The sequence below is a fragment of the Calonectris borealis genome, chromosome 4, assembly GCF_964195595.1.
Source record: "Calonectris borealis chromosome 4, bCalBor7.hap1.2, whole genome shotgun sequence".
Lineage (NCBI taxonomy): Eukaryota > Metazoa > Chordata > Aves > Procellariiformes > Procellariidae > Calonectris > Calonectris borealis.
Genome location: NC_134315.1, coordinates 60612415 through 60673362, shown reverse-complemented (window position 1 = coordinate 60673362; position 60948 = coordinate 60612415). Strand labels below are relative to the sequence as shown.

Below are 60948 nucleotides of genomic sequence, written 5' to 3'. Positions count from 1 at the left end.
ACGCTGGCACGAGACAGGGAAACTTGACGTGTTCTCTCCATTATGTTATTGAAAGCTATCTGTCCATCATGTACAGCTTTAAACTATGCTGCTGTCAATAGGTGTGAATACTTACTGTACGCAGAGCACTAGACACTATTTTTGTGACCAAAAAAATTCCTTGGTTCGCATCAGGGTGCTATTCATCTATTTCAGGATAAGCTAAGGTAGGGCTATCTAGCTAATGATAGGGTCTATCATAGGACCATGTAGACACCTAGTCTTGTCAAACCTGTTCTTTAACCCCTGTCTAATTGGGCTAGACAGTTTGTACCACACAGTAATTGTTCATACACTTCCAGTGAGATGACGACTAAGAAGAGAGCTGTACTTTTCAGCAACTATAAATCACAGCAGACAGAGGGGAGTGAGTAGAGAATACCAAATACATTCCTCACTCCTTCAGTGAAGCATAGCATATAAGCTGAGCTCCTAGTATAGGTCTCATTGGCAATAAAGAGCTAATTGTAACACGATTCAGCAAGGAGCATAAGGCCATGCTTAACTTCAAGTATCTGGTTAGGACCTCCGTAAGCTTCCATAAGGCTCAGGCAGGCACGCTCATAGTTCTGTAAATGCCCATCTGAACTCAGACCAAGCAAATGCAAATATCAAAAACAGATCTGAGAAATACATCTCAGAGATGACCTTCATTGCAACCTTATACCCTCTCTTTGTTTCCCAGGAAAACAGACACAGCACAAGGAACAAAAATTTACCACTTAAAATATCACCCAGAACAAATCCTGCCATCTAGCTAGGCCAAGCAGCACTTTCATGCCAGTGATCTAGAGTGGACCCTGCATTTCCTTTCCTCTAGCCATAACCACTGCAGACCACTTTCCTGCAGCAAAGAAAATAAAATAGTTCACATTGGTCTGGGATCAAAATATGCACCAAACGCAAGATGATGCCACCTCCTGGTTCAGTAGGGGACTGACCTAGAAAACCCACAAAGCTGTATCGAGTTGCAGGTGGACTGAGTGCATCTAAACACTACTCACTGCTGCCAAAAGGGGACAGTCGCCTTTTCTCCGTGTTCATCCCGCCTCTTGAAAAGCCACTTCAACTCACGATCTGGAAAGTTATCCAAGAAAGAAAAATGAAACTGTTTTCTTTCAGATTAGCAATTTAAATCAGGTCAGTGATGACTACGAGAACTGGGGGCAGCACAACTGTAAGCAAGGGACAGGAGACATAGAAGAGAGGGTCACCACATCCTTGCAGCAGAAATACACTGACTGCCTCAGCTATATCATCTAACCCTACTTTAGGGGATTTGAAAAGGCAAGTGATGGAAAAAGAGTCTACTCTTTAAAGTGGAAGTGCTCAAACACGGGAAAATTGCAGCAATGATTATGAAATGCAGATTCTTCAGGTCTCTCTGCAAAACCAGAATCAATGGGACCATCCAACAAATTCAGCTTTGTCCTAACTTGCTTGTCGCTGAAGTGACTATTCGACTTCTCCAGGGTCAGTCTGTCTCACAACAAGCACTTCCAAAAGCATTTCTCAGGTTTTATTTATTCAGAAACATCTCGCCCTCCTTGAAACCCAGTGCAAACAAATAGGTATCAACCTTAACACTATCAGCACGAGAATCACATTACCTAAGGGGAGAAGGGGGAGGAGGAAGAAGCCCGAGGGAAAGAAAACAGCCAACTAACACAAACAAGAACAATGATGGGAAAAAGCAGCCAAACCCACATCTTTTGGGAGACGGGTAAAACTTGTTGGCTTCCAAGAATTTAAGTTTCCCTTTTTTTCCCCCCTCTTCCATCTTATTAACTTACTAATTAAAAATATATTTTTGAGTAATACCTATAGGGAGTTTCCTGTTTACACAGCAGTAACTCCGTGAGCCAATAAACTCAGCAGCCTGAAGTACCTGGCCTTGACACACACTCAGTCCAGAATACAGTAATTATCTTGTAAACAGGAAGCATGCTACTGCCAATGCACCCAGGCGCAGGAACAAAAGGCACACAGATACACTTCTGCACTAGCATCTCCTGCAGCTTACTTAAAAGCCCAAATCAGCAATTAAATCAAATACAAATAATACTTTATGGCTATCTATGCCAACAAGTGCGTGCCAGCGCTCTCTGCAGCTTTCTTTAAAAATCATAATTTTTTTTTTTTTAAATTGTAAACATCTTCCATGGGCTGACATAGCCAATACTTTCAGGCATCGCAGGGTAGCTTTAAAAAGGCTTTTAGGCATAAGCAGATCAGAGCAACGTAGAGGAAATTTTTGTTATAACCTACACCTTACTGTTGCAGAGTTGTAAGCAGATGACAAGGGTTAGTGTGCATACATTCTGAAAGGTATCAGACTTTATGGAAATCATACATATGGTAACACCAGCCGAAGGTATGGGTGTATCAGTAGAGACTTATATACCAGGATGCAGCTACATGAATGGCTCCCGCTGACTTGCATTATAGAAGTCTGCCTTTTGAGAAGAACAGGAGCAGTAAAAAGTCTTATCCTCCTATAGAAGACACATTCTGAATCAGTGCATTTTGCATTTTAATCTAACTTAGATAAGCTAACCTACTTTACAAAAGTGATATCCCCACCTCATCTTGGTTCTCCACAGTTCCAAGTTATACAGGCTGCAACAGGCCTACAAAGAACTAATTTTCAAAAATATACCTCTTGAGCAGTCAGCAACCACCCCCACTCAGTCTCTTGATAGATAGCAGAAGGCTGGACATAAAAGCAGGCCCAAATCTTGTCTCTAATATAGGACACGATTATTCTCAGTCACCCTAGCCATTCCTCAACAGTGGCCCATCTCTAACATGCAGTCTTCAGAGAATGCCCATCAGCAGTCACTTGCACAAAAAACATGGACAAATGGGCTAACACTAAGATGTTATAAAGACCATTTTAAAGGGAGAACTTCCAAGCAGCTCTTGTAACCTGGTTCTGAAAGGCGTTCTGTAGACACCAAGGGAATACGTCAACATTCCTTTTAAAACAGCTTTGGGCAAAGCAGTTATCTGTCCCTTAAAATAAAATTGTATCTATCAAATCTCTGGCACAGCAAGAGCTAAAAGGAAACCCACTACCAAGCTTAACACCCTTTTTTCCCCCCCCTCCTTTCCATTGTGATTTACTATATTGTAATCTATGGGAAGCCACAGCTACCAGCTGCTTTGGTGCACTTAAGGAGTGTCTCTTACCCTATAATTCTTGAACAAGAGCCCATCAATAACAGTACAGAAGAATGGTTAAGGTTGGAAGGGACCTCTGGAGATGGTTTAGTCTAGCTAGAGCCACTACGCCCTTGAGAAAAGCATCAACAGCTATCCTCACTTGCAGACTTCCCCCACCCCAAAACATACTACAGCAAAGGTGCTAGACTCATGCTACCAGTATTTGAACACTGTGCCACATGAAAGGCATGAAACCCATCACAAGGGCCACGCTTGCCTTTAAAGCACAGCCTTCTCCAAAGCTGTCTTGGTGCCCCTGCAGATTCAAAGAGAAGTACAGAAACTGACATAAACTGCAGCTCCGTTTAGGTGCCCTTCCATTTAACTCACGTTAATGACACCATCTAGTGGATTACACACAGATAGACCTTTTTTTTTTTTATGTGTAACAAAATACCCAGTAAAGTAATACCACAGGGTAATTTCTAGTAAAATTAGAGAATGCAAGTATTGCTTATAAATAATGCATGCTAAATAAATTTATGTGCGTGCCAGTCGCTGAAAGCTCACTCCACAAGCAGCTTACCCAATTGATATGATAGGAACAGACACACAAGAATTGCTTCAGTCTTTGACTACAGAATCAAGAAGTTAGGTGCCAGTAAAACTACTAGTGTCAAGTCCTGCATATTTAACAAAATAAAACTCTGAAGACTCGTGGGATGAGCAAATGTTGAATCAGTTGTAGCACTACGGCAATAGTAATAAATTTTAATCAGATCAAGAGATCAATACAAAGTTGAAGAACAGGTATCTTTATCTCTTTCTGTAAGCTTCACGATCACCTTGTCATTTCTGCCTCTTCACATAATTCCAACTTCTATCATCTCTCTGCAGAAATATTTCAATTCTTCACGGGTTGCTTTTATCCTCTTTTCAGGTTTTGCTTTCACATTTTTGAAGAGAGATGGACAATACCAACCAGTGCCATAGAGTGCCTTTTGTACTCCAGCCTTTATTACTGGAAAGGGAAGGTGCTTCCTCAAGCTAACCAACAGCTACTGTGCTGATCAGACATTTTTACTAATTTGTCCACGCTGCGAGTGCAGGCAAACACACTGAATATCATGAGTGAAGCATCTGGAACTGCATTGTTCTGGAGGGAGGAATTCAAGGCATTGAGTTGACTGGCTGCACCCATCAGGCTACTCTAGCTAGTATCTGCAGCCCTAAAACAAGAATTACTGTTTAGTCTACAGCATTAATCACCTTGCTATGCATCTACTCCAATTAAAAAGACAAAAAAAAAAAAGCAGGTAGGGCTTTTATAACAGTAATAGGATTTAAAATAATATAGTAGACAAAACAAGCTCTTACTTCATAATTGCAAGTTACACACAGCCCTCACCAACTACTGAAGGCCACTCAAGTGGCCAGGCCTCTCCACAAGCTGCCTGAAGGGGTAACTAAGATGAGGTGGTAAGTTTTCACCTAGGTTATGGTAGGAAAGGAGCATGCCTAAATCCCAAGTTTCTTTAAAAAATTATTTGGATAAAGCACATTTATATTTCAACACATACATTACAAAACAAGCTGGACATCACCAGGGGCAAGAGAAAAAAATTTTGCTTGAGAAAAAAGAAAAATAACAGCCACAGCAATGAACAGCAATGCCTAACACTGGGGAATGCCATGGTTACTTAGCCCCACTCAAGACGCACAGCAAGAGGTCCCAACACCTCACACAGCTGTCACCACAGCGCAGGAACACCGAGAGATGGGGGCTTCCCCTCAGCTTCCCTCACTTGGAGGGCAGAAGCCTCTTTCCTTCCCTACAGTTCTTCTCCCAGCAGAGGAAACAGCTCAGGGCCACGCTCTGAGAGGCGCCCACACGCAGTAACACCGGGCACCAACCACCCACACCGTCAACGGACAAAAACGGCGGGCTTCTCCTCAGCGCCCGGCAGCAGGCACGCGCATGGGGGCGCCGCGCGGGACGGTTTTACACGCGCGCCCTGGCACTGCCCCCTCCTACCGCGCATGCGCCGCCCGTTCTCTCCCCGCCCCTCCGCGCGCGGCGTCCTGTGACGCGCGGAGCGTAAACAAAGCGGTGCATTCTGGGAAGAGGGAATCGTTACGTGCAGGAAGAGGGAGCCTCCATCTTAGGCGCTCGACGCGTCGCGGCGGCGGCGGGATGGCGGCTGATAGCCGGGAGGAAAAAGGTACCCGGTGGAAGCGGTGGGGGCAATGGCTAGGCCCCGGGGAGGGGGGATGGCTCGGGCGGAGGGGGAACCCCCCCGCCCGAGCCATCCCCCCTCCCCGGGGCCTGCTTAGTTGCTGGTGCTGGGCCTTCACTCTGGGAGACGTCCGTGAGGAGAGCGGAGGAGCAGCGGGGCCCTCTTCGAGGACGATTTTCATAGTCTTTAGATGTGGCGTGTGGGGAGACGCTCCCTGTTGTGCCCTGCGGTGCTGGAGGTGATGGGGCCATCGTGCCGTAGCGTGGTGCCCCGGCGGCAGTGGGCTCAGGGCAAGGTGACTTGAGCAGCGGGAATAGGAGTAAGTTCGTGGGTCTTAACTTTAATATTATTGGTAGCGAGTTACTGCTGGTTATCTTCTCGCAGAAAGTTTCTACTTTTCTTTTTTTCTGCTTGGATCCCTAGCCATATTTTTTGCAGGATTTTCTGCCGAGGGACGTAGTTACTTTAGCAAGCAGAAGCTGACGTTGGAATATTATTTTGGTGATTTTCGCTCGACTTTTTGCAGTCAGTTATGCATTCTGGGCACTGTGGGTAATGAAGTTTGAATTAAAGAAATTGAACGTTTCCCGGGTAATGTATATTCGCAACTCTTATAACTGCCTGTCACTGAAGCGGAAGCTGAAGTGATCCGCATGTGGTCTATGAGGTTATATGAGTCAGTCCTCACAAAATAGTCTGTTTAAGAAGTAAAAACAAAGTTTAGATGTAGAAGATTGCTGTTTGGTGGTTAGTGCAGATAATAGCAGTGTTATAAAAAAGGTAAAGGATCACTGTGGTGTTGCGGTTTGGTTTACATTATTTTGGATTTCTATGGAATACATTTCATGTAAAGTTTTTTGCAGGATAGATGTCCATAAAATGTCTTTTGTCAGAGTGGTGAAAGTTTGCTGTCTCTCACATTTATTGTGAAATTACATCACATGGAAAATTCCTGCTAGATTTTATTAGAACTGATAAGTAAAATTATTTCTGGTGCTTGATTCTTAACAGTATTATTGTAAGACTGGTGGGATAGGATAAGAGCAGGTTGTGTTGAAATAGATGTGAGCTGCCACCGTGGATGAGCAGTGAAATTGAAATGTTTACTATTGTCATCTATAAATTTCTACTGATATAATCATTTATCCAGATGAGCTTGAATTTTTTTATTCTTTGGGGTTTTTGTTCTTTGTTTTTTAATCACTGACAGTGGTCAAGTTATGAGTAGTGGACAAGGAATGTTTTTATGTTTCATATTTTAATTTGCTTTTAATTTTCTCTCCTATGAAAGGGATGATTCTAACTGAATAGTGGGTGTTAATGCACATTTGTTTGTAAGTGAACTTATTTCTACTGTAAATGCAATATTATTTTTATGCTCCTTTTGGAAGAGAAATGCTGTTTTCACTGCTTTAAAAAAGTGGAACTAAATCTTGCATACCCTTTTAGTTTGAAATCGCCTGGTTTTCTCTCCTCTGTTTGCCAAATCAGATTTTTTCTTGGACCCTTCCTTGAATAGATCTTACACTCATGGCCAGCAGAGGAAAAACAGCCTCCCCAGGTTACTTTCCTGCTGTTTCAGGTGAGTTAAATTTGTTCATGGAAGGATCCAACACACCCAAGAGTCAACAAAAGATGAGTTGCAGGAGAGCCCAGTTGGGAGTGTCTGTAATGAAAAGGACTCATTTGGACCTTCCCCCTTCAGCAGTGATGAACTGTAAGAAATCTGTCCTCTACCATTTTTCTGTTTCTTTTTTTTGTGCTTTTCATGATGCTTATCTTGATCTGCCTGAGATAATTTAGCTCATTAGGTTGAACACTAACAGTGACAGTTCAGTGAGTGGAATCATCTTGTGGAAGTCAGTTGAGCAGTATACCTGATGCAAGTGAGAGACAGGAACTGTGTGTTCAGATTGCCCTTTTTGCATCACCAGACTGCTAAATAAATTTGGAAATTCATTTTTAAATAAATCGGATAGATGTATCTACATAAGGGGGTTGGGGAGAACTCATCCAGCTCCTGTCTTTTGCGTATTTAAGGTTCCAACTATAAATCAGGCCCACCTAACCTGGAAGGGATTTATCAGAGGGTATGTGTCAGACTTGCTTATTCCATTAAATTTTCCTTATCTTCTCATTTCTTTTTGAACCAACTGATACATGAGTCTCTTAGCACCTCTAAATGCTACTGCAGTAGCTAGGTTAAATGTAGTTTACTCAAGAATGCTGTTGCCTCACCAAAACAGAAACAAAGCTAAGGTTCAAGATGTGCGATCTGAGATGGGTGATATGTTTTATATTCTAATCCTAGTGCACCTCTTCTTCATTAGTCTCCTGTAAAAAAATCTGGTGCTCTGAACTTGCTTACTCTTCTGTGGGGAAGCAGAATGCAAGCCAGGAAATTGCAGCCCATGTTTAGCAATTGCACGGCCATGAATCCGAGTCTTACATATCTCATCAGTAACAGCAAGAATATTGCTGTGGATATATAGGTATCTACAAACTTGAAGGGCTCTTCCTGAGAGAATTACGATGCAGCTTTGTGTTATATTTAAATGCCCTCTAACTGTAAACTGCCAGGGAAAGGCTTGATCTCTGCACTGCTTCCTTTGCATCAGCCACAGCAATTGTGGAGTTCAGGGGCCACTTCTGCATTCCCCTACTACAGAAAATGTGGAGAAATGCCAGCAGGAAAGCTAGCACACATGCTGACTTCAGAAGGAGTAGTATATAGTAATAATACTAACTTTTTTTCTGGTGTGGATTATGTCTCTTTTTAATATCAAGCTGTAAAACTTCTTTTGTGGCGCAGCTCAAGATTTTGAGATGGACAAGTTGCCAAACTCTGGAGGACTTCGTTTGCTGCCTTACCCCGATTTCATCCAGTACAGGAGTCCTTACCTGCTGCTTTATAACATTGTACAATGCATCTTCTACAGACACTGCCAATTAGTTGAATCCTTGCAGTTTGCTCTGCTTTCTTTTTCCTGAACACAGAAAATAGAATCAATCATAGTAATATAAAGTGGAAAGAGCTAAGAATTCCATTGTTTAGGAAAATAAATATGAGATTCCAAAATTAATACCTTTTCTATTCTTTTTCCCTCTGCATGCTTAGGCTTAGTTCACTCTTACTTTTAAAGTGCTTGGAATATAGATCTGTTGTCTTAAAGCTGGTGAATCCTTCTTCTGCCAGAATCACCATACATCCCCTTCGGTTTCAAGCAAAGTGAAACAGAGTCGGTAACAGTGACAAATTTTAAAATTTGTGTGACCAAGTGTGGTCATTTACTGCTTCTAGCATGAATTTTCTTAAACTTTTGCCCTTTTGATCAAGGTGAATTAGTTGTAGCAGTTTTTTTCAGAGCAGCTCAGAATTAATTATGCAGAAAATCAGTCCTACTTTACCCTTTTTCAGTGGAGTCACCTAGCTTATGTTCCTGTTGTTAACTTGTCCTGTTGCGTTTTTTCTACTTGTAGGTGAACCACAAAATTCACCCTCCTAACACAGCAACGGCAACAAAAACAGCAGGACAGGAGGGGAGATAATTTAAGGTGCAAGTTCTTCAGGATTTTGAGGAGAGAGGTCCCTCCTCTTTGCTTATGGCACTTAGACTATCTCCCACTCTCCTTTTCTCAAATTTTGTACAGGCTTTTTTGTTAAGCTTTCATTTGTAGGTCAGCTTTTCTGCAAAGCTTGTGTGATATGAGGAGCCAACCTGGACCTTATTCAGAGGCCTGAATGCATCCTGTGATGCATTCTTTTATTGGCTTTGCTTGATCCTTCCACCTGAAATTGTGGAAATAAATCCAGAAGACATTAGTTTTTGCCTTGTGGCAGATCTGTAACCTTAAAGGAAATATTTGGGCTTCTAAATACTAGTACTACCATAGTTTATGTATCCAGACTTTTTATAGTTGTTTTTAACTTTTTTTTTTTGTTTTCAGATGGTGAACTGAACGTTCTGGATGACATTTTGACTGATGCTCCTGACCAAGATGATGAGTTGTATAACCCCGACAGCGAGCAAGATAAAAGTGAGAAAAAGGGTAGGTGACTTTGGTAGTGGATATCCTGCAGGAACGCAAATGGTAAAACCCATCTTTCTTATTAGGGTTGAAGTCTTTGAAGTAGTGATTCTTATAACCTGATTCAAAGAGTGAAAGAGTTCCAAAAGTCATTATTTCACAGACATCTGCTTTTTCACCTGACCACAGTTAACTAGGTTTCCTTTTGTCTCAAAAGCAGTTGCTGAGTCTGGCTTGTTGTGAATTCATTTGCTGTTCGAAAATGACTCTCCTTTTTGGTTCGATGAAGTGAAATGGAAATGGAGCAAGGGGGTCCCAAAGTCTGATTCCAGCTCAGTTCTTGATTTGGCCAATCCCATAAGCATTTAATTTAGCATTCCCATATATAAAATTTAGAAAACACCTGCCAAAGCCTAAAGGATTGCTCTTTTAAAGTAAAATATATGTTTTAGAACATGAGCTGTTTCTAACAAGCAGTTTTGAGTGTTGTTGCAAAGCCTACAACTGGAAGATGCTACCTATGACTGCAACAGGGGAATTATCGAAAGAAGAGAAAGTAGATGCCTCTGCACAGTTTTTGGTTTGATATACAAAATAACATTGAACTTGATATCTCTTTCTATTTAAGGATCAAAAAGAAAAACAGACAGGATGGAAAACGCTGAAAGCAAGAGACAGAAACCTTCTGTGCATTCATCGAGGCAGATGATGCCAAAGCCTCCTAGTTCATCAGTTAGCAATAACAAGAGAATAGTGAGTACGAAAGGAAAACCAGTGTCAGAATACAAGAATGAGGAGTATCAGAGGTCTGATAGAAACAAGCGCCCAGATGGTGATCGAAAGATGCGCATGTCGAGCAGTTCCAGGGAACCTTATAAAGGACAACCAGAAAAAACTTGCATGAGGAAGAGGGATATTGACAGAAGGGCAAAGTCTTCTACACCAGATGGTTCAGAGGTATTAAATATTCTTGCTGCCTTATAAATTAAGCAATTACATGAGACCTTTATAAGGCACGTTCTCTTAGGACTGTGTGTGCATCCTGACAATGTTATATGACTGCTGATTCACTTTTTCTTTAAACATCAGAGAATCAGGCATGATGTGGATAGAAGACCAAGCAGATCCAGCCATTCTTCTAAAGAAGAGGTGAACTCTGAGGAATATTGTTCAGATCACGAGACTGGCAGTAGCGGTTCCTCTGAACAAGGCAATACAGAAAACGAGGAGGAAGGAATGGAAGAAGAGGAAGATGATGAAGGGGAGGAGGACGAAGAGGTGGAAGAAGATGGGGAGGAGGATGAAGAAGAGTATGAACAGGATGAGAGAGATCAGAAGGAAGGAAATGACTATGACACACGAAGTGAAGCCAGCGATTCTGATTCTGAATCTGCCTCTTTCACAGATGGGTCAGTCAGATCTGGGACTGGTTCAGATGCATCAGGTAGGTAACATCTATCATGCTAATCTGAAATACCTTGCCATCGAAAGTTAGGCTGCTTTTAAAAATAACCACTTCCCAACTATGTCAAAAGTAAGCCTTAGTAGCACAAGTCAGTAAGATGTTAATTATGAAATACAACAGGCAAGGAAAAAGTGTACTGGAAAGTGGTATTTCCTTACACCAAAACTTATGGATATCAGGATTACCATGCTGTTGTTGATTGCTTTGGCCTTGCCGTTCAGTGCTTTGAAACATTAGAATTAGTATTTTCTTAGGTATCTAATGGCTTAGTTTTCCATACGATTCATTTTAAGTTGGTGTATTCATCTACATGAGTGACCAGGTAGACTGGTGTAGTAAAAGCAGGGAAGGATAGTTAAATCTTAAATAGTGGCTGCCTTTAGCATAGGAAGTCTAAACCTAATTTGAAATGATTAGCTGTTAGGGCAAACTTAGAAAGAGATAAATGTTTTAAGCAGAAACTAGAAACAAATGCTTCACAGTTGTATATTATAACTGGTCCTAACTTACAGATGTGAAGTGTTAATGACATAAATACTTTTGGTTTTGGCTGGTTTTTTGTGGGTGTGTTGTTTTTTTGTTTTTTTTTTTTAAGAAAGCATCTTGCAATCCTGTTAAGGTTCCTCTCGTGTATCTTCCTTGACTGAAGTCTCCATAGGTGGTCATCCTGCTTAACATAATGCCTTTTTTGGCTCAGCTCTGCTGTTTGGAATTAGAGAACAGAAAAGTGTAACCTAAAGACAAATGAAGCTGTAATAACTGTTCTAAAAAGCTCCTTAGTATAACGTAACACTTTTCAGAGTGGAAATAATTGCCTGTGTGCCACAGTGTTTTGTTTTCATACTTCTTCCCATTTTGCTGAGCTCTGAGCGAATGAGCCCATATCACTATCACAGCACAGTTTGTGCTCTGTGTTGCAAATTTGGCTGAAGGGTGGAGAGAAGAGCTAAACCACCTTTACTAAAACACCTAGGAGATAAATTCTGTCTCTAAACTTTGCACAGAATTACTAGGTTTGTGGCCTTTGCCTGCCTTTTGTGAATGAAAAGCTTGAGTAATTAGCATTTGCTTCTTTTGTGCGTGATAGTTTTGGGGCAGCAACCAAAATTTTCACGTGCAACCAAATGCTAACTTCACTATTACAGATGTTATTTTCCTGTCTCAGTACTTTTTATCTCAATTTTGCCTGCCACTTCATGTTTAAAATACTGCTTTTATTTGTTATGGGTTTTTTTTTAGATGAGAAAAAGAAGGAGAGGAAGAGAGCTAGAGGTATCTCTCCGATTGTTTTTGACAGAAGTGGAAGTTCTGCATCAGAATCGTATGCAGGTATTCTTTCCTTTTATTGCTTGTCATCCTGACTTGCATCAAATCTTAATGTGTAATCTAAAATAAATGTAACAGGCTGTAGAGTTTTATGGGGTATGTAGCTTTGTATAATTTGGTATTGACTTCTGGCATGTTGTGTGTGGATACCTTTGGGGGGAAGTAGGCTTTCTTGTTACTTTAATGCTATTCTGTTGCTTAAGTGGAATTTTCACTTTTTTTTTAAACTTGGAAGATGATGATTCAGTGACTAGTTTTCTGAGTAGGAAATTGTTCAAATACTATTTTAAAAAAGCAAACCCAAACCAAACAACCCAAAAACAAAACCAAAAAAAACCAAAACAAAACACTCGTGCACATTGAATAGTATTTTTTGTGTGTGTGGGTGCGCGCCAGAAAGCATAATTTGTCATGAATGAAAATTGTATGTGACAAGGCTGTAGAAATTGTATATTATCTCTATTAAGGCTCAATCTGAACAAATGTACTTTGGCTAAACACAGGTTCAGAAAAGAAGCATGAGAAATTATCATCTTCCGTTCGTGCTGTCCAAAAAGGTATCATTTAAATTTGAATTTTTAATGCATGCCCCATAGCAAGCCATTGTCTCTGTTCATTAAATTACCTGTAACTAGTAATGTTCCGATATAAATCAGTTTGAGCGCGTAATTGTTCTGAGCATAACAAGTGAATCTTGAGCTATTTTTGCATGTGTTGAGAGCGATATGCAAAAAGTTCAGTCACTTTGCTCCTTGCAGAGGCGGCAAAGCAAAAACTGAAGTGCTTACATCTGGAAAGAGGAACGTTTCAACGTTCTCTATTGGACAACTCGTGCTGTTATGAATGTTTCCCAGTATTTACCCAAAGATTCTTAAGCAAGAATAAGTCCTGTATATCGGAACATCACTAAATCATGCTGATTTTATTTTATTTTTTCTTTCCCTGAATATCTTAAGTTTTAGTTTTAATTTGGTTTTCCCTGGCATTTTGTGCTCTACAGCTTAGACTTCAAGTTTCAAGCTGGGTGGTTGACTGTGATAATACATAGGTAGGAACTGGGTGGGATACAGTGTATTTTGAAGGAAACAAACAACTATCTACACTCAGAGCAACATTTTTGACAACTGTAAATATTTACAGTTCAGCTTATTTGACACTTTGTTTTTTCAGACCAAACAAGTAAACTTAAATACATTCTCCAAGATGCAAGATTCTTTCTCATCAAGAGTAATAACCATGAAAACGTATCACTTGCTAAAGCAAAGGTATGTTGAATTTTCTTCAAACTGATCATTTTGTCTATTTTCAAACATGCCCACCTTTCTATAGAAAAGCATATAGATAGATGCATTCTTTTCTCGATCACTCAGATCCTGGTAGAGGCAAGGATGAAAGCTACTGCTCCTTGGTTCTTCAAGGGTAGCTATTCTGCTTCTGCTGTAACCTAGAAAAGTTTCTAGTCATTTGTCTTGATAAGAGTAGGGTTAAAAAGGGGTTAAGGTCTGTTTGATAACGTCCTAAACCAGCCTCCGTTGGGAATGCTGTGATGGTATTTTCTCCCTTTCATCAGCACCTGTGTTCATATCGCTGTAGTGTGAGGAGGTTCAGAAGGTTGTTTGGGCTTTCATCTAATGCTATAAAAGTAATTTTTTTCAGTTGATTCAGGGATCTGAAGCCTTATTGCAGGAATGTATGCCTGGCAGTGCTAGTGTAAGGGAGTTCTTTGGGAGGGATTCCACTGCACTGGACTTCAGCTGCTGAGGAATGGCACTGGGCCACTCTGGTGGTTTTGTATTTGCATGTGTTATTTGGAACAGCTTGCAGAGAAAATAGCTGATTTGCTGTTACACAGTATACATAGAGTAGGTGATTCTGTTAATGAAGATTTTCTAAAATAGAATAGCATTAAAACGATTCAATGAATCTTAAAATTCCTGGACAGGTTTGGCTCCCCCCACCAGCTTTGGGTTTGATCCGTGCAGTGAACACCATTCTGACTGGTGTTTGCTTTAGCTCTTTAGAGGAATATATCCTTTCTGTGCCCTGTCCACACTTGGGGCTGCAACAGTATCCTTGTTCCTAAACTTCTTGGAGCAGATGCTTTGTCTCTCAGTGTATAGGCATCCGTGCTTTGCCCCACTGCATTTCCATGATGAAACTGGCTTTTGTGGTGCCAATGCAGTAAGTTGTTCTAGTTCACAGCAAGGCTTCACAAGCAGCCTGAAGCAATATACATCTGACTGAAAGCTAGTAAAAAACCCAAATAGTTCTCTGATAACTCTAATGAATTGTCGGAGTGAGACAAGCAATAATCTGAGCACAGAGTAGGACATGAGAACTTATCTTCAGTAAAAAAGGAAGGGGAGGAACATTTTCTTTGGTAGATCCTAGATCATATCCTGAGGTTGAAGTTTGAACATATTAAACCAGCATAAGCTTCTCCTCTGAGTTTGCCCAGAGGATGTTCTGAGGAGCTGAACTTGCTGAAAAGTAATACAGCAAACTGGTATTCTATAGCTCAGCTCATTTGGTCCCTTAAAACAGATTGGGTTTTATTGTGCATGGCTACACAATGGCTGGTGAAAGGGAAAAGGTGGGAATTACTAGGTGGGGATGTGGGAGGCTGAACAAACTGTTTTGACTTGTCTTGCCAATTTAAAATGTTGGTCTGGTGTCTTTCATGTTTCTGGCCTTTCTCTAAAAGAGTTTTAAAGTCTGCAAGCTGTCGTCAACACATCTGTCATACTAAGAAGGTTACTGAAGACTACCTGCCCACCTTTCAGTAGATGCTGCTGTTTTTTCATAATTTGTGTATTACATAATACATGAACTCCCAAAGTCACTTAAAACATACATTAAAAATACTAAAGGCAAAGGTTTTCATATATCTGTCCATCATTATAATTACAAATGAAACCTTATAGATGGTCTAAATGCATCTGCGGTGTTCAAAAAAAGATTGAAAAGCCAATGTTTTAAAAGTTTTATCATGGGGCAGGCTAAAAATATTTTCTGAAGGAACTGAATTTAGCAATACCTTTCTCTTTCCATTATCTTCTATCCCAGAACACTAGTTTGGTCTTGTTTTCCTCATCTGCACGATATACTTTTGTTAGCTAAATCACTTGAGATGAACTCTTATATTTTGGTGGTGGGGTGGGGGTTGTTTTGTTTTAGGGAGTATGGTCGACACTTCCAGTGAATGAAAAGAAGCTTAATGCTGCGTTTAGATCAGCGAGGAGTGTTATTTTGATATTTTCTGTAAGAGAGAGTGGCAAATTCCAAGGTAAGGGAAAGTGAGCTATTAAGGTAAGTGAAAGTGAGTTTTATGTGCAATAGCTTTTCTGTTGTGTCTTTGTTACAATTCATGTGAAATCCTCTAGGATTTGCGAGATTGTCTTCAGAGTCCCATCATGGAGGATCACCGATACACTGGGTGCTGCCTGCAGGAATGAATGCAAAAATGTTGGGAGGTGTCTTTAAAATTGACTGGATTTGCAGGTAAACAATTGTTCATTTATGTTGCTGTTTAGTAACGAGGCATCGTAATACCATTTGTGTGTATTACTCGAGTTCTGACAGCATCCTTTTGAAAACTCGATTCAACCAGAGATCTGTCCTCCAATTTCCCCAAATCCATGCCTCCATGTTACTGAGCTTGGGACTCAGGTCTGTACCTGACATGCACTATAGAAAATATATTTTTATTTTTTATGTAGACAATTAACACTTGATTGTGTTCCTTCACTGATCTCTTGCACTGAAACCAGAAAACTATTCTGAAATCTTTGAATAAAAACAACTTCTCACTTGAATAGACAGCTGTGGATAAAAGGAAGAAAATCCTGTAAGGACAGATCTGTCTTCATCTGACATCTGGGCATCTGACTGAACAAAGAAAATGCTACTGCTCTAAAATAACATATGAATTAGTACAGATATTTTGCATAATAGATTGTATAGATTGTGAGCAGTATGTTCATTGATTTAACTGAGTATGTCTTGCAGAAAAGGTTTTAAACCTCTCTTAAGAAAAAGAGCTATATCAGTCCTGTGAGATACATTGCATGGTTGTACAAGCACTTTGGGCTGCCAGAAAGACTAAATACAGGGAAGGTGAGACTTTGAATTAGGGAAAAATCTAGGTCGGAGAGGTCCTCTGGAAGTTACTGTCTTCCACCTCCAGCTCAAAGCGGTTCTAGCTTCATAGTTAGGTCAGATGCTTGGGGATTTATTTTAGTAGATACCGTGAGCTACCACCTCACGTGGAGACAGGTCATCATATTCAGGTGGTGAGATAATGAGCAAGCACAATCTCGATATTGTACAAAGACCAAAAAAAAATGTCTTTAAGATAGGCTGTCATGGTATGGACTATATTAGTTAATATTGGACTAAGTCAAAGTGAAATCTTCGGTTACTAATACTTAATATGTACTAATACATTCATTCAGAGACCTGACAGTGCAAAGGGTAACAGGATTATTTTGTGTGTAATGTCCTGCAGTATGCATTTTTAAATTTTCTTTACAAAAAACGGAGGCAAAACTGTAAATGATGCCACTTGCACATTTAGGCGTGAATTGCCGTTCACTAAGTCTGCTCACCTGACCAATCCTTGGAACGAACATAAGCCAGTAAAGATTGGACGCGATGGACAGGTTTGTTAATTTATTTTTTTTCCTCTAACACACATCTTCTAGTGCTTGCTTTCAGCTTTGTATGTACAGAAGATTTGGCATCATTTTAGATCAGTTGTTACTTGCAGTAGAGTACTGTGACAAAGGCACTCGGCTTATTTCTAATGTTGTTGCAGAAGAAGGAAACAGAAAACAATACGGTGCCAATTCTGTTGTCATCTTCGTGATAAAACAGTGTTTGATGCTTCAAAACTCTGTGATATTTTGGATTTGAAATGTAACATGCCTTGCATTGTACTGTGTGCAAACCTATATAGCATCAGTTTTTAAGGACAAGTTCTGGTGTTTCCAGCTGTGTTCTGCGTTGCATTTTTTTTATATGCTGTATTGCTTAGGGCATAGACTTTACCATTATAAAGTATATGCTAAGTAAATTTTAACTGGGGTGGCTCTTGATCTTGTCAGACATATGCAGGTGTGTGGCTGCTGTCATCAAGTCACCCAGCTTTGACTAAAATAATGAGTTCTGCTTTCTTGGGCAAGATGGGAGTTGCATAATCCCCATACTGTATGGAAAATGTAGACTGTGCGTTATTTTCCCATAGACACGTTCACTTTGTTGGGTAGCGCAAGTAAAACAGTATTTTCGGTCTTGTTTTTAATTTAGTGTGAACTTACAAAAAAGATTTCAGTTAACATTGTTTCTGTTAAATGGTCAAGGAAATAAATCTTTTAATGTTTTGTCCACTTCACTATAGAGTTGCAGTCTGGATGTGGGTTTCATCTTTTTTGATAAAATTGCTGTACTGTTAGGTACTGGGCAAGCATTGTCTGATGCTTGCTCTCCTTGCTTTTCAACTCGGGTTATTTCCTGAAGTGGTTGTCATTTATCCATTTACATTTTGTGTAACCCTGAATGGATCTCTCTTCTGAGGACGTGTACACTGAGCTTCTTGCATTTACGACACCCTTTGGGAAGGCGTTCCACAGGCCTGCTAGTCACCAGGTTGAAGAAGCATTTTTTTGGATTGTTTTGCACCTGGCTCCTGCTTAGCTTCATTTGATGGCCCCGAGTTCTTGTACCAGAAGAGGGAGTCAACAAGTTGATCTCTGTCCCTCTGTCTTCCAAACAACCCGTGGTGTCAGACGGTCCCATTCTATCTGTTTTGTCCCTCGTACCCCACATACTCCTCTTTTTATTCTAGGCTGGAGAGACCTGACCTGCTCAGTCATTGCACGTAGGAATTGCTGCGCTCATTCAGTTATCCTTGGTGCCTTGCTTTGAAGCTTTTCCATTTCTACTGTCCCCCTATTTTTTGAGATGAAGGGGTCAGAACTCCAGCCAGTATTTAAGGTGTGGGTGGAACATGGACTTCCAATGTGGTATAATGACTTTCTCATTCTGTGTTCCTTTCCTAATAATCCTGAACACACGATTTGCTTGTTTTGACTGCTGTCAAGCTGGTATTTTCATGGACCTGTCTATCATACACTGAAGACCTCACTTTTGAGTGGTAATAGTCAAATTCGTCAGACCATGGCTTTATATGTGAAGCTGGGATGGATTTTTTTCCTACGTGTGTCACTTCTTTCTCTGTAATAGGTGATCATTTTCTTTGTGATGAAAAACAGTCCTCTGATTTTGTAGCAAAACAGTGATGTGGCCTGTATGTCTCATGGGAAGATATGGTTGCCCCAAGTGTTGGACTAGTTTATGAAAATTCTAAGTAGTGCCTAAAGAGTGAAAGGTAATGTAAGTGAATTTTGCTCTGTCTCTAGTTATACTGAAATCTCTTTGAGGTGTCTTTTTTTTTTTTAATGTATGTTGTCAGTATATTTGGAGAGAGTTTCTTTTTTTCAGTTTATAAACCACTACTGAACTTCTAACTAATTCTAGGAAATTGAGCCGGAATGTGGAACCCAACTTTGTCTTCTCTTCCCTCCTGATGAAAGTATTGACTTGTATCAAGTCATTCATAAAATGAGGCACAAGAGAAGAATGCACTCACAACCCCGATCAAGAGGACGCCCATCCCGTCGAGACCCCGTTCGGGACGTGGGAAGGTTAGAAACGTTCTTTGGACTGATAATAGGCACATGTATCAGAATAACGTGATGGAGGAATATGATTCGTCAAAGCTTTCCCTGCGATAAAGAAGAGAGAAAATCCTCAAATCAAGCTGCATGGACAAGTTTGTGGCTTCATTGAGGATTTCACATGGTTCCCCGGTCTGTCATTTTTCAAGAGGAAAATGGGGATCTTTGCTTTTGCAGAAAAAAAGCTCTTAAAGTGCTGTCTAGTTTAGACTAGATCATTTATTGAGATAACGCAACGTGTAATGCTAGCTGTAGGTAAGCTTGGCTTGATTATGAACAGGCTAGATGGAGAGAAGGAAATATTTATATGCCAAAAATGTGTTAATATCTTGTAAAAGCCTTTTCTTTCAGGTGTGTCTCTGGATAAACCTTATCAAATATGGGACTTTTATAAGGATCACTTAGAATTTTGCAGAAGATGCCGCCTCATTTTGAGGATAAAATATTTAAGTTATTTTGATATTCAAGAGGAGCATTATTGGGACTGTTTCAAATTGTGTCACCGTGATGTGTTAACCCCATTGCCAAATATTCTCTAACATGTAACCACTGAATTCACACATCTTGCTGAGCTTCTGAAAACAGTAGGTTCTTTCCAAAAGGGATCAAGTGGCCCTTGGAGACCCGGCAACAAACCAAAAAGAATGGCTGTTGCTGTGTCTGTATATACAACCTTTCCAGATGCTGGCAGTACCTGTGGACTTAAAGTATTTTTAGAGGATCGACATGGTTATTGATCACTGCTATATGAACTTAACATCATTTTCCAGAAAAAAAGGGGGTATAACTTGTTACAGAATTGGAGAAGTCTTTGCAAAGAACTGATATTAGCCCTTCTGCCAAACACCTTTTCCCCGTGTAGCCACTTTGCATACAGACTGATGTATGGTTTGGGCTGAAACCTTTGGTTAAGTTTCCTCTTTGTGGAAACATCCTGTGGTAGGTACAGATACCCAACAAGAGTCCCCATTTCCTTGAGCTTAAAAAAAGGACACTGTAACGAGTAGGTAGGAGGAAACCTGGCAGCGCCCCCCTATTTTTGGCTTTAAAGGACTGAACACCAAGATGGCTTTTGAAGTTAAGCTAAGAGGTTTCCAGTGCAATAAAGTATATACAAGTGAAGGTTTTGCAATGGACTGCAAACTATACATATAACACCACCACACCTTCTCAAGCCTGCCAGGGCCTCCATTTATGTATGTGGCTTACAGCTTAAAGTCAGTAGTTGGACTACTATATGAACTGTTTCTATCATATTTTATACCGGTCGTAAATGCACTCTCAAAACTACAAGAAAGCGGTATGTTTATTCTTTACACCAGCTTTTATTTTCCTTGATCTGATTTTGCTGTAGATGCAACTGCTTTGGTTTTTGGGCTTTTTGCTCATAGTAAAGAATCTGCTTTCATTTTAAAAAGCTTAGTAACTGGGTATGGTGGGCTTTAAAGACTAAAGTTGGGAAGGGGGAGGAGAAATGACTCTTTATAAAACTAAAAGCTACATGAGCTTGTTACTCAGCAAGCAAGTTGCACAGCAATTAAGCGATTTAAGAAAGTGTTAATTTCTTGTCTTGTCATAAGGAATTATATTGCTGGGGTGGGGGGAAGGGAATGGATTTGTAGCTGCTTTGTGTTTAGAAACACTGTTATGTTAGCATTGGAGTCTCCCATTAATGTTGATGTACCTTGATGGAGCAAAATTAGTAGCCAGTTTTCAGTTCTTTATTAAACATAACAGCGATTGGAATGTAACTGTTTTATAATCAAACTTCCTCCCTGAGAGCGAAGTTCTTAAAGATAACATCTCTTACGTAAAAAAGCTGTTTGTGTAGAAAGGAGCCCCGATTATTTTAATTATTAGGAAACTTAAGCATTCTTAAACTTTCTGTAAAAGGCACCGATGCATTGCTGGTAAATTGCTTAGAACAGAAATTGTTAGAAATAATATCATTGGCCTACCCAGTTAGAAAAGCTGCAGTGAAAGAAGCAAATTCACAAAGCATGCACAGGTTTATTTATAAATGTTACGGAAATAGAGCTTTTATAGAATTCTCTACCCCATAACTAGCAAATACAGCAATGTCCATGTCTTCTGACTGTAATGATATATTTTGCCATTTATTTTCACTGTATTTAGTTCTGTAAATTCTTTTGTTATCCAATAGGTTGTTTCAAAATGTAATGTGGAAAGTGTAATGTTAAAGCCTAAATCTGAGTTTGTTTTAGACAAATTTGTTACCCTTTATTTGGTACGAAGGTACAGTTGGGTAGAGTTCCTTCCTTAACTACCAAAGCTCCTCTAGCCAGAAAGTGGAGGGTATTTAATCAGACTGTTGTTCCTGATTAATTGAGTTCAAATTTAAAGCTGTAGAACGTTTTGAAGCAGGTGGCATTCAGAATTATTAAATTGAGATCCTGGGCAGCTCAAGCTATTCCTGTGAGGTATTCTGCTGTGACGAATGCTCCAAGCAACTTTGTTTAATCTCTGATATCTAATTTGTGTAGGCGTCGACCAGAAGATTATGATATTCATAACAGCAGAAAGAAACCAAGGATTGACTATCCCCCTGAGTTTCACCAAAGACCAGGTTAATATCTTACTGTGAAGATTTGTGTGCACCAATTCACAAGTGTTTTCTCTTTTAGTGTATCCTCATTTAATTCAAAAGTAAAATATTTTTATCACTGGGATAAAAAAATGTCCCAAGTGCTGCTTGCTGGTTAAACCCACCTCTAGCAGAAGTCAGTGACACTGTTTCACTAGTTTGAGAGAGAGAGCTGAGTTAATCTAGGCTGAGCTGTTTTAAGAGCCTCAGAATTGTGTACATTGTTGTGAATGATCCTCTCAAGCGCTTTGCTAGTACGAGTAGTTGAAATGCCTGATGGGCACAAGAATTGGTTTAACCTAATTGTCAGTGCACTAATCGTCAAATTAAAACGTTTATCAGAAATTTCCAACTGGGAGAGTCAGCTGAGATTGCCTGACTAGCAGCCTGTGTTTATTGATGACGGTAGACATTTGGTTATGTTTTCAGAGAGAATTTTTTTACAAGCTTGACATGAGGAAGGGAGGGGGAAGTTTCACTGCATTTTACAAGAGGGTCTAATGATGAGTTTGGGAAAGGAATTTTGTTATTCTCCAGAAAGAAATGTTTGTAGCAGTAATGCAGCTGGTACTGGTACTATTGCAGGTTTTTTTTCTTCAGAAAGCAATTATTAAGAAATTGTCACTTTTAATCTGCTGAATCTTGCTGCACTGCTATTAGAAATACGTATTCCGTTATTTCAGTGGTAGATTTCAAAATCTTTCTTAAGAACCTGTCTTTATTTGTCCAGCTTGACTGCAAAGCCTGTGTTCTTTGATGCAAAAAGAGAGTTGTTGCTGCTCCCTGGCTTTCCAAGACCATTGTTTAGAGTACAGAACAAAATTTTTTAAAATAATGAAGCTGGGAAGCATTATTTTATTAGCATAAGCATGCCTGGTGGTTTGCACCATTTTACTGAGCTCTTTAAAGTTTACTTCCTGAGATTTACTGAAGCTGTAACAATTCTTTGCCCTGTGGGGCTTTTCCAGATGTTTTTTAGGTTGTTGCTAATTTTCTATGGAACACTGTATCCAAAACCTATTAGGAAATCAGCCTTAAGAGTTGTCCAGATGAACACATTCTGCTGAATGCATGGTTAATAAGTAGTAACAGCCATGTGCTGACTGCCAAGGGACAGCACTGTTCAAACTTGCGGGCATTCCCAATTTGTTTGACTAAAATTCAAGTCTTTATTTGCACAGATACCCCCTTGCATATTTGTTTGTAGTGTGTGCAAGTTCCTATGGGTATATCTGTATCATTTTTTTGCTACTGCATTATACTATTTTTCTGTACTGTCTACAAGAAGTTGTAAGTTTTTGAGAGTTATTTTGAGAGTGAGGGTAATGGCAGGTAGACACAACTTTATAGCTGGCACAAAATGAAAGGACATTTTCTAATGAGTATATTTTTTAAGACTGTTATCATGAGATGGTAAATTGAATTAATACTGCTTGATGTTCGAACAGGGTATATAAAGGATCCCAGATATCCCGAAGTAGACAGGTAAGGTGTGTTCATGTTATTCATTTTATGCCCTGGTAACTTGTCTGTATGGATAAATTGGATTTAGTTCTACAAATTTTTATTCCCAACAGACGATTTTCAGGAGTTCGACGAGATGTATTTTTAAACGGGGTAAGTTGGTGCATGCAGACTTTTGGGGAACTTTTTATATTCAGCTTTCAGCGCTTCCAAAGAACACTCAACACAAATGTTAACATTACTGTCTTTCATTTTAGTCCTACAATGATTACGTGAGGGAATTCCACAACATGGGACCACCGCCACCATGGCAAGGAATGGTTTGTGTCTTGTTGAATTCAATTTTTCTCTGTAGAATATGGCTTTTTTTTGTTCCCCTCTAGAGGAGCCTAGCACATTTGATGTGCACTCAACTCTTGCCTTTTCCTAAAATATATCTTTGCTGTAACTGTAAAATTTTTAGGGGAAAAATTATTTATATCAAGTATTTTGTAATTTACTTAGCTCTTGGCAATAGTCCAGCATTCTAATAAGCAGTATGACAGCAGGAATCTGGCTTGGTTTGAACCTACAAGAAACTGAAAGCTTTAAGGAAATAGCAGAACCCTTCTTTAGCCTACACAGGAGGGTGTGATGAAATTTTGTATTCTGCTAAATTTTCATAGTAATTGGCTTTCTGTCAGACAGCAAATGCATCGAAGAGGTGGACTTGCTGCAGAGGCTCATGGAATGAGCTGGTGTGTTCTAGTCTTGCACAGTGGCTTGCTTTTGGCTATGGCAGTGAAGCATGCAGGAAAGTAACAGAATGTTCAGCATACCGTAATCAAAATAAGTCTTGCTGTATTGCAGCCGCCTCTGAAATGCACTTTTTTCCCAGTCAGATGAGCATATGTATGAGTACACATATCTACAGCTATGTACATGGAAATTAACTGATAGTTCACTTGTACAGCTGTGGTTTTGCCATCATGTCAAGAGAAATAATCATTATAACCAGTTATTTTGGTTATATTTAGTAATTCTGGCCCTGAGGGTCCTGATTTTGGATAACTCTAATGAGTCTTTTGGCTCTTGTGTATACTGTGAATGAGCAAAAGGCAGCACCAGATGTAGAGATGCTACTATAGCCCGTCATTTTTCTCAGGTGAAATATAACTGGTTTGTCCTAACTGAAGGAAGTGAGCAAAGTTGTCAGACTGGGAGGAAAATGGTTTTTCAAACACAGCTGAGCCTTCCGAATCTCCCATTTTTTTCTCCCTCTCTTCCCCATTCTGCATGCTGTCCAAGTAGTCATTCTAAAATCCAGCACTTCCACCTACCTCCTTTGTTACAACAATGCAAGCAAAGATGCTCCAGTAATATGGGAAAGAAGGGTCTTGCTGATTGAAGAAATGGAAGAGAACAGCCAAGAGATGTCTTGTTTATAAAAAAAAAAAAAAATCTGCTAGCCTTCTGTCAAATAATTTGTCTTGCAGAGTTAGTTCATTTAAAATAGGAATATATTCATAAGGAGTGGCACTGAAAAGACTCGTTTCTGTAAGAGCTCACTGGTTTGGACAAAATTCACATTCCGTATGCATAGATTAAAAAAAAAACAACCCACCACATTTAAGTAGCAGAAGTTTTATGTACAGTATCACTTTGCGGCAGATATGGAAAGAAGGCGTGTTTGAGGTTTGGGGAGGATGTTGGCCAAACTTCTAAAGAAGCAATGGTAGAGGAGTAGTAAAGCATGTCGACTTAATGAAAAATAGTCTGCCATTCAGTTAGGAGGCTGTGATCGGATATATTTAGATGTCATGTTTTCCACCTGAATGAAAGTAACCTCTGCTCTTAATTCCCAGCACTCAGCATGTGTGCATTCGTTTGTTTTGAAACACTCAACAAACTTCCTGTAACTTTCTTGTAGCCACCGTATCCAGGTATGGAGCAGCCACCACACCACCCTTACTATCAGCACCATGCACCTCCACCTCAAGCTCACCCTCCATACTCAGGACATCATCCTGTACCACATGAAGCAAGATACAGAGACAAACGAGTAGTAAGTGTCCACAGAGACAAAGGGGTGCACAAGTCTGAAGGCCAGAGTAGGAATTTGGGGTACAGATGTAGCCTAATCTGAGATTTGTTGACTTTGATAAACTGCATTTTTAAGACCTGTATTAGTTTTCCTTGGAAAGATCAGTTATTTAGATTGACTAGAGACTTCCAGCATCTTTGAAAAGCCTCTCTCTCCCAGGTGAAGAAGTGCAAAATTCTCTGAACGTACTCTTAAACTGAGGTGTGTGCTTAAAATGGCTTCCAGCTGTCTAGCTCTGAAACTTTGATGCTGAAGCCCAGTTTGATTCGGGACATGCCTGTAACATTGCTTGCGCTCATGCACAACAAATTACTTTATCAGCAGAAAAGTTTGTGGTTTGTAACTTTTTACGGGCACATCAAAAAACAGGGCAGATTGTTAAATAATTTCTGTTAGCTGGCTTTGAAGGCTGCTTAGCTTTCAGGTCTCTTGCTGGTATCTGGCATTTGAACCCCAGCTTCTGCACAGTGGAAGCACAGACATGGTGCTGCCCAGAAGATGAAGGAAGGAACTTGTGCTTATGGATGCTGGACGTAATTTTTTTTTTTTTTTTTTTTTTAAAATACTGGGCTTCCCAAGAGTTATGACCAATCCTAAGGGTAAGGGAAGGGAGGGGATTTTAATCTGGGAAAGAAAAGAAACAAAGCTGTCCTTTCATCACAGCACGACTACGACATGAGAGTAGACGACTTTCTTCGCCGCACACAAGCAGTTGTCAGCGGTCGGAGAAGCAGGCCTCGGGAGAGGGACCGAGAGCGGGAACGAGACCGTCCTAGAGATAATAGAAGAGACAGAGAACGTGACAGAGGCCGTGATCGAGAAAGGGAGCGAGAGAGGATTTGTGACCGGGACAGAGACAGAGGTGAAAGAGGTAGATACCGAAGATAATCTATCTGGAACCAGTGCTCACTTGAAACAAAAAAAGCTTGTATTTTTTTGTGTGTTTACAAGTAGTACATTTTATTTTCAGCTGTCTACTTAAAGTTCATTGTGTAGAAGGATTTATAATGACCCTCTCTATTCCAAGCATGCAGTGAACTATGAACTGGAAAAACTCAAATCAGCCAAAAATAAAATACGCAAAGCTGACACTCAACTTGGCGTTTCTGTTGGAGCAGAATGGGAAACAGCTAAGAATGTAGATATCGATTAATTCTCAATGAGTGTTCATCTACTTAGTGATTTCATTCTAGGTTTTTGAATACTGATGGATAACTGCCATTTTTTTTTTTTGCTTTGATGTTTTCTTCCTGTAGTTTCACATGGTTCAGTGGGAGAATGCTGCTATCAAGTATGCAAATATTGAAGTATGATTTTTTTCGACTGTATGGCAGTGTTGTAGCAGCCTTTTTTCCCTCCCCGCCGTCCCGTTTTTTAACCCTATCTGTAAAGTCAAGTGTTTTTTCAGTCTTCAGTAATGAAAGCAATATTAAGAAGACACTATTGATATCTAATTTTTAACCTTTTTTAAAAATCTTCCTGTGTTCAGTAACATTTTGGTCAATTCTCTTGTCTAGTCTCCTTCCAAAATGTACACATTGCTTGGAATGTTCATAACCTGCGTGTGTGGAACCAGAAAATATTGCTGTATTCTACATTGCTACCTTTTTTTTTTTTTTTTTTTTTATAAAAATAAATTGGTAACTATTGAAATGATTCAAACTCCAGATCGGGTTTCTTGGTCTTCTGAGCTTGCCAGCTTTGATAGATTCTGGCAGTTCTAGGAAAGTATTTGTGTTCAAAAATAGTTTAAAGGTTCTTGTGATAGGTAAAATTGATCCAAAGCCTGAATTTAGGAAAAGGATTACTGAAATAAAAGATATTTGCTTTTCTGTTTCCACAGTGAAGTAGTCAACTTATAGCTCCTGCAGCTAATCAGAGTTATTAGGGCCCTACATGTTCAACCTAATGAAATGATCTTCGAGCTATTGATAGGCTGTCCTCGGTCATAATCATACCTGTCTCCCAGGAGTGTGTTAGTCCTGCAAGATCCAGACTCTCCCCATGTCTTCTTTGTAGTGATTACTGCATCACTTGTTACTTCTCTTAAATAGGAATAGTTGAATCTAAATACCAATGGTAAAACTGCGAAAAAAGAAAAGTAAAACTTGTAGTGGAAGTTGTTCAGTTTCTCCAGCAATTTCCTGGTTCTCAAAACTTGAATGAGTAGCACTGCCTTCATAACTTTTCTTCAGTGTCTTCTCATGTAACAAAGCCAGATTGTAGCATGTGCTTTAAAGACCTCCAACTCCACAGTGCTGAGTGCTGTAGCTGTTTTTACAGATTGCAATACAGGATTGGCCATGGTGTGGCAGTTGTGGAAACACGTGGTTTTCAGATCTGACAGTTAGGGCTCTGTATATTTTAGTCTACACAGCTATAGTAAACATCTATATGGGCTAAGCAAGAAGTTTGATCTTCAACATGCAAGTATGTTGGGATTTTTTAAACACTACAAGAAGTTGAACCTATGTTTGGGTTCCTCAAAACAGTGTACTGTGCACTGAGATGTATGCCTATTAGCAGTAGGATTACATCAGTCTATCAAATCTAGTACACATACTGTGTCTAATTGGAGAAATGCATCATAGACCACCTTCATTCTTTGATATCTTTCTCCGCTTTATATACAGATTCTAGAAAGAAGAGGCGGTTTTGGTTTTGGTCAGTCTTTTTTACTTTTTAAATTCAACACTAGATAAGCCAAATTTCTCTGAGTAAGTTACAGAAAAGGAGCACCTCCTTAAAGTGACTGCAGAGGACTTTCTCTGTCCAACTTTTCCCAGCTATCCTGTTTCCCGTGTCCTTTGTTAGCCCTATCTGACCAGCGTCTATGCAGTATGCTAGAAGGCTTGGTGGCCTTCTGGCAACCAGACTGACATCTCAGCAAATCTTCTACTTGCAGAAGCTGGATGATGGGGGCTGTTAGTGATCAAGCTTGGTGGAGCTGTGCCTAGGGACCCAGCTCTATGAACAGTTACAGCAAAACTTTTCAGATCTGGGGCCTGAATGTCATGCTGTTCCACTTTCTGTTCACTATGCATATTTCAATATGCATATTCCTGCATATGATCCCATCATGACCATAGGAACAGAAGTTACCATGAGAAGCACTAGTCTTTTTCTAACCTCTCTTTAGTTTGGAAACAATTCATTTGAGGTTTTGTAAATGTTGTAGTATGAAGAGATCTAAGCAGACATTGAAACTATTGACAATGCTAATAAAAAAGTTAATGTAGTGTAGGGAATTTTATTATGCGAACAAATGTAACATGTTTTCTCAGCCTGTTCTGTTTGAAAACAATTCTGCAGCATCCAGAATACAGCAAATGTCAGTTAAAATTGGGGCAGGTTCTTTCTTGTGTAAGCTGGCACAGCAGTGGAATAACCTTAGCTAGAACAGGAGGCCTGAACTAGCATCATTCTAGTAGGCTTTCATTAGTAAGTGCACCTTGAACAATTTCAGGAGTGCTGCATTTACTACCACTCTTATCTGAGCCAAGAGCAGCATTATTTTCCCTCCAACTTTTCAGGCACAGCAAGTGACTATTGCACTGTTCCCACATGTAATGTTACTTCTTCGCAAGTTCCATCTCTAGAGGTTTTCCTGCGTTTATCAGTTAGCATGGCTCAGAGGCACTTGGGGGTTAAGATGAGCAAGTTAACTGACAGAGGTGGTTTTCACACCCCTGTAGTGTTGCAGTTAGAATGATGGCCTATGCAGGACTCCAGGCATATACTGAATGGAAAAGAGAAATGGTTCTCAGAAAAGTAATTTCTCTGCTGGTTTTAGCACTCTGGTCTCCCCTCAGCCCTCAAGTAGTCAGTGCGTTTGTAAAAATGTGATGATACAGGCTTCACCAGCTACTTGCAGCTCCCAGTTTTTCATGATCTTGGCCATTCAAGATGGGTGCTTTTTAGGAGCCTGTGATCTTAGCTTCACTGTCCAATCTGGAGAGAGCTATTTTGATAGGAGAGGCATTTTGGTTGTGAATCATCAAGCCTGGGTGACATTATAGGAGAGGACAGAATTAAGGTAGGGAGACTAGTTGCAGATTGAGGGACCCACAGTACCACGCAAGGGAAGGCTGAATTTATGAAATATACCAAAATGAATTTGAAAAGTTAGAGCAGCAATTACCATTCTAGGGACTGTGTGTGATCAGCTAACAGGGTCCCACGGGATAAAGCAACTATAATTCAATCTTATTTAGGCCAGAAGGAATTTGCTGGCTAAGCAAGCAGCTCTGCCCCACAACAGCTTTTTAGCATGACCCAGTTCAGTGCGGTGCTTCATGATATGCCCAACTTAAAGCATATCCTAATAATTTTATTCACCAAGGAAGGTGCATAAATGCCTTGCTGAATCAGCCTAGGAGAAGAAAAAGTGCTGATGGGAACAGGATGTCTATTCTTTCTTCCTCTTTGCAATCCTGCCACATCTTGTACAGCAAAATAAGCAGCACTTAACAAGAATGAAGACAGCGATGGCTGCACAGGTGAACAGGAATGCCAGAACATCCAGGCAGTGGTACTGGTACCAGGTGAGATGGTGAGCAGCTGGTCTCAAGTGCTTTGCTCCTTTGTGACGCATGACAAATTCAATCCAGAAGACAGCTCTGTCCAGAGGCTTAACTGGCTGGTCGTGGTGTATCTTGGATAACCTTAGAGCATTTTCCTTATAGCTGGGGAAAAAAAGAAGAAACCGAGGAGATTTGATTCCTGAAACAACACATTCAGCACCTGGCAGACCTCTTGAGGAAGGTACAAAGCCCTGCTTTTACTTTCATCGATGTTATTTAAATATATTTGAAACTGGCCCAATTTACTCCTATTTGCATAAAATTGGATTATGAACAGTAATAGAAAAAGCCAATCTTTGCAAAGAAAAGTTACTCAAAATTTTTCCAGATACTCCTTTAAAAAAAGCAACATGGAAACATTTGCAGCATTTTCTATTCCAATATAATATAGTGTGCTGGTTTTGGCTGGGATAGAGTTAATTTTCTTCACAGTAGCTAGTATGGGGCTATGTTTTGGATTAGTGCTGGAAACAGTGTTGATAACACAGGGATGTTTTCATTATTGCTGAGCAGTGCTTGCACAGAGTCAAGGCCTTTTCTGCTTCTCACCCCACCCCACCAGTGAGGAGGCTGGGGGTGCACAAGAAGTTGGAAGGGGACACAGCTGGGACAGCTGACCCCAACTGACCAAAGGGATATTCCACACCGTATGACATCATGCTCAGCAATAAAACTAAAGGGGAGGTTGGCAGGGAGGGCATGTGCACCAGATTTCATCCACCTCTTTGGATACCTGGTCATCATCCAGGTTGTTATAGATCACCTCCACCACAGCTAATTCCCTCAGATACTGGATACCTCCATCAATGGTGGTCAATTTGCTTCGGTAATTTGCAAGTTCTTCTTTGAAGGGATATCTGTCCTTCACACTTAACAGGAGTCACTACCAAAGATTGAGGACTCGTGCCTTTTTTCCAATCCCTTTGTCAATGGCCTCATCCTTAGCAAGGGATCCCAGCTGCCGGACTTCCTTACCATCTAATTCCTGACTGATAGGTACAGTAACCTAAGGATGTTGGTAACTAAGGGGTAAGAGAAAGAATTGTTGTGGCTACAGACAGAGTAGACATAATACAACTAGAATTGTCACCCAGAGCCTCCAGAGGATTTATACTAGCAGAGAACAAGAAAGAGAGAGAGAGAGCAGAAAACTGTCTCAGGAGCTGCTCTGGGCTTTCCAAGAACTATTTTTCTCAAAGGGATCGTAACATGTAGTATAAGGAAAATCAAATTACTGATCTCTTCTTTCTGAGAAATGCTGATTCTCAGAATTGAAAGATAGTTTTCTCCTGAAACCCAAACTCCAGCTACTCAGTATTTTTGGTTCCCACAAGAGGCAGCAGAATTTCTCACATCAGCCGCCCAAGATTTTAATAACCTCATCCTACTCTAAGGCAAGAACAAAACTCACGTGGAATTGTTAATGACTGTATTCAGTGCATCAATTAGGTCCTGTGTCTTCAGTGTGCTGAAATCCACCTCAACTGCAGCTCCCTTTGCCTTCATGTGAGCAATGTTGTCGGGCTGGTCAGCAAACATGGGAATCCCAACCATCGGGATCCCATGGTAGATAGCTTCATAGATCCCATTGGTCCCACCATGAGTAATAAAGGCCTTCGTCAAGGGATGGCCTGGAACAGGGAAGGAAAGGCACATGTAACAGCAGCTGTGGCAGACTGCGTTCACTGGGTAATGAGCACTGCAGACAACCCAAGCAAATGCACTGCTAGAGAAGAGAACAGCTTTGACCTCTGGATGAGCATCAGAGCTTGCACGGTTAGCTTTCACACATTCATATTTAATGCAATAGGTGAATCGACATGTTCCTCCAGACTACCCCAGAGTTACTTCAGCTCTTTTGCTGTTGTGCAGTTCTAGTTTTTACATGATATCAGGTTCACAACAGCTCCCTGCTGCAGCCTTGCTTAGGTCAAGCATTTTGAAGAATGAGCCCTGGAAATGAACTGCAGAGGCCAAATCCAGCTCCAGAGTACACGTCTACTTTGATATTTACTCCTGCCTACAGGTGGTTCTTAGCCCTTCCAGACAATTGCCACCAAACTCTGTAAGACAGAGGCTTTTGCTTTAGAGATCCGTCTTTATAGCTAAGCTCAAGTTGCTGCCTTCTTGAGCCACTGCTCCCTACTCCCTTCACAGCCTGTCTGTATCTTCCATGGTTCTTGTATAGCCATTCACCTTAAAGTGAAAAGCAGGCTAGAAAATTAAGGCTCCAAGAGCAAATCTCTGCTGCTTAAGCTGCAAAACTAATCGTAGCCACAAGTGTTACGTGGTTCTTTTGCCTGAATAAGCCATTTTAGTGTAAAAACAAGGAAACAGTTTTTCCAAAGGCGCAATGAATCCCAGATAGAATCAGTCTCACCAAGCAGGTCATTTTGGGGTATCCAGTCATAAATCCTGGTGTTGGAGCCCAGAGTTTCTGGTTTTTTCCCTTTATACCGCCAGAGGACCTTGAACAAAGGATGAGTAAGATAAACATAGTGCATGTGACATGCCCTTCTGTATTATTACATCTAATGTAGGGGTTTTTCTCAAACCCATGTACCTTTTCCCAGTAATTCTAATAGCTTTGGCTTCAGCTCTTTGATTAGTTATTATGTGCTTATTGTAAAAATCGCAGAGTGAGTTTTATATTTTGTCCTATGGACACACTTCCACATCATTTGGTTCAGAGAAGGGGAAACACCAGAACTCCCCATGAGGTGACTCAGCAGTCTGCCTTTCTGCAGAGCCCAGCTTCCCAGCTGTGGCACATCCAGCAGAGATGCAGATAAAAACCGGGCCAGTCGAAACATAAAAGGATTGCTGAAAAGCAACAGAAGTGACAAAAAACAAGGCAAGTTGTTTTAGACTCGAAAGGAAATTCACCTTTTGTGGAAGCTGGCTGAGGGCTCTGCCAATCACATTACTTTTTTCATCAGTTAGGTTGTCGACCATCGACCCGAGAGAGAATACCACGATGCCGTGTTCCCCTGAGCTCTGAACAAATTCTTCCATTTCCTAGGAGAGGCAGAAGACATACTAAGAGTAATTATGCACTGCAGATTACACAGATTTCTGTGAACAGAGAGCATAACCTTTTTAGCTTATCGAGGAGATGATCATGGTATATGAGCAGCTCCACTGACAGGAGGGCATTACAGAGATGGACCTGGCTCTGTGCAAAACAGACAGTTTCTCCCCAAGAAGGAGCAGGACAAGTTGAGACAGGTGACAGAAGCTTTGTCTTTTTGAAAGCGAGTCAAGCAGTGTCAGGACACATTTCTTTCAGAGCACAAGCAGCAGGAATGGATCCTGGCACTGGCCTGAGAGGGCCATACCCGGTGACACCTTCCCTAGCATAGTCAGTCATGGTTCTGGATTTTCCTGGAACAAGCACTTTGTATTTCATAGCTCTGCAGGAAGGGACAGTGCTGAAAACTCACAGGGTTTTTCAGCATCCTGATCAGAGATTCATCTGATGCTGCTGTCACTTTGTTAGTCAGCCAGTTCTCTATATTTCTTGCAATACAGCACGTTGCTAAACAGATTTTCCACAAATCAGACCAATAGGTCTTCCTGCTCCTTTTTTTAGTTAGTGTCATGTGAAATGGAGCAATGACATCCAAAAGAGAATGGTTATCCATTTCCCCCAGCTCAACCCCTGCTACAGAGGAGTGGGAAGAGAGTTAGAAGGTTCCTTTTAGTAGACATCTTGCACTGAAAATACCCTACCTCCTCTAAGGCTCCTACAGGAGTGATAATCTAGACCAGAGCTTGTCGTGTTGCTGTCATGAGTATCTGGGAGTTTCAAATTCCACCTGAATATTGCCAGTCACAGCAGAGCGTAGGCTGGAGATGCTGAGGATTTTACTCCCTTTAAGATATCTTAAACTAAGGAACAATAGAAAAAGTGGTTATCACTAGTCTCTTTCTGCAAGTCTTGACTCCATTTTGTCTCAAGAATTTGTCCCGTTGCAGTGCCTTTTTGCATCAGGTATTTCATCATGTTATCATGGGCTGCAAGTCTGTATCTTAGAATTAAATTTTAACTACTCTGAGGTAGCACCTATTTTTCCTAAAACAAACACTGTATTCCCTCCTGCTGACTTCAGCTATCATCTTCTAAGACAGCAGGCTGTAAACCCAGCGCTCAGTTTGCACAAGTACGGACAGATTGCTAAATAGCTCTGAGCTCCCCACCAGCAGCAGAGCATCTTCTTTAAGAATGAGCTTTCTCAGGACATGGCTTGCACGGCTGATCAAGGAGAGAAACAGTTTTTGTTCTGCTGGGCAAACAGCCAACCGATGGCAGAACAAAGTTGGGATACCTTTGGTAACGGCTTTGCAGGCTGGCAATGAAGTCCTCCAACGAACTCAAAGTTGGGCAGGAAAGGGCGTGGAAATTCAATATCCCAATATGTTCTGATTAGCCATATCTCTGCTTTCCCCATCGTCTCACACAGGGTTGTGGGCCTTCCTATGGACAAGGTACAAGGGGTTTACAACGCGCATGGAAGCGGTCTTGTTTGCTGTAGATTGTGAAATAGGAGCCTTACCTTTGTCTTTTGGCACTCCCAGTTAGTGTAGTCTATCAAATCATGCATGAAATGAAAACATGGACAAATCCAGACCTATTCCTTGCCCTGTCCTCTGTTTGACCATGGCAGGTTGCCATGAACAAGACAATATGATCTTTAGAAGGATTTTGAACCTTCAGGATGAATTTAGAGTACAAGGGTAAGTGGGAAGCATTTAGTTTTTGTGATGCAGAAGTGCAATTCTTGTACCGCTGCAAGACTTCATTACCTGTGCTTGTAATAAAAATGCACTTTGGGGAAGAGAACAATCACAGAAAATTTAGTTCCAAATAAAAAATAAATGAATCGCAAAGTAATGATCACCAGTCAGGGAGGAGGAAAGTTTTTAAACAAAATTCCGTGGCATTTTTCAAACAGTGACTCAGTCAGTAGCTGCTCAGACTACAATAAAAGACAGGTACAGCCATCCCTAGTTCTCTTGGGGACTGGGTCAGCTCCTTCTGACACATATCGGGAAAATTTGGCCAAATCCATAGGTGTTTTGAATGTCATTTTATGCGAGATCCAATGTTTCTAGGAATCCATCTATAGAAAAAAATCCAATGGATAAAACTGTTTTATAGCTTCCCATTTGGAAAAATATATATTCTCAGGTACATGTTGCAAGTTGTCTTTGCAGTATTTTCCCCACAAGGTGGAACTGGGGAGTAAAAGAGTTAGAAGTGTTGGTAAATGACTGTCCAAAGCCAGCCTAATGCAAGCAGGAACCAAGCAAGATAAGCAGCAAGATAAAAATTATCAGTAGGGCATCTTCTTATACTGCTTGATCAGCGTTACAATTTACACCAGTAATTTTTTTTACCTTATTTTTTTATTTTACTTTTTTTTATATTATATTTTATTTTATTTTACTTTATTTTAAGTAAAGAGCAATGAGTCAGTTACAAAGTTACTGGAGTGAAAATTAAGCTTGCATTACAGTAGAGTGATGTAAAGGTGTAATTAAGTCTTACGTGGTATTAAAAAAAAAAAAAAATCAATCCAGGGAAAAGGGACTAGTTTGCAGAGCACACAGGCGTTCTTGGGAAGCGCAGGAAGAGATTGGAGGGCAACAGAATAGATGGCCTTGTGCTTGCTGTTCACTCGTTATCTGCCTAAACATAGATACTCTGTACAAGAGTCAAAGTCCATTGAACTAAAAGGTCTCTTTAATAGACTTTGAATCAAGCCTGAGTTGTACGAGGTTGGAACAAAAATTTCAGGTATGTACGTAGTTTAAGGAGACTATTTCAAACTCTGAATGGTGAATGAAAGGGAAGAGTGACAGTTCTTAGCATTTATTATTGGAGAATATGAACTCACACTTAGCATCCTGTACTACACAGGGTTACAAGATGATTCTTCCAGATGATGCATGCAATGTGAATGAGGGGTACTTTTTTGCTCTGCAGTTGTCCAGAGACAGTGTTCCTAGTTACAACAGGGTTAACTCCATCCCTACGTTGTCAATGGAGCTGTCTCCAGTGCCTTACACTTACTTAAGGAATGACTTTGCCCTCCAGCTTTTATCTGCTACCATCTTAATTGTAGAAGTGCCTGTCATCAAGATGAAGAGGCAACAACTGTCCTCTGAAAGCACTAAAATGGGCATACAGCTTACTGCAAGAGCTCACCTGCAGTATCATCATTGACAAAAATTAGAACTATGTGCTCTAAAGATCCTCAAGAGGAACTAGAGCAAAACTGCACTGGTGTCTGTTAGACTAGACACACTAAAAACACAACCTCCATGTGACCAAAATAGGATTACCATCTCTGCTGACCATTGAGAAAGAGTATGTTGAGACAGCAGCACTGAGGTCCCAAAACATTCAAAAGGCACAACCTGTGCAAGAGGAGAAAACACTCAACAGCTACCTTACCTAAGACATTACTGTAGTACCCATCCCATTCGTCTCGCCAAATCTTCGAGAAAAAAAAATCCATGGAAAAGTAAAAGAAGAAGTTCTGTAGTCTTTCCACGAAGGACATCTGGTCTGTCAGCCCCCTTGTGCTAGCAGGCACATAAGAAGGTGGGGACGGGAGTCCACCGCACAGCCGCTCTACCACATTCCCATGAGAGAAGCGGAAGCTGTAGACAAAAGGGATCGCTAGGATTTCTGCTACGAGCTCCCCACCCACAGACAGGGGGTCAGCGATCAGAAGATCAAACTTGGCCTGCTGCAGCTTTGCTATCAGCTGAGGGTTCATCACCAAGGCATCACAGGTCTGCTTTGACATATTGGTAAAGACCTCCACTTCCTCTTTCATCCTCCACATGATCTCCCAGGGGGAGAGATTAGGGACCTCATTCATCAAGAAATTGAAGAGCTTCTCCATGATAGCATGCAGGGCCTTCTGAGTAAAGGGGACTTGCAGGACCTCAAAGGTGAAGGGGGAGGAGGTGTCTCGGTAGTTGATGAGCAGATTGCTTGAGGGCACCAGCACAGTCACTTCATGACCCCGGAGAACGAGCTCTTCCAGCAGCACTTTCACATTGATCCAGTGACTTGCATCGGTGGGCCAGACCACCACCTTCCCACAAAAGCCAGCGCTCCAGCAGCATGCATAGGCCCAGAGCAGCCAGGGGAACCTTGGCCCCATCATCTCAGCAGTCCATGTACAGCTTCGTTTTGACTGAGCTGGAAGCAGTTTGCTGCTTCAGTGTGCAAACACATCTGAGCCAGCCAATAAAAGTGAGATCCACTTGGTGCCAAGCTTGATAAGAGGGCGTGTCAGAACACAAAATGACACTCATGGGAGGACTGGACAAGCAGCAAATCCCATTCTGGAGTCTCCTGCAGAGCCACAGCTGATCTTGAAATGACGGCAACTCCTGTTTCTGCTCACCACAAAGTGCATTTTTCAGCATGTGAGGACCAGAAGCCCTTCCCTGTGTTGTAGTTTAGTCTTGATATGCAGCTAAGCACCACAGAGCCTCTCACTCCCCCACAGTAGGAGGGGAAAAGAGTCGGAAGGGCAAAAGTTAGAAAACTCATGGGTTGAGATAGAGAAAGCTTAATAAGCAAAAACCAAAAATAAAACCAAGAAAAACAAGTAATGTAAAAAGATCAATTGATCTCCACCAGCCAACCAATGCCCAGCCAGTCCCTGAGCAACAGCAGCCCTGGCAAGCTTCCCAGCCCCGCAGCTATTTTTGCTGAGCACGACATCACATGGTATGGGATATCCCTTTGGTCAGTTGGGGTCAGCTGTTCCAGCTGTGTCCCCTCCAAGCTTCTTGTGCACCCCCAGCCTCCTCACTGAGAGGAGCAGTGTCAGAAGCAGAAAAAGCCTTGATGCTGTGCAAGCACTGCTCAGCAATAATGAAAACGTCCCTGTGTTATCAACACTGTTTTCATAACAAATCCAAAATATAGCCGCATGCAAGCTACTATGAAGAAAATTAATTCTATTCCAGCCAAAATCAGTATACCCTCATACCAGATCTTCAAGGTGAAGACACACGTTCCTGTACGAAGCAGCTCAGGCTAGGGAAAGCACATGAGCAGCCCATGGGACTTTTTTGACAGCTACGAGATGAACCAGATCTTATCACTTGACTATAGCCTAGATTTGCTTCTTTGCCCTGTAAGAACCACCTACCTGGTTGCAGTTGTAACCTAGCTGGTTACAGTTTTTATCTCCTCATTTACTAGGTGCAAAATGTCCTGCAGCGATTCACAACTAGCCCACAGGGTGCTCTAATTCTGTCCTCTCTATAACCAGATGCTGTGGACACACAGCACTGCCCCTGGAAGGACAGAGTCCTGGTAGAGATGACTGCAGCATCAGGCCACCGCAGGAGGGAAGCAGGAGGAGGTGAGGAGCACAGGTTTTGCTCACCTTGCTGCTTCTGTGCCTTCTCTTGGGAAGATGCTGCAAACTGGCATCTGTGTATCCATATCATGTAGTGCAGGACAGATACAGCCAAGACAAGACACCTGACTTCCCCTCTTGACTGTAACCTGCAGATGTAGTGGAGATGCTTGGTGCTACTGATGCATTCAGGGAAGAAGGCAACTGCTCTCTCCTGAGCAGAGGGCGAATGAGGCTCAGGCTGAGTCTAAACAGGGCCTGAGCACTCCTCCTGGAGGTCAGCACCACCACATAAGCTCCCCTCACTAGACTGACGGTGGAGCAAGCAGTCTTTCATCATGCTTCAACCTCATCACTTGAAAAAGCCTTTAGGTAGCTCTAGGAAGGCAGCTAGAATAATGAGAACCCTGAAGAAGATTTTCCAAGGAGAAAGAGAAGATGCATGCATACACTGCAGGAGCTGGGACATTGCCCCATTTCTGTGAGATGCTTGCCCCTTCCTTTCACACCTCCTTCAGGACTGGACACACTGCACATCAAAGCATATCACAGTCAGGATAGAGAACAGCTAAGCTAACACAGCTGACAAAACAGGTATTGCACAGGGAGCTTTAAATGCTAAACCCCACATTTAACAATAGAAAAGACAACACAAGATCCAAGCAGCTCTGAGGCTTACACAACAGGAGATCAGCAAACCATGCTTCTGCCAGCACAAGATTTTCTAGTCTCTGTCAAACATTATAAGCAACACAAGTAAACGCACAGCTAGGTAGTCTAATAGTAGGATATCTTAATAACTTAGCTCTCTTAGCAGAATTATACACTACTAGTGAAATATAAATAAAAACACTTGGAGTCTCATATTGAAATAATATTCATTTTATCTGCCCACCAAAAAAGCATATATGTTTGCCCTGTTTCCTTTTAAGCATTACAATAATCACTCAGAGCAAAAATGTGAAAATAATTATGCAACTATTATTTAAAAAAGAAAAAAAACTTACAAATAAATACAACTATCTTCTAATATTTCTTTTAGACACTTTCAGAAACGCAAAGAACCCTGTCTCTGCTGAGGGCCTTTTATCACTGCAGATGGGGGCTCAGCTACTCTCCCCAGCCTTTAAAAGACCAAAGGAGGCCATTCTCATTTCGAGATAAGCTAGCAAGCAAAAAGGGTGCTAGGGGAACAAAGGTTGTATTGCTGTATAGCCTTCCAAAACCATTTTTTATTTCTACTTCAAAAGGTTTAATTCAGTAGTCTATTTGGTGGGTATATAATATTATTTTGCTGTTCTTAGTGTTTGTCATGGTTCATCTATGAATATGACTGATGAGCTCTGTTTCAAGTGGCTTTAGCACTGTTTTACCTATCCTAGAAGTACCTGTACGGACTTAGCTGTACTAGTGTAGCAGGTCAGGATTAACAGGTAACATTTGTACTTGCCTGGATTGTTTGACTTGACACAGGAATTTTGGAGGAAGGAGAGTGAGTTCAGGGCTGTCTTGCTCCTCATTTGTGCCTTAACCTCTAAGCTCTGGGTATTTACTCTTGTGTGTACAGCAGCCTTACCTAAAACATCACTGCAGTATTGATCCCAAGTTCCCCAGAGAAGGTAATGATATATGATATCCTGCACAGTGTAGGTGAAGATGTTTTTTAGCCTTTCCAGGAAGGACATCCAATCTGTTAGGCAGCTTAGAGTATGTAGGAAGGAGGTGCTGGGAGTGTCCCACAGAGCTGCTCTACCGTGTTGCCTAGAGAACCAGATGGTGTACATGAAGGGGATACCCAGCTTCTCAGCAAACAGCTCCCCACTTGGGTGCTAATGGGTCTGCCAAAACAACATCGAAGGTGGATGCCCTCAGCCTCTCCAGCAGTACCTCATTCTTCAGGACTTCACAAATTATTTTGGTTACATTCCCCAGCTTGTACACCAGTTGAGCTATCTTGTAAAGACTTTCCCAGACAGGTAGCACTCTCTGCTGGTAAAACCAAAAATAGAAAGCTTCTTCCAGTAAGGTAGCCATCTCCTTTTTGGTGATCGGCACCTCAGCCACCTCAAACTGGGAGGGTGAGGGCTGGGTGGGGTTGAGGATGAGGAAGCACGAAGGCAGGAGCACGGTCACCTTGTGGCCCTGGACCAGAAGCTCCTGGAGTATGTACTCCATGTTCAGCCAGTAGCTGTTGTCAGCCGGCCAGACCAACACCTTCCCCCCGAGCCCCCAGCCCAACACAGCCAGCAGCCACAGCACTGCCACCTCCTTCCCAGCCATAGCCTGCCCTGTGTGGCAATGCCCCCGTGGCCTTCCTTCACCCGGAGCAGCAGCGCTCCCAAGCTGGGCTGGCCATGCGTGACACTGCCTTGCTCTGGAAGGCAGGGAACCAAGGTAGCTGGCATGAAATCCCATCCTGGATAATGGCATGTTTTCCTAGGGAAAAAGGTGACTGGGACCAGCTGGCACCATCTGGTAGTAAATAGCTTGCTGAAGCTGGAAGATGTGCTTCCTCTGGAGCAGCGGGGAGAGCTGTCAGCCCTGGGGGGCTCAGTCCAGCGAGGATTGTGTCCTGTTGGTCATCCTGGCCCTCCTGCCTGTCCAACTAGAGTCTCTATGTTATTTGTTTGACAGAAGAGGTGACTTTTTCATTCTTCTGGCTCTTTGAAGCACAGCTGGGTATGCAGCGAAGATGTTCACCCACTGTGTGGGCACCCCTTTGCTTTATAAAGCCACTGAGCGTCCGTTTACAGTGCACTTCAGGAGGTGACCCAGGGCTGCAGCTAAAGAGTTGCATCTTGAAGTGGCTGAAACTACACAGCAAGTGACTCCAGTATCAGAGTAAGACTGTCCTCATGTGAACTTGCCTCTTCCAGAGCATGCATCGTGGGAGGTAGGTGATGGTGTGGGCTGTCCTGCCTGCCACTAGGTGCCAATTATGCACTATAAGTTGAACCAGAAGATCTGTTAAACAGTTTTATTTATGGTCACCCTTCTAATGTGCAATTAAGAAATAATGTAAGTCCTCTTCACTGTGCTAAAATCATTACTGGGCTTCTGCCCAGCTCTGTTACGCAATGTTTTCCTAATGTTGTTGTGCAAGACTTCTGCTACGGCTTCCGTGCAGCATGCAGGTATTTGCAGGCAATTGAACCCTGAGAGATTTGCAAGTGCTCTTTTTCCTGAGCTCAGTGTGAGGTTAGTAAAAATGGCATATTGATTACATGTGATTAATACTTAAATAAACATACTTTTCTATATATTCACTCAAAACAGTCCAGAACAAAAGCCTGCAGAAGACGACTTGTTGCTTTCACTGTTTGCTTGTGGGTGGAGGGTGTGTTTTAAATACAACTTGTTTTGTGCAGAGAGGATTGGTTTTATATGACCAGTGACATAAGTGAAGTCTCTATTACAAAGCCACAATGCATTTCAGTATTGCTACTGAGGGGGGCAGGGTTGGCTCGTAACTCACCATCTCCCCCCTCCTTGTTCTGATACTCTGGATTAGGAAAACAGCACTGTTCCTGGCTGCTTTCTGTGCAAGCAGTCATTGGAGGGGGAAATGTGTAAGCTGAGCTCCCTTGCTAAGGGCCCTATATGGTGTGGAAGTTGTTTCAACCTCCACATTAAAAATAGTTATGGTAAAAGTCAAATCCATCAATTGGGATGAGCACCAGTCCCTGTCTCAATGCAATGGCATAGCAGCACAGCGCCCTGACAGGGGAGTGGGTGCAACTGATGGACCCTGGTGGCTCATTCCCTTTTCCACATAGGGACATAATGACAAACTTCTTGCTGACCTCTCTCAGACTTTGACTTTGCCACCCTGCCGGGTTCCTAGCTCTGCGAGGTCGTAAGGCGGGAGGCTGTGTAATGAGAAGTGAAGTAGCAGAAGGCTTACCTAAGACCTTGCTATAGTAGATATCCCATTCTCCCCAGTAGCTCTGGAAAACATAGTCCTGCAGGTGGTAAGACACGATGTTTTTTATTCTCTCGCCGAAGGACATGCAGTCAGTGAGCTCGGACAGGGCTGCGGGCGTGTAGGACGGTGGGGCTGGGATCTTGCCGCAGTGCCTCTCCACGGTGGAGGCTGGGGAGAAGCGCAGCGAGTAGATGAAGGGGATGGCCAGCTTGAGAGCCAGCAGGTCCCCGCAGAGGGTCACCGGGTCTGACAGCAGCATGTCATAGCTAGACCCCTGCAGGTGGGCCATCAGCTCTCGGTTGGTTAGCACAGCGTCGCACATTAGCCTGTTCATATGGTGCCAGTTTTTGGACAGTTTTCCCAGCTCCTTGTAAAACTGCCAGAAGGTCAAGGTGGTTGGCCTGTTATTCAGCCACAGTGCCACTACATCCTCGATCAGATTCACAATGGCGTCTTTCTTGAAGGGCACATTATAGACCTCAAACTTCTCTGCGGCCTCAGCCCTGGGTTTAATGAAGAGAGAAGCGTTGGATACCAGGATGGTAACGCTGTGCCCGCGGCGGATGAGCTCCTGTATAACTATCTTCACGTTCAGCCAGTGGCTGCCTTCTGTTGGCCAGACCAACACGTTCCCGCAGAAGACAGGCCCTAGAAGAGCGACCTGGAAAAGGAGCAGCTGGAGGTATTTCTTAGAGCCGGTGGCTTTTGTGGCCATGGCAGGGTTAAGGGCTAGATAGCCTGGGAGTTTTCCCTTCCAGTTGAGAGTGCTGCACTTCTGTGTTGTGTTTGATGGCTCTTTACTAGCACTCTTAGTAAAAGCAAGAGTTTGCTGTTGTACAGGTGGGACCTTTAAAACCCACGTTTGGTTTCAGGTCTGAAAAGACAGAAAAGGATGTTTGGTGATTCACTTTTCCCTTTCTGCCTTCTACCCTGTTAGTTTCCCCCTGAGGGAGCTCCTTTCCCTGGTTAGCAGGTTGGCAGCAATCGCCGCTGCTGTCAAAAGTCTGCCTTCAAGCTACTCCCTTTGCACAAGAAGAATTTCATCCTTTATTTTTTTATACCTTTTGTAGTTTTTCTGAGGAATCAATAAAAGCAAATAACGGGGTCTCTTCTAGCTGTGTAATTACTGTATCAGTAAATGCTGGCAGATTTGCTATAAGTATTAGCAAATAAGTGGCACTGCTGCCAACCCTGGAGAAATACTGAGATTTGCTGGACAATGTATGACCATATCTATCTACCATGACTATCATATGATTTTAAAATGCCTGTTTTCAATTACAACAGCCGTGGTATCTGTATACTGTAATATTTCTATTACTTATGGCAGCAAACCTACCTGTACTTAAAGATATATTTCTCTTATTCTGAGAGTTTCCCAGCTTTTTCCACCTTTCTTTCCAGAAGCAGCACAGGGGCTTACTTAGCCAAACGGCAGCAGTGCTACAGGGAGTGCTTGCTTGAAGACTTGGGACAAGAGCCCTGGGCAACACAAGGTGGAGGGAGACCTATGATGGGGCTAGCAGTGGCAAATTATACCGTAGGCATCCTTAAGTCTCCTCAACCCTTCTACAGCCGTGTCCCTCCTGGTAAATAACACGAATTACTGGCTGTCATGCCCCAGCCCCTGCGGAGAGCTGCTGCCTCTCCAGGCTTCACCATTAGTTCAAGTTGGTGCATCTTTACAGAGGAAGAAACTGCAAGTGAGCCAATCCCCTGGATGCCAGCTCTGATACTCAAAAAAATCACTTGCGTTGCTCCCATGAACTAGTGGTGCCAGAGGCAGGCCAAGGAAGGAGAGGCCACAGGGTACATTTGAGTGGCTGACTTGGAAGCGGCATCCTTTTTCAGGGTGAGATGTTAGAAGTTCTGATGTTTGCCGTGCTGAGAGAAGGCAGCAAATCCTTCATTTGGGTGATGATAATGCCAATAACAACATGTACTTTGTTCTGATATGTGACAGGTGGTTTCCGACTGCTCCCAGACAACTCTTAACGCAGGGAGCTGATTGCTACTGTCTGGTTGCAACCTGGTCATGTTGTGGGCTCAGTTCAGGTGTCTAAACATGGGTCTGGGGCCCTCCTGGCCTCTAAAGGTGCTTCTCAGAGCAAAACCCGTGTCTTCTGTGGTGGCTCTCACTTGGAAAGTTGGCGCTTGAATGTAAGGCGCTATGTCCTGGAAGGAGCTCTTAACCACCAGGAGGCAAAATGACAGCTAAAACCCATGCATATAATGATACACTCGATCCAACACAATCTGGGGAACAAATGCCATGCAGCAAGAAACTCTTACCTAGCGGAGTCTTCCAAGGTACGTAAGCATCGTGCTCCGAGATGCAAGGTGCAATTTGCTATGCCGGTTTGCTTCTGTTTCTTGCTGCTCACCTTCTTTGTGCTTGGGCTGCTCTGGCGAGGTTGGGTATCGGGCAGAAGGAGCTTAAATAAGCTGCCCTCTGAACTGGGCTTTTCAAAAGGAGGAAGTAATACAATATGGGATGATCACAACAAGGTGTGTATTCTGGGATTATTCATTGCATTGTTATGCTCCCGTAATTTGATAGTTGAGAAGGTCTTCCCCATGCTAGGGTACATTATAATGTTATTATAGAGCCAGATTCTCACAAGGACTTTGCATCCTGTAGCTCAGAAATATGGTGTCTGACTGCTAAAAAGATTTTTCACTCCCTTTAGGGTCCCAGCTGGCAAAACAAAATTGTTTGTTAAGTAATAGACTTGTTCATAAACTGTCCACAGGAACAAAGAGAAAATCTTGTGGCTTGTTTGCGGAGTTTTGCAAAAGTTGGTATGTTACCTGTGCTGGGTGTGTGGCCCTTGATTCTGGAGATCTGGGCAAGTTTTTAATGACTTGAAAATATAGGAATCTAAAGATGCACCTCCGTGGTTTTTAAATACTGTCCATAATATTCAGCCTGACTTTTTCTAAACTTTCAGAATTCAGGACCATTATGCCAGCATATTTCAACAGTAATTCGGCCTTACAGCCAGGAGTTTCACTATGATCTCTTCATAGACCTTTGTATTCAAGATAATATCTTTTTTCAGGCTAATTTAGCTTATTTGGGAAAGCCCTATAAGAAACTTAAAGCTTTTCCAGCAGCTATTGAAAGGCCACGTTCATGTGGGCTAGGGCAGATGGGAACTTGGGTTTTGTTTCTAACCCCTCAGTAACTAATTCCTCTGTAGGAAATGAGAGCTATTACTAGGGGAACCAGAGGGTTAAATTTGTCTTGTTTCCATGGCCAGCTTTTAAAGACGATACTCAGATTACTCTTAATGCAAAGAAGATAAGCATTTTGAGAGGATTAAAGGACAAAATCCAGCAAATGAGAGAAAAGTGGGACTGAAGAAAGTAGATGGTGTTAAGTGTCTGTATTTCACAATCCAGCATTACTAAGTAGAAGTGCTGCAGACACTCATGCAACCTCCAGCCTTGTTAAATAACGACAGGCGTTTCTAGGCGAAGGTGGGTTATGCAAAACTTAGGCAATACAAACTAGTGTTTTGCACATACGGGTCTCTTCATCATTTTGCTGAATGGGGGTTATGGTGTACATGGCACCTTTATTTCTAGAAAACCTTGATGCCAGCCAGCACCTCAAAAATTCAGTGCTGGGGTAGAAAAGAGATGCTTTTGCCCTGAGAAGCACCAAATGACTGTGGTTTTCCTATCACTTACTGCAATAAAAAGCTTCTGGACTGAAAGCAGACTTGAAAGTCTTGACTAGCTTTTTTTTTTTTGGGGGGGGGGGAGGCTGGATGGGGAAAAATATCAAGGTTGGCTCATCCCTGAGAACAGGTAGAAGTGAGTGGATTGAGCAATTTTGCAGAGGCACACGTGCAAGTGCTCAGTAAAACGCTCACTCCCGTGTAATCCCCAGGGGTAATAGGGAAACTCCAGCAAAAGTTGATGAGCTGAAATAGCCTTACTATAACCGCCTTTCTCGGCTAAATTCTATCTTTATACCTCTACCTTGCAGCTGTAGGACAAAAATAGCACGGGCTAGGTTTATAACCTTTCACTTGTTTTTATTGATTCAGTTTAAGATTTTATGAACTCTCTTCACTGCTGTCGCAGGGGCACCTTGGCATGTAAACATATAGACACCGGGGTGGCTTGCACTGGAGCCATTTCCCCTCTGCAAAGCCAAAAAGAAATGAGAGAAGGTCCAGGCCAAGCTTTGTGTCCCTGCTAGGAACTGTGCATTTTTGGTGGAGAAGGCACTGCGTTCATATCAAGGGATTCATACTCTTGGTTTTACAAGGGTGTTTACAAGGGAGCTGCACTCATCCTGCCCTGATTTGCTAGATGGTGCTTTTAAGGGCAAAGTTACTTCTGCAATCCCTCCTCTGGCCTCATAACCAAATACTTGTGTCTTTCCCAGGGTCTTAGCAGTTTGGGTCTACACAAAACTTCTGGGGCACAGCATTTTAGCCTCCCCTAGCCAGCTGTGTTGCATCTCTTCAGCTGGTAACGAGCACCATATCTACAGCAGCAAGGGCAGGTGCTGTTAGGATTGCACTTTCTCTTTTTCTCCTTGTTTTTTCCCCACACATCCAGGTAGGTAAGACGTATCTCTGCTGCGATGCCCACCACCCCCACTTTTGTTTGGTTTGTGGTACCTAATGGCCAAACTCCAAGGATTTTGCTGAACGATGGGATTTAGCTCAGTTTTGCTGCCGATATTCCCGGACAGGTCCCACCTGAGTGTCAGTCTCATCCCTGGAGCACGGCAGAGGTGTTTCACATCCGATAGCCCCTGTTTCAGTGCTGGGTTGTGCTTGACTGTCTCCCTGTCACCTTGCCTGTCCCCCAGGTCCCCGGTCCTTTTTTTTAATGTCTTGGCCTATTTCACCCACTCCTGAGAAAGAAATTGCATCTTCAGAGATACTCCGTGCCTACAAGCAATGAATATTTCCTCCAGGTTGCAGGCAAGTTTGTCTTGCACGTGTACCAAAGAGAAGAGAGGATGATGAACATGGGCAGGAGAGGACAGCATCTGCGGAACCGGGACCCAACAACCATCCAACTCGCAGTTTCCTTTTCTTAAATGATTGTAACAAAACCAGCTATTTTAAAAGCACCGAGTTTTAGCAGTGCTGTTCCAGCCCCCGAGCTGCATCGTGTGCCGCAGTGCAGCAGTGTGCCCTTTAGCTGTGGTTTTTCTGGCCACGATGGGAGGGGGAGCAGCCGAGGGGACCCCTTCCTCTGACCCCCTGGGGACCCGCCATACCTGATGGGTGATGTAGTTGTGGGGAGACTGGCACAGCCGAACAGCTTCCAGGTCCCTGGGAGCAGAACAGCACAAAAGCGACCTGCAAAATCCTTCTTTTGCCTCCAGCTTTGTTACTCCTGGGTGGGAGGGTTGGTGCCAAGCTCCCCAGGCTGTCCATCTCCCGACCACCCTGGGGCTGGTTTTGTCCCCGTCCCGCTCACCTTGTCTCTTCCATGTGGCCCCAGCAGCGAGGGGGGGCATGGCCATCACTGTGCCCTGTCCTGTCCCCCCAAACTGTGACATCAGCAGGGGGGTTTCTGGGGTAGGAGGCGGTGGGTGTGGGACCCTATGTGAGCCCTGGCCCTGGTAGAGATGCGCACGTGGAAGCTGCTAACAACTTTTATTTGTCACGTGCTGGAATCGCCTCTGTGCTGCGTACTGGCTTCTTTATTCCTCCAAAAAAAGCCACACAGGCGTATTCTCCGCATGTCCTGGGCAGGCAACGCGGGGCTGGGGTGACGCAAGGTGGGATGAGGCTCCGCAGCACTTTGCGGCAATGCAGCAGCTTTCACACAGGTGCAAATCTGGGAGGAAGATGCAGAAATAAAACTATTTTTGCAAAAGTCCCTCTGGTGTGGGGACGTCGGTGAGGTGCAGGCAGGCTCGGGCGGTGCTGGAGCTGCTGCCGGGGAGAGGGATTGGTGGGGGTGGGCTGGGGGAGCACGCGACGGTGCCGTCTCAAATCTCGGTGCGGAAGCGCAGGTCGGTGCCCGACATCTTCTGCGCGTAGTCCTGGTCGAAGCGCTCGCTCTGGGCCACGGTGAAGTGGTTCTTCCAGTCTCCAGTGGTGCCTGGGGCCAGGCGAGACGGGGCTCAGTGGAGGCCGGGGGGGACGGTGCGCTGGGAGCCCCCGGGGCCACTCACCTTTGCGCATGAAGGGGGAGATGCCCTGGTCCATGAGGTGGGAGGGCACTGTGCTGTAGTTGGTGGTGGGGTTGTTCCGCATGGCCTCGAAGGAGGTATGTTGGGTGATGGCGTCCAGCGCCACCTCCGGCAGCTCCCGCCCCAGGAACTGGGCCACCTTGGCAATCTCCCGGCGGAGGTCCTGGGTGATGCAGGCTGATGCTCACCCCTCCTGCCACCCCCCCAGACTCCACACCACCATCCACCCCGATCCCTCACCTCTTTCAAGTCCTCGTAGAAGAGGTAGAGGATGGGGTGATCCTTCCTCCGCTCCCAGTAGCCCCTGACATGGTCATACCAGGAGCCATATGCCACTGCGTGGACGGAGTGGCCAGGGGGTGTCAGTGGTGGGCCTGGAGGAGGGATATGGGGTGACCCTCCCCCAGGGGTGCCCCATCCCACCTCTGCCGGCCATGAACTCCTCCAGGTACTGGGCCCACGTCCCAGGGTGCGCCTGGAACTTGTTCATCAGGTCAAAGTGGTAGAAGGAGACGGCCACATCCTTGGCGTTGCGCCCCACGTAGATCATCTGCAGAGGGGCCGTGGAGTACAAGGGGCAGCCCCAGAACCCCCAACAGGGGGGATGCTCCAGCCCCGAGGGCTCCCGTCACCACTTAGGATGCTGGAGGGAGCAGCGGGGGGTCCTGTCCTGGGGGAACAGGGGGGCTGCAATGCCCCCGGGGGCAGAAACCAGGGTTGGGGGTTACCTTGCAGCGGTTTTCCCAGAAGGATTTGGGCAGGATATGTGCGGGCAGGTGGGTCTTCACCACGCGGGGCGAGGGCATGTTGGCCAGCAGGTCTGTCCCTGGGGAACCCCAAAGCACATCCCCAGCGGGCCCTCGGCAGAGTCCCCCCAGGCTCAGCCCTCGTTGGGGTGCCTGCGGCCAAGCTCTCACGCCCCGCTACCTGCTGGCATCTCCCCAGGAGCAGAGAACTCCAGCATGGGCACCCTCTTGGTGATGTCCTGCTTGCACTTCTCGGGGTCGCCGCCTTGCAGGATCATGTCCACGATCTCGCTGACCCAGGTGGTGCCTGGGGAGAGCAACCCACCAGGGCGGCGGCCAAGGTGGCATTGGGGGGTTCAGCAACAACAACCCCAGACCTCAACCGGGCGCCATGGGGGCAAAGGGAAATCCCGCACAGCTCTGTCCCGACAGCCCCGAATGCGCGGCATCCCCCAGGCGGTGGGTCCCAGCTGTACAACACACTCGCCCACCCCACACCACCACGTCTGGTGGACTTGGCGTCGCTCACCGGATTTGGGGAAGGTGACCACCACGATGTCCTCGGGGTGGCTCTGGAAGGTGTCGATCCGCTCCCAGTCGTGGGCGAAGGCGTAGACCATGGGGATGCCGTGCACCCTGCGCCAGGGCTGCCGCAGGTAGGTGTCTGGATCAGCCATCCTGACGGGGACAGGGACGCGTGAGGGGGCTGGTTGGTGAGGGGGGGCCCCCTCGCCCTCCTAGGGCGGCCGCCGGCCGGGGCACTGTGGGCACCTGGCGCCGTGCCTGCCTGGAGAGTGGCAGTGACGCTGCCAGCACTGGGACCGGAGGTCACCGTGGGCCCTGCCGCTGCACCCGCCGCTGGGAACAGGGGTCCTGTCTGCAGGGGCGGGAGGCCACCCTGTGCCCCAGCGAGGGCTGGCGGTGCCCAGGGGGTGCCGGTGTCACCCAGGCCGGCGTCACCTCTCCCCCTGCCTCAGCACCACAGGGGAGCAGGGAACTGGGTCCCTGGGGTTATTGCAGCAGCCCCCAGCCCAGGGGGAGGTTTAGGGGTGCTGGCTGCACCCCAAAGTACCCCAAGCCCACCACGCTGGACCCCACAGCATGCAGCCGCGAGCAGCTGAGCATGGGCAGGGCACCCACAGGGTGCCCCGGGGCACCCGGCTCACCTAACGCCGTGCCGCTCTGCTCCAGGAGGGTGACACCGGGAGGGTGACGGCAGAGGACAGGGAGACGCGGGGCCCCTTGGTGGTTTTTATGGGGAGGAGAAGGGAAGAGGCAGGGCGGGCGAGGGCAGCAATGTTTGCCAGCGCTGTGGCTGCCGGGAGGGAGGAGCGAGTGCGGGGAGAAGGCGGCAGCCACCGACCTCCCAGCGGGGCGGCAGCAGACGTCTCTGGCCCCACTGGCCCCGCTCCCCGCCCACAGGCCCCACGTGGGGACAGGGAGGCCACCTCTCTCTGCCCGCAGCCAGACCGCGCGATTTTGCCAAAATCCTCTGCGATCCCGTGAGCCGCCGGCGGCAATCCCCCCGGTGGCACCACCTTGTCCGCAAGCCGAGAAGAGGCCAGCGGCCCCGGGAGGACGGCGGGGTTGGGGTCAGCGCCGGCGCAGGGCAGTGAGCATCCCGTGGGGGGCTCAGGGAGGAGGTTTTACTTCTCTCCAGCAGTCCCAGGAGAGGAGACGGAGCCCCCGTGGCGGTGCCATCGGCACAGGTCGGATTTGGGGGGTGTCCGGCGGTGCCTCCTCAGATCTCGGTGCGGAAGCACAGGTCGGTGCCTGACATCTTCTGCGCGTAGTCCTGGTCGAAGCGCTCGCTCTGGGCCACAGGTTCTTCCAGTCTCCAGTGGTGCCTGGGGCCAGGCGAGACGGGGCTCAGTGGAGGTTGGGGGGGACGATGCGCTGGGAGCCCCTGGGGCCACTCACCTTTGCGCATGAAGGGGAGATGCCCTGGTCCATGAGGTGGGAGGGCACTGTGCTGTAGTTGGTGGTGGGGTTGTCCCCTCAAAGGAGGTGTGTCAGGTGATGGCGTCCAGCGCCACCTCTGGCAGCTCCCGCCCCAGGAACTGGGCCACCTTGGCAATCTCCCAGCAGAGGTCCTGGGGGACACATGCCGATACTCCCCACTCCTGCCACCCCCCCAGACCTCACACCACCATCCACCCCGGTCCCTCACCTCTTTCAAGTCCTCGTAGAAGAGGTAGAGGATGGGGTGATCCTTCCTCCGCTCCCAGTAGTCCCTGATGTGGTCATACCAAGAGCCATATTCCACTGCACAGTGACAGCACCCCACAGGGTCCCCACATGCACCCACAGGTGCCTGTCCCACCGCTGCCAACCATGAAGTCCTCCAGGTACCGGGCCCACGTCCCAAGGTGCAGGTGCAGCTTGTTCATCAGGTCAAAGTGGTAGAAGGAGTTAGCCATGTCCTTGACGTCATGCCCCACGTAAATCATCTGCGGAGAGCTTGGTGACACATGGGGACTTGCAAGGTCCTGGCGGGGCAGGTCCCTCCCTTGTCTCTGCTGGGTCCCTCCAGGTGTGTCCCCTCCAGCCTGTTACCTTGCAGCAGTTTTCCCGAAGGATTTGGGCAGGATGTGAGCTGGGATGTGGGTCTTGATGATGCAAGGGGACGCCACGGCCTCCAGCTGCTCCGTGCCTGCGAAGAAGTTTTCCCCCAGGAGCACTCCCATTGCCAGCGGGGTGCCCCCCACCAAAACCAAGCCTGCCCTCCATCCGGCACCCACTGCTGCCCACCACCCCCTGCCACCCCGCTACCTGCCAGCATCTTCCTGGGGGTGGTGAACTCCAGCATGGGCAAACTCATGGTTGACGATAGCATCCCGCTTGCATTTTTCATGGTCGCCACCTTTCAGGATCATGTCCACAATCTCGCTGACACAGGTGGTGCCTGGGTGAGGAAAGTTTGGGTGTCCAGCTGGTGCCATTCTCACCAGAGCCCCACCTCGGGCACCAGGGGGACACCGTCTGCCAGCGTTGCCTTTCGGCATCCCCCCAAATCCCAACCCGGGGCGCTGCAGGCTGGTGCCTGCCTTCCTGAGCGCGGCCCCTCTCCAGTGCCTGGGGACACTCACTGGACTTGGGGAAGGTGACCACCACAATGTCCTCGGGGGGGCTCTGGAAGGTGTTGACCTGCTCCCAGCCATGGGTGAAGGCGCTGACCACAGGGATGCTGCGCACCGTGCGCATCGTGGACATTTCAATACGCATGGGCGTGAAGGTGCCGGTCTTGCTCATCAGAAAGACGTGTTATTAAAAAAAAAAAAAGTAGAAACTAATTTCTTAAAAGCTATGGGTATAATAGCTAAATATGGAGGCAGGTACCTTAATTAAGGTGTGCCATATTTATGCTTGCTTTTGACCCCAGAAACAAATAGTCCTCTTTTTAGAGCGAACACTATTTGCCCAAGGTGTGCTGGTATTTCCTATCTCATCTGAGTCCAGAAGAACAGCAGCTTATTCTTGTTTAAATCAGCTAAGAATTAACAGTCATTCCAGAAGTCACAAATTTACATCACTGCTGTAGCTGTTGATAACTTAAGTCAAGTCTTTATATACCATTGCGTCGCTCCTAAATAGGCTGTGTTTGCTGTGAAGCTTCGCTAACCATTGTGTGACCTTTTCTTCATACTTGCTGGCATCCCGGGAAGGTGGCACCTGCCTTCCGCGGGGATTTTGGGGGCCGGCTGGCAGCGCAGGGAGCGTGGAGGGGCACAGCCGGCCCTGGGGGGCTCAGGTCAGCGCCGGCAGTGGGCAGCTGCCCGCACCAAGCTGGCAGCGCTCTTCCTGGGGTGTAAAAGCTTGCAGGGCCTTTGCTGGCTGGGCTCTCAGGCTGCTTTCTGCCCCCCTCCCTGGCTTTTTTTTCCCCGGCTCTCTGTTGCACAGCAGCACGGGGAAACCCTGCTTGGGGGGCTATGTGAGGATTTGAAGGAGACAGGAACGGGGAGCAGGGCTCGCAGGACTCTTCCCGGGAAACCTTTCTACCCGCCAGCCGGGATGGAAACACTGGAGATGCCAGCTGCGAAACCCCCATGCTGTGATTTTTGGAGAGCGGCTTTGTGGCTTGCCTCCATCTCCCGGGGGCTGGCAGGGACACCGAGCCCCTCCAGACCTCCCTCACCCTCCCACGCAGGCCCCTCCACTTGCGAGGCCGGGGCACCCCGAAACGGGTCAAGCCCCCGGACCGTGGCCGGGGTCTCCCCATGACCTGCAAAGCTTTGCCTGCAGCTTGGGCAGGGGATTCGTTATTTTCCCTTCCCCACATGGAAGATGGAGGTGCGGGGAGGCGCCTGGGGCTGCGGCAGGCCGGGGGACATCATTAGGGAAGGGACCCGGAGCGACCCGGTCCTGGCGCTGTGGCGGGAGGAGAGCAGGGAAGGGGTGAGCAGGGATGGGGATGCAGCCCATCTGGGGACAGTCCCCACACGCCTGTGATGAGCTGTGCTGTGCTCAGCAACCCCCCAGTACACACAGAGGTTGCGGGGGGAGGAAATCACAGCTTCCCCCTCCACCCGCGGAGGCAAACGCAGGGAGGAAATCCCAACCACGTCCCTGGGGTTTTGAACATCACCCTGTCCCGTTCTGGGGGTCACCCCCGGGGACGTCTCCAGCCCCTCACACTGGTGTGGGGCTCGCTAGCAGAATGTGACGGTCAGGCTTTGGTCACCCCCCCCCGCCAAGGCACTCAAATACAGGTCCAAAGTTCGCAGGGTTGCAAAGCAGGAGTGCAGCCGATACCGTGCTTCAGGGAAAAGGGTTTAAAGGTGCCGGTGGTGGTGAAATGCTCCTCCTTACCTGCTTCCCATAGGCGAACGTGAGCCAGGAGGGAGCAGGGAGGGCGGGAGAGATGGCAGGCAGGCAGGGGGAGCAGCTTGCCTGTTTGCAACCATGAGTAAAATGTCCCTGATTTGTCCCCAGGGCCGAGTTCCCGGCGAGGTGGGTCACGCCGTGTCAGGCGTTCAGGTGTTTTGCAGACAGGAACATGCCCTCCCTGCCTGTCCGTCTGTCCATATGCCAGCAAAATTAGCTGCGTGTGCAAACCCCGCAGGCAAAGCCAGGAGCTGGGGAAGCACAGAGATCTCCATCGGCATTTAAATAAATGCGTGGACAGGATTTATTCCTGTGGGAGAGCTCCCCTTAAAGCGCTGCTGCTTTTTAGGAGTTGGATCCAGGTCTCTCTGGGGATGAAACAACCCAACGAGACTGCCTTGCCAAAAAAGTGCAATCTTAGAAACTCAAGAACAGGCTGGAAATGGGGCGTAACTGAGGAATTTGGGGCTCCAAAGCAAACCCTTGCCCCCAGTGGGACGGGGACTGGTTTGCTCCAGCCATCCCTGAGCAAAGGCTCGGGGCAGCTGGGTCGGAGGTTGCAGGGTGGGTTCCCGATCTAGCAAGGACGGCGATGTTGCCGAGCGCGGCAATACCCCAGCAGGGAGGTGTTTCCCTTCCCCTTTCCTCTGCAAACCACAGGCTGACGAGCTCCAGCTGGGCCAGAGAGCCTGGGCTGGGGTGAGCCCTGCCACCGCCCGCTCTGTTGAGGAACTTGCCACAAGCCGGAGGCATGAAAGCTCCTGTGCATGCAGGAGCTGCGGGGGCAGCAGGTTCACCGGCACTTTAGGGTTTTTGCACTCGTCGCCGATCTTTACTCCCTCCAGATGCCTTGGTATGATGGGGCTGGGGCAGCCCAAGGTGTTGGGGGCCAGTGGTGGTTTTTGGGAGGATGCCTGCTCCCAGTGATGCCCGATCACCACCAGCTAAAAATCCACTGCACACGCCCACCCTCCCACCCACTGAGCATGGGGGTGCCCCCAGCCGCTGCCCAGGATTTGGGGGGTTCAGCCCCTCTGCCTTTCCCCACAGGCAATGGCTCACCCCTCCGGTTATCCCAATTTATTGCAGGGGGAAAAGTGAATTGACGCAAGGATGCTCGGTCTGGACCCCCCCTCCCCACTGGGGGAACAGGGAGAAGCAGAGCCCCCCGAGGAAGGGGGATAAGCCCCTCACGCCTCTATCTGGAAGCAGAGGTCGGAGCCCACCATGTGCTCCTGGTAGTGCTGGTTGAAGGGCTCGTTCTGGGCCACGGTGAAGTGGTTCTTCCCATCCCTGGAGATCCCTGGGGGCGAGAAAGTGAGCGGGGCAAATCCTGACACCCCTGAAATATTTGCAGCCACGGATGGGGGCTGCAATACAGCCCGGGGACACCCCTCCCAAGCCCTCCACTGCTGGCTGAACCCTACCTTTCCGGAGGTCCGGTTGGTGGTGGTCCATCAGGGTGGTGGGCATGGTCTCGTAGTTGGCAGCAAGGTTCTTCCTCATGTCCTCGAAGGAGGTGTGGTGGAGGATCCTCACCACCGTCCCCTCCGCCACCTCCTTGCCCAGGAACCGCAGGATCTTCTGCACATCCCGCCACGGGTCCTGTGGGACAGCTGACATGGGGAAACTGACAAAAAGGCTGGAGGGGGGCAACCAGGATGTCCTCGCCTCCATCCCACCCTCACCTTCTTCATGTCCTCATAGAAGACATAGAGGAGCTGCTTCTCCTGCTGCTTCTCCCACCGGCCCCGCACGTGCTCATACCAGGACCCATAGGCCATTGCAGGATGCAGTCAAGGGGTTAGCCGAAAAGCAGGGTGGCGGGGGACACCCTCCTCACAAGCAATTCAGGGTGGGCACTCTGGGGCTCAGCCCCCACCTTTGTCAGCCATGAAAGTCTCCAGGAACTCGCCCAGTGTGCTAGGGTTGGGGTGCATCTGGGCCATCTGGTAGAAGTCGTAGTAGGAGACGATGACATCCTTGGGGTTTCGCGTCATGTAGATGACCTGGGGACAGCTGAGGATGTGGCTGGGGGGTGCACAGCGGTGCCCTCTCCCTGCCACCTGGACGGGGAGAGAAGCGGGGGGCACCCATGGCATTACCTTGCAGTCCTTGTCCTGGAAGGAGGTCGGGAGGAGCTGGACTGGGAGATGGGTCTTCACCAGCACAGGGATGGGGTTTTCTCCAGCAGCTCGATGCCTGTGGGACAGGGGGCTTAATGGTGTGAGCCCCAGCACCCTCACCCCCACCCCAGCTCAGCTCCCTCCCCACTCAACCCAGGGGGGCAGCCGGGCAGCGGGGCTCACCGCTCGGCATCTTGGGGGCCTTCATTTCCAGGAAAGGGCACCCGGTTGAAGATGGCATCCCGTCGGCACTTCTCCACATCGCTGTCATGGTAGCTTATGTCCAGGATCTCGCTCAGCCGCATCGTGCCTGCAACACAGGGCCAGCGTTGCAAGGGCTGGCGTCATCCCATCCCCCCTGCACCCTTCCCCAGGGCCACTCACCCGATTTGGGAGAGGTGGCAATGAGCAGGTCATCTGGCTGGGCTGGGAAAGCCTCCGCCTGTGTGACCAGCACTCGTCGAGGGGGGGCTGTGGAGGCTGCCCAGCTCCTCCCTGACCACGTCTTCCCTCCCCGGGGCCGACAGCGGGTCCCCGCGGCGCTGGCTCTCCTCCCTGCCGGCAGACGCCGCGACCTCGGGACCGGCTGGATCCTGTGACGGGACCACGCCCGGGGCAGCACCCTGCCAGGCGAAGTCCAGCCCGCATCAGGTGCAGCGGAGGTGTTGCCGGTGCCGGCGGGGGGACGCCCCGTTCCCCGGCAGGGCACCGCCGCGGAACACTTGGTGCCAGCCGTGCGCTAAGCCCAAGCCGTGAGGGGCCGGGAACCTCCTCAAAACGTGCTGCGGTGGGAGCAAAGGCCGCTCCAGGGACCCGCACCGGCCCCTGCAGCCCCATCGGTGACACGGTGAAGCCGGCCCGGCCGGGCACGGGTAGCGACGGCCGTCCTGGTGCCGCCGGTCCCTCGGGCGGTGTTGGGGCACGGGCGAGGCCGCGGGGCTGTGCCGGAGCGCGGGGAAGGCGCATCCCGGCGCCCGGGCGAGGAGCACGGCCCCGAGGCGGCGAGTGCTGGGGGACGCCGGCGGGGAGGACGTGGCCGGTGAGGGGAGAGCCCCGAGGCAGCAACCGAGTGGACCTGCGCCGTGGGACCGGGGCGCCCGGCTGTGCCGGCGGGGCCCGGGGGATCTCCGGTGCCGCAGGAGGGGCCGGGTCCCTGCAAGGTCCCGGGGGACGAAGGGGCGGGCAGGGGTCATGGGTGATGTCCCCGGCCGAGGGGAGGTCCCAGCTGACTGCAGGTTAGCAAATGTGACACCCATCTACAAGAAGGGCCGGAAGGCAGATCCAGGGAACTACAGGCCTGTCAGCCTGACCTCGGTGCCGGGGAAGGTGATGGAGCAGCTCATCTTGAGTGCCACCACGCGGCACGTACAGGACAAACAGGTGATCAGGCCCAGTCAGCATGGGTTTGTGAAAGGCAGGTCCTGCTTGACTAACCTGATCTCCTTCCTCCCGCTTAGTGGATGAGGGAAAGGCTGTGGATGTGGTCTACCTGGACTTCAGTAAAGCCTTTCACACTGTTTCTCCTGGAGAAACTGGCTGCTCATGGCTTGGACGGGCATAGTCTTCGCTGGGTAAAAAACTGGCTGGATGGCCGAGCCCAGAGAGTTGTGGTCAACGGAGTTAAATCCAGTTGGTGGCTGGTCACGAGCGGTGTTCCCCAGGGCTCAGTACTGGGGCCAGTTCTGTTCAATATCTTCATCAACGATCTGGATGAGGGGATCCAGTGCTCTCTCAGTAGGTTTGCAGATGACACCAAGTTGGGCGGGAGTGTTGATCTGCTGGAGGGTAGGAAGGCTCTGCAGAGGGACCTGGACAGGCTGGATCCATGGGCTGAGGCCAACTGTATGAGGTTCAACAAGGCCAAGTGCCGGGTCCTGCACTTCGGCCACAACAACCCCATGCAACGCTACAGGCTTGGGGAAGAGTGGCTGGAAAGCTGCCCAGAGGAAAAGGACCTGGGGGTGCTGATTGACAGCCGGCTGAACATGAGCCGGCAGTGTGCTCAGGTGGCCAAGAAGGCCAACAGCATCCTGGTCTGTATCAGAAATAGTGTGGCCAGCAGGAGCAGGGAGGTGATCGTGCCCCTGTACTCGGCACTGGTGAGGCCGCACCTCGAATACTGTGTTCAGTTTTGGGCCCCTCACTACAAGAAGGACATGGAGGTGCTGGAGCGTGTCCAGAGAAGGGCAACGAAGCTGGTGAAGCGTCTGGAGCACAAGTCTTGTGAGGAGCGGCTGAGGGAACTGGGGTTGTTTAGTCTGGAGAAGAGGAGGCTGAGGGGAGACCTCATCGCGCTCTACAACTACCTGAAAGGAGGTTGTAGCGAGGTGGGTGTTGGTCTCTTCTGCTGAGTAACTTGCAATAGGACGAGAGGAAATGGCCCCAAGTTGCGCCAGGGGAGGTTTAGATTGGGTATTAGGAAAAATTTCTTCACCCAAACGGTTATCAAGCCTTGGAGCAGGCTGCCTAGGGAAGTGGTTGAGTCACCATCCCTGGAGGTATTTGAAAGATGTGTATATGTGGCACTTAAGGACATGGTTTAGTGGTGGACTTGGCAGTGCTAGGTTTACAGTTGGACTTGATGATCTTAAAGGTCTTTTCCAACCTAAACAATTCCATGAAGGACGGGTCCCGGCACCAGCATGGCAGCACCAGTGGGTCGCTGTGTCTTTGGGGCTGGTGGGCGCTGTTGGAGTCCGGCCCAGATCCTGCTGGCACTGGTGTGGTGCCACCATCTCTGCTGCTGCTGCTGCTGCTGTACGGAGCAGGTGGGTTTTCAGCCAGATCCTGGCTCTCTCCTGGGGAGAAATGGGACGTGTAACATACTTTATTTGCAAGAGGAAACTGATTTCCATGTCTCTGTTCCTCCAGAACAGCTTCTGCCTCACCCCTGTCACCTAACACAGCCCCCTCCACCCCATTACCTGCCTCTCGCCACATTTTCTCCCCTCCAATATTCCCTTTTTTTCCCCAGGAGTCCCCTGGGGGATGACACAGACTCAGATCCCTGCCTTCTGGGTGCCTCGTCTTCATGCAAATAATTTGTTCCCCTGAGTAGCACATGCAATTTAATAACTGCATGTAGTTTTAAAAGCAGTTTATAATTACAGGCGAGAACTAAATGTCCTTCCTTCTCCTCACAGAATTTATATCAACACTTGACTTGTGTTTTATCCTGTGTTTCCGCAATTCCCAAGCAATGCATTAACAGCAAATCATTTCTGAGATCAGAGACGTTTGGGAAAGGATCAGACTCGTCAGGGTGCACTTCTCCCCCCAGAGCAGTCCCCACCAAAGAGCTGGGATGGCCCTGGGTCCCACCAGCCTCTCAGCCCTTACGCTCGCCAGGGCTGAGAGGCTCAGAGCTGCTCCTGGCCCAACGCTTCTCGTTTGCCCTGTGGCTTCCAGTGGCAAAACTACATCAGTGCAGAATAACTGTGGGCTTAGAAGAGCGAATATCTACGTGGAAAATGTAAACGGCAGCTTTGTGTGCCTAGCGCTACTCATAATAGCTTCCTTCCCACTTGCAAGAACAGTCTTTCCCCTGGGAAAGCCATCCGGTGCAATTAGCAAATATAAATATTGCAGTTTGCATTTCAAAAAAAACCCCAAAGCTTGTTGCCCAAAGTTGTTCAAAACCTGCAAACAGACTAAATCAGGTGTCATGGTTAGAGAAACTCCTTTCTTATAGTGGCTGGGTTTGGTTGGGTAGCTGATCCTGTGTGTTAACTTACAGAAGCCCTCACCCTTTTCACCACACTGACCTTTTCATTGGTAATTCCCTAAGTAATTTTGATATAGGAAGGTGATTCTCACTATGTCTAGATCAAGAAGTATTTGTACTTAATTCTAGCAGGGAAGAAACCTTTTTCTTGAAAGTAGAGCCATGTGGCCTCAAACTGTGTTCAGTAACCACTGCTGTATCAAATTATTTTTCCTTATTGCTATCCCCATCCATTTGTGCCTGCTATAAGATAACTGCTGCCCCCTCCAGCAAAATCAGGGACCTACAGGGCAAGTCAGTTCAGCTATAGGTGATTTCAAGGTAGTTCATGTTGTGGTGACTTCATTGGTTTTTTTCTTTCAAGTGTTATATGCCAGCCTTACACAGAATCTGTTTATGCTAAATAAGACACAAACAGGTCTAGTGTTGTCTTCCAAGGGCCAAGCTTATACAGTCATGTTTTCCTCCTGTTATGACTGAACCAGGAGTTTTCCTTCCGTCTGAAACAGAAAACGGTAGGCTGAAGCAAAATTAAACAGAAAGAGAGGAATGAATCACTCCCCTATTTAGAACAGGATGAGGATTTAAAAAAAAAAAAAAACAACAAAACAAATAAACCAACAACACAAAGACTGTAAAAAACCCAAACCAGAAGGATATTTTGGTAGTAACCTTGCCAGTGCAGCTGCTAACACAAATGTTTTCTAACAAAAGTGCATTTTATGAACCAATGTGTGACAGTTAACCCATGAAGGCTTGTGCACTGAGAGCAAGGTTTGGGGAGTGAAGACCTTTGGCCGTGCTGATTTGAGATGGGTTTGGTAATTCTGCTTTGCTTCAACTTCTGCAAAAAATCAGAAAGCCCTTCCTAAAGTCTGGCAGGGAGGTGACGGCATTGGAGTGGCTGGAACTGGAGAAATCCAGCAAAACTTCAGCAAAATACCTCCTCGGTGCTGCGAGGCTTAGTTTGGCAAGGGAAAAGAAATTCAATTGCACTCTTGTGGCCCATCCCCTTGGCCAGGGAAAATAATTCCCAATGGTGCCTCTGCAGCCTCTTGTTGCTGAGCAGAAGACCAGCTCCAAGGAGAAGCTCTTGATTCAAAGCAATGTAGTCCCACCATTTTCTGAACAACTTGGTCCAATCTGGTTTTTATGGGAAAAGCTACTTCATGACAAGGGAAATACTCTTAGCTCATCAGGCTGTACCCTGAAGCAGCTTTTCTTGTGTACTCTTTTCTTCCCATCTTTGAGTTTCTTGGGTTATTTTTAGTTTAAAGTTATTGTCACATTTACAGTAGA

General features: G+C 45.9%; 3 protein-coding genes and 2 pseudogenes across 15 annotated transcripts; 1 reads left to right on the top strand and 4 right to left on the bottom strand.

The window, feature by feature from the left end:
- The first annotated feature begins 5277 nt into the window (after nt 1-5277).
- YTHDC1 (YTH N6-methyladenosine RNA binding protein C1) lies at nt 5278-26806 on the top strand. 13 transcript variants are annotated; one of them, XM_075149798.1, is made up of 18 exons: nt 5305-5426; nt 7024-7158; nt 9390-9491; nt 10099-10427; nt 10560-10914; nt 12175-12264; nt 12765-12818; nt 13432-13526; nt 15439-15547; nt 15645-15762; nt 16838-16922; nt 18799-18965; nt 21503-21585; nt 23052-23088; nt 23181-23220; nt 23325-23387; nt 24977-25111; nt 25814-26806. In XM_075149798.1, the coding sequence occupies exons 1-18, from the start codon at nt 5399-5401 to the stop codon at nt 26036-26038; spliced, it is 2250 nt and encodes a 749-aa protein (XP_075005899.1). In that variant the 5' UTR covers nt 5305-5398; the 3' UTR covers nt 26039-26806. The 13 variants fall into 13 exon arrangements, 11 of the variants coding, with proteins under 11 accessions (XP_075005905.1, XP_075005904.1, XP_075005906.1 ...); XM_075149801.1 differs by lacking the exon at nt 7024-7158 and adding an exon at nt 6961-7023; XM_075149794.1 differs by having other exon boundaries at nt 6961-7158.
- A 2628-nt stretch (nt 26807-29434) lies between these two features.
- On the bottom strand, nt 29435-42769 carry LOC142082107 (UDP-glucuronosyltransferase 2A2-like). Its single transcript, XM_075149808.1, has 8 exons — nt 42034-42769; nt 41601-41607; nt 36194-36819; nt 34062-34210; nt 32620-32751; nt 32114-32201; nt 31145-31364; nt 29435-29835 (listed from the first exon to the last, which is right to left on the bottom strand). Exons 1-8 carry the CDS (start codon nt 42767-42769, stop codon nt 29559-29561), a joined length of 2235 nt encoding a protein of 744 aa, XP_075005909.1. The 3' UTR covers nt 29435-29558.
- A 4901-nt stretch (nt 42770-47670) lies between these two features.
- On the bottom strand, nt 47671-50232 carry LOC142082105 (sulfotransferase 1B1-like). The gene is made up of 8 exons (XM_075149806.1): nt 50142-50232; nt 49505-49653; nt 49157-49282; nt 48958-49055; nt 48653-48779; nt 48470-48564; nt 48212-48392; nt 47671-48138 (listed from the first exon to the last, which is right to left on the bottom strand). The coding sequence occupies exons 2-8, from the start codon at nt 49650-49652 to the stop codon at nt 48026-48028; spliced, it is 888 nt and encodes a 295-aa protein (XP_075005907.1). The 5' UTR covers nt 49653; nt 50142-50232; the 3' UTR covers nt 47671-48025.
- A 484-nt stretch (nt 50233-50716) lies between these two features.
- LOC142082106 (sulfotransferase 1B1-like) lies at nt 50717-52532 on the bottom strand (annotated as a pseudogene).
- A 2457-nt stretch (nt 52533-54989) lies between these two features.
- Nucleotides 54990-56891, bottom strand: LOC142082354 (sulfotransferase 1 family member D1-like; annotated as a pseudogene).
- Between the last annotated feature and the right edge of the window lie 4057 nt (nt 56892-60948).

Bases quoted from the DNA above. Each gene is read 5' to 3' on its own strand.
- YTHDC1 (XM_075149794.1), top strand. From the start codon at position 5,399: ATGGCGGCTGATAGCCGGGAGGAAAAAG. The intron at 5,427-6,960 runs GTACCCGGTGGA...TTCCTTGAATAG, and splicing joins TGATAGCCGGGAGGAAAAAG to ATCTTACACTCATGGCCAGC. The intron at 9,492-10,098 runs GTAGGTGACTTT...TTTCTATTTAAG, and splicing joins AGATAAAAGTGAGAAAAAGG to GATCAAAAAGAAAAACAGAC.
- LOC142082107 (XM_075149808.1), bottom strand. From the start codon at position 42,769: ATGGCCACAAAAGCCACCGGCTCTAAGAAATACCTCCAGCTGCTCCTT. The intron at 34,211-36,193 runs GTAAGGTAGCTG...CCTTGTCCATAG, and splicing joins GTACTACAGTAATGTCTTAG to GAAGGCCCACAACCCTGTGT. The intron at 32,752-34,061 runs GTATCCCAACTT...TGCCTCTCCTAG, and splicing joins CTGCAAAGCCGTTACCAAAG to GAAATGGAAGAATTTGTTCA.
- LOC142082105 (XM_075149806.1), bottom strand. From the start codon at position 49,652: ATGGCTGATCCAGACACCTACCTGCGGCAGCCCTGGCGCAGGGTGCAC. The intron at 49,283-49,504 runs GTGAGCGACGCC...TGCTCTCCCCAG, and splicing joins GGTCACCTTCCCCAAATCCG to GCACCACCTGGGTCAGCGAG. The intron at 48,565-48,652 runs GTGGGATGGGGC...CCGTCCACGCAG, and splicing joins GGAGTTCATGGCCGGCAGAG to TGGCATATGGCTCCTGGTAT.